A 72,089-nucleotide genomic window follows, 5' to 3' on the forward strand; every position below is an offset into this window, starting at 1 on the left:
GCTCACATTAAAGCTGTGGGACTAGTTCTGCTGAAAATGTGTCCAGAAGAAGGAGAATAATACAGAAGCGGAATAAGTATTTACAATAGTAACAGTGGAACAATATCAGGATAGATCAGGAGGTCTGAGTCTGGTCTTTCAGTCCAGATCCTCCTCCAGACTCTGATGAAGGAGCTTTTGGATGATGCTCTTTATCCAATGATACAGTTGATGCTGCTGTTCTTCTCATGTTCTAAATGTGTCGTCTGTCTTTACTCACATTGCTGCAAATATCCAGTTTGTGTTTGAACACAAAGCTGATAGTTGTGTGTTTGTTCATTCAAACATTAGTGACAAAAAGTCTGATGATAAACTTTGTATGAATGAACAACACATCAGTCAGTAAAGACAGAATGAAGCCATCAGATGTGTCAGATGATAAACTGCAGCTGTGTCTTTTTCTCTCCATCAGATTTCTGTCAACTTGAAGTCGACACAAACTCAGTGCACACAAACCTCAAACTGTCTGACAACAACAGGAAGGTGACACGTGTGGAGGAGGAGGAGCAGCCATATCCTGATCATCCAGACAGATTTGACTGGTGTCTTCAGCTGCTGTGTAGAAATGTTCTGACTGGTCGCTGTTACTGGGAGGTCGAGTGGAGAGGAGTGGTTCATATATCAGTGAGTTACAGAAGAATCAGAAGGAAAGGAGACAGTGTTGACTGCAGGTTTGGAGGAAACAATCAGTCCTGGAGGCTGATCTGCACTGATCATGGTTACTATGTCTATCACAATGACAGAGACACATACATCTCCTCCTCCTCTGTCTCTGACAGAGCAGCAGTGTATGTGGACTGTCCTGCTGGCACTCTGTCCTTCTACAGAGTCTCCTCTGACACACTGATCCACCTCCACACCTTCAGCACCACATTCACTCAGCCTCTACATGCTGGGTTCTGGTTGGGTTCTGGTTCCTCAGTGAGTCTGTGCTGTGTGTAGAAGCAGAGTGTGTGGAAGTGACACCAGCTTCAACTTTGTGCTTTAAATGTTGATGATGTTTCACTTTCATTTGAATCACTGACTGTGATTTCAGGTCAGAACATGTTTTTGTCTTAGAAGCAGTGAAATGAAGAATGTGAAGCTGAATTTATGATCATGAACTTTGACATGTCCTCACAAATGAAACCCTTACATTAAGAAATGCATGATTCCATGTTGTTATGGCTCTGATATTAAAATGTAGTATTATAATAGGAGTTAATGGACCTAAGTGGAAAACACCATTTAAAACTGCTGCAATACAAACACTAATAACTCCAACTCAATATTTTGGATCAACTTTGACATGACAGATATAAAATAATGCCTGAGCCTCCCAACTTGTACAATAACTTGTTTTGTGCATGTTTACATGAAATATTTGCATCATGCAATCTACCTGGCATTTAAAGTGTTAAACTCCTCCAATGATGTCATGTTTGGTAGTTCTGAGCAGTCCTGAAGTTGTTCCACATATTGATGCAGAAAAATATGAATCTGTTCAGTTTTTAGAGCAGTTTTTAGAAGCGGACATTTTTGTCCCTGATGACACAAAGGGTAGTAAATGTGTTTCCCAGTGTTCTGGTGATGGATCAGAAACATTTACATTTGAATTCTAAAATTTGTGTTGAACTGCCCGATTGCCCTTTTTCTCCTCAACCTGTGACGTCGGCGGAACTGCGATCACTCACCTGCTCCTGCCCGGGACGTTAAAAAGAAGCAAAGACACAGAGAAAGACTCAGAGAGACACTGCAGCGCTACCACGCAGCTGTGGACCTTTCTGAACCAACCCTGAAGCACAGCCGGTCAGAGCGCGCTACGATCGCTGCGTTTAACTGCGCTAAATCTTTGTGGCGCTGTCGCGGTGCGTTCAATGACGCTCCGTAAATGTGCGCTTTTACACGTTTATTTTGTGTTTAGTTATGTTGATAAGATTTTAAACATGTGGTAAAAGCATAAATTATTAGTAAAACACTGCTTCAAACTAAAGCTGTGGAATCCAAACATGTTCAGGGACATTAGTGGCAGATGTAGCAGGTATAAAAAGACCATAAGACCATAAGTGTTATTGAAACACTGCTCACATGAACAGTAGTGAATGTTTGAGCACTTTAATGCCAAGTTCTCAGAAATGATATACTTAGATGTACTGAATGTTGTACAACTGAAAGTTAGATTTGAGATTTGAATAGAGATTAAGATTAATGTCAGAGTTACATGGAAAGACTTATGTTTCTGACATTTGATGTCCTGAATGATGCATCTGAGAATTCATGGTGTTGAATGTCATTTTCTGACCTGGTCTGTAGGTCAGGGTTTTTTTGAGGACGGATGTTGTCCAGGACCAACATCTGTGCTGAAACCGATGGCGAGCCAAGTCCCCTGAAGAGATTCCAGCACCGAGTAGATATCCACGTATACACACCCATTCACACTTACATCACAGAACAAGCATCCTTGGAACAAGGTGAACTGCCGTAACTCTACAACCCATATACCTGAGACCATTTTGATTTTGGTTTAAGGGCCCCAACGGGAAGTCTGTCATTTTTATAGTGTGCACACTATTTCTTTTTCTTTTCCTAACTCTTTGAGTTATTTGATATTTTTGTACAAACCAGACAAATGATCTTGTCATTTGTAATAATATAAGAGTGGCTACTCAACTGTTCCTCTTGTGTCTGCCTCATTATTGCTGCTCAGCACAGTGGCTCCTGTCCAATTTGGTTTCTTCTGATTCTGGTCCAGATTTCATCATTATTATACTGTAATTCACTTTTATACTGTTAGAACTGGTTACACAAACTGTCTGTTCAAATACAGTCCTTCATTTAAAGTGCACTTACCTGCATAGTGTGCTAAGCTAGCTGCTAAAATATGCACTGTCACTTTCATCTTTCAATTCTGAACATTTGTTTGTTTTTTTGAGGTTTTTCACCTGATCTGATCTGATCTGAACCCGATTCTGACACTACAAGATTCAATAAAGCAAAGCAGAAATAAAGCGATGACTGAGTGGAGTCCAGCTGACCTTCAGTCACAAAGAGTCATCCTTTCAAGTGGAAACACTGCAAAACCATATAACACTGGACAATGTGTCTAGAGAGAGTCTCTGTTACACAAACTGTGCCATATGCACCAACACAGATACAATGGTGCCGGGTAAAGAGGCAAAAATACCCACTGGACAAAGAAGTCCACAGTGACCTGAGGGTTAAGTGCATCCAAAACCTGCTCACACTGCAAGATCTGTGTTCAGGTGTGTACAGTGAGTTGCTGTTAAACTCTTCTTAAGGTGACAGCTGCATTTGCAGACTGAGTAAAAGCACATTCAGGGATTTTTCTACTAAATATTTGATGTGTACAAATGATTATTTTCTACCTACATTTCTCACTGTTAATGTCATTTTAAAACATGTTCTGGTCATCTGGAGTATTGTTGCTTCCACCAACACTAAACACATTTATTGTAAATATGTAGCTCATGATAGGACCAACAAGGCAAAGTTTAAATGTTGCTGTGTCAGACATTTACAATAAGTTGAAATACATACATGACTTTAACAGCTTGCAGCGTGCACTAAGTGCATATGTGGCTAGGATTAGTTTGAAGTACATGTATTGCATTAAGGATGCTGCTGGAGTGCAGTAGCATTGACTTAAACCCAGTCTGCACTCTCATGTATGTGCTCATCAGCCTTGTCATTTGGCTTCAGACAGTCCATGATGTTCACAACCCAAGGCCAGATCAGACTACAGCCTCCTTCATGCTGCAGCCTGAACGTTCACTGAGTCGCTCCGCGTACAAACGTCTGCTAAATGAGCTACAAACGTCAATATAATGACGTGATATAAAACTTAAATGAAATAAAGTAGCTTGTTAGCTCATGCAGCAACAGTGTGTAGCTGCTATGCTAATGCTACTTTAGCTTGTTTAGCATTAAGCTAAGTGCTGCTGTTACAACTTACTGTTAGAGTTAATGAGCTCTAAACCACAGCAGGAAAAACTAATGTATGTATTTAGTCTATTTAGTGTTTATTAATGCTCAGGTGTTTCTCTGTAAATGACAAGCTAGTGAATTATTGTCATATAGTTGTTATTTTATGGCTTTTTTAAATGTTTTTCATCAGGTGCTGTGCTTAAACACCTGTCTGTGTCTCCTCATGAAGATGCCACAGCCTCCACAGATGAAGGTATAATCTGGATTATTTACAGTGTTAGTTATCAGGCTGATCATTATGGTCTTATACCACACAGGTCATGTGGAGCCCTGTGAGGACACTCCAGAGGACGTCCCTGCAGCAGTCCAACACCTGAGAGCCTCCACTCCTTCCTCTGCTCCTCCAGCACCTGACCTGGTAACAGAGGAAGGTTCCAAGGTGTCCAGGTCTCACTGATGATCCTGCACTGTGGACAAACTTAATAATAACAATACTAGTCATCATATCTTGTGTTGTCAGTGGTGGAGGAAGTACTGATGTTTAGTACTTCAGTGAAAGTAGATGTGCTCCATCAATGATCCTACTTAACCAAAGTCTTAAGTACTGACTTTTAATTTGCAAGAGTTTAAAACAAGGCAGCTGGACTCAAGGATTGTTTTTTTAACTACATAAAAAATACATGAAAAATTACTTAAGTACAGTAACAAAGTACAAATACTTAGTTACTTTCCACCACTGTGGACAGTCTTCTTTTATGTTTCCTTAAGATAATATTTTCATATGTGTGTTCCACATTATTTAAATAAACAGTTGCTTATATAATCATCACTGTACATGTCTTTGTGTTTGGGGCGGCATTTCTATAGAACCTTGTAGCCCGTAGGGCCCCAGTGTGTCCTTCTCGCCTAGGGCCCCTATAGTGTCAAGCAACGGCTCTGGCCGCTTCCAAGGAGCGGAGCGGCGTGTCTGCAGCCGCCCTCCAGAAGGCTCTGGCTGCCGGAGGATACGATGTGGAGAAGAACCCGCGTCAAGAGCCCAGAGCCCGCACTCAGAGAGCTCATCCTCACTGCCCGTTCAAACAGGAGCTCTGTGATCATGCTGCTGCACACTGCACAGCTCCACCTGGTTCACTGGGGTTTGTTTTGTTAGTGTTAGTTCATGTGTTTACTTATATACTAAAGCAGTGATAAACCTATATTTACTAAACATATAAAACTATAGAAACAATACATGAATATTTTCAAGAATGACTTTATTAATCCCTGTGGTTAAATTACATGATGAGTCTGATGGCGGACTGCAGGAGTCACCGCCTGTACCGTTCCTGGAGCAGTTTTTTAGTGTTATCATTCCATAGGTCATCATGCTTTTACACATAATAAACCTATACTTATTAAAGCTATTTATAAATGATATTATGTATTTATTGTAAAACATTTATTATAGTTTCCTGTTAAATATTCCTCGGTGTCAGTTTGATATTACATCCTTGAACCAACCAATAAATAAATGTCCCTGAGACGGACCATTATTCATCTTGAAGAGTTCAACATGTGTATTATTACACTGCATCTTACAAAAGATAAAAGATGATATTTATTTCAGAAGAGACTGATTATTCTGTGCATCAGACAGAGTGATGAGCAGCAGAGGCAGAGGATGAGGAGCCGCTCTTTAGAGGACACTGAGGTGGCTCTTAAAGAGCCGCTGTGGTTTGAGGAGCCGCGGACACTTCAAGCTCTCTCTCCGTGGATGCAGCGGGCCAGCTGGATGTCTTTGGGCGTGATGGTGAGCCTCTTGGCGTGGATGGCGCACAGGTTGGTGTCCTCGAACAGGCCGACCAGGTGCTGGCCTCCTGCAGAGCCATGACAGCGGAGCTCTGGAAGTAGTCAGCTCCATGTTTGATTATTCTAGATGCTTTAAGGCTGTGAACCCCTCACTGCACACTTTAAACTCCGTTCTCTCTGTTTAAACACTGTCAGAGTTCAAACCTTCGTAGGAAATAAGTCCAGTATTACAGAATGAAACCAAAGATCAAACCTGTTTTCAGCAGCATTCTGCATTCTGGAGATGGACTGACACTGGTCTACGGACTATCCGGACCAGAACTCAATGAGCTGTAAGAGAAAAACAAGGTGAGAGGTGAACTGGTTATAGGAGGGACCACTGTAATGCAAACATGTGATTTGCTGATTCTGGTGTTTTTAGGTTTTGATTTAAATTCCACAAAATCATTTATTTGCATTCAATTATTTTTGATTGTAACCATATATAATTCATACTTCTGTCTGTGTTCTAAGAGTCTTAAAATATGTGGTTTCCTTTATTTACAGTGTGCATGTCATGTGACTTATGAACGTACAGTTTGTGCATATATATAAACAGTTTGATTTCCAGGTTGATGCAGCAACAGCTGCTGCTCTGACACCATTGTTCATGTCTTCCTCTCTTCCTCTCTCTCAAAGGCATACCTTTGATCCTGTGTCAGCCTGTCACCACGGTAACAGCCCAAAGGTATATAAAGGTACACCTTTTTGCAATAAAGGTATTGTTGGTCAGTTCCAAAGACAGACACAGCAGGATATTTTGGGGAGTTCCGTGGAGACGAACCTGCCTGAAGTGCAAAGCAATAGGCGTCCTAAAGGAGAATAATTTCAAGCGTGATTACTGGACTAAACGCGGAGAACAGAAGGATCAGAGAAGAAGGAGAAACACAGCTGCAGAGGAGGCTAACATCTTAGCAACAGGTTTCTTCATACAGTCAGATTCGTGGTGAGTACTAACAGTAGTGAGTGATAAGTGCAACTTCATCGCGTTCATTCAAAGAGAGAGAGGGAGAGAGAGTCGTGTGCATTTACGCACATGCTGTGTGTGTGTGTCTGTGCGTATTGGGGCGAACTCCATTCTGTGTGATAGAGAGACCAGAGAAATGTAAACCCAGGGACTGTAGAGACGGTGGAGCTCTCTGTGAAGTTACATTGATGTTAGACTCAACTCAAAAAAAAGCTGGGAGGAAGCTGTTGTCTACTTAAAGTTACAGTAGATGGTATTATTTGGCTGATGATCTGTTGTTTGCCATATCTGCAATGGACATAAGGAGAAGGGTTACAGGCTGGAATTAGTAGATCTGATTCCAGAATCGCAAAACAACATGTCCACATAAAAATCATTTAGTCTCCCTAAGCCTCAGCTATTATTCCAAGATCAGACAATTCACCTCCTATTCAAAGCAATTATCCAGCTGCTGTTCAGATTAATTCAGCTGCTCTTATGACTGATTCAGCTTGTGTTCAGAGTAATTCAGCTCTTGTTCTGCCATTCAGCTTCTATTCATATGCATTCTGATGTGTTTTTTAATATTTTTAGAGTTCAAAGCAATGCTTCAGCTTCTGCAATCAAGAGAGAAGCGCGAGAAGAAAGAGCGCCAAAAACAAGAGAAGCGTGCAATGAAAGAGCGCCAAGAACAAGAGAAGCGTGCGATGAAAGAGCGCCAAGAACAAGAGAAGCGCGAGAAGAAAGAGCGCCAAAAACAAGAGAAGCACGAGAAGAACGAGCGCCAAAAACAAGAGAAGCACGAGAAGAACGAGCGCCAAAAACAAGAGAAGCACGAGAAGAACGAGCGCCAAAAACAAGAGAAGCACGACAAGAAAGAGCGCCAAAAACAAGAGAAGCACGAGAAGAACGAGCGCCAAAAACAAGAGAAGCGTGCGATGAAAGAGCGCCAAGAACAAGAGAAGCAAGAGAAGAAAGAGTGCAAAGAACGAGAGAAGCGCGAGAAGAAAGGACAGACGGTGAAGCAGTTTATTGTGGAATCAGACGGCTTGATCACTGGACTGGAAAAGGCCAACGGGACCGTCCTCACAAAAGAAAATGAAAATCTCAGAAAGGCTGCCGAAGAACATACCCAGTGTTCTTCCAAGTATGAGGAGCTGGCCAACGAAGCCTGCACTCTGAGGAGTGACCTACAGAAGGCCAACAAGACCGTCCAGGAAAAAGACAGTGTGATAAACCAACTGTCAGAGGACAGGTCCTCCTTCGAAGATCAGCTGAAACGTGAGCAGGAATCAAGAGAAAGCATTGAGATATACCTTGATGAGCTCAAGAAACATAACAGCAAACTTCATTCAGAGGTGGTTTATGACGCTAATGTCATTACTGACCTGTCTGCTGAAAACACTCATGTCTGCAACGAACTGGCCAAGAGCAAGGCCAGGTTCAGACAGTTGAAGGAGTGTGTAGACCAGTCTCTGACTCTGCAGCAAAAGGTGACTCTAGAGTCAAGGGTAAAGTGGGAACAGCTCAGTGAAAACCACAGAAAGGCTACCGAAAAATATAGCCAGTGGTTTTCTAAGTGTGAGGAGCTGGCCAACGAGGTCTGCATCCTGAGGTGTGACCTACAGAAGGCCAACAAGACCATCCAGGAAAAAGACAGTATAATAAACCAACTGTCAGAGGACAGGTCCTCCTTAGAAGATCAGCTGAAACAGGAGCAGGAAGCAAACGAACCAGAGGAGCTCAAGCAACGTGACAGTGACCTGATTGCTGAGAGCAAGGATCCCTGCAACCAACTGTCCAAGAGCAGGGCCAAGTATAGACCGTGGGACCAAAGAGCTGGTAGAAAGACTGCCAACAGGATTAAAATCACTGTAACCTCCAAAGAGAGAATGTGTCACATAGACACCAGAACAGATCAAGGCCAAGGTCACACAGTTGGAGGACAGAGAGCAGGAAATCCTCCTTGCTCCAAGATGGAAAAAATTACAGAACCCACCAAAGAAAGAATGTGTCGCAGAGACACCAGAACACAAATGGGACAGGCTGTTCCACATACACGATCAAGGCTACCTAGACCAGGACAACCTACATGACCAGGAATACACAGACTACCAGGACAGCCGGGACTACAACAAAAGTGTAGACCACCAGGACCGATACAGCCTGGGCAACCCGAAGATGGGGATAGGGATAGTTGTGGAAAGGAGACAGGCGAAAGACAGACAGGAAGAAAGAAGAAAAAGGAGACAGGCAGAAGACACTGAAGTAGACCTAAGTCTCTGAATTTAACCTGATTTTTGTGCTTTAGTTGTACTGATGTGGCTGTGATCTCCCAGCACTGTTCTCCTGCTCCGGAATAAATAAAAATTCTTCATTCACTGTTAGCCATTCCACTCTCCACATAAGTTTGCTTCATTCATTCAGTTCCACTCTTTCATATCAGGGCCTATGTTTGCAATTACAGCCCCCACTCATGTCCTGTTCTGGTCATTGTGTGTCTGTCATGTCAGTTTATAGCCTTACTGTTAGTTTACATTGTTCACCTTGGCTTTTACCACTTTTATGCATGTTTTATCTTGTTTCCTGTACTTTGATTATTTTACTTTGATGTTATTAATACATGACTGACTGTCTGCAGCACTTTGGTCAATGAAAGTTGTTATTTTAAATGTGCTTTATAAATAAACTTGACTTCCATCCATCCATCTTCAAACCGCTTATCCGGGGCCGGGTCGCGGGGAGAGCAGTCTAAGCAGGGACACCCAGACTTCCCTCTCACCAGACACTTCCTCCAGCTCCTCTGGGGGAATCCCGAGGCGTTCCCAGGCCAGCCGTATATATAAGTGGGAAACACTATGCTGTCACAAAGAGGTCATTGCTGTAAAATTTGCAGTGATATTCAGAAGAAATGACGGATTTTTTTTTGTTACTTTTAAATTTACAGAACAAAACCATTCAAAAACACATCTTCATTTGTACAAAATGAGATGTTTGTAGTGTTATACTTACAGTATAGTGTCAGATTTTTTTTCTGGAAACACTGTAACAACCATTTGAATTTGCAGGTTGCATCATGCTTGTGTAAGGCTTTTAATAGTTGCAGTGTCAATGAGTGTGTTAATGGGAGGCGCTTACAAAGGTGCACAAACAGCTGCAAAGTTATTGTTATTCACAAAGCAATCATCTATAAACTAGATGATTTCTTAGTGAAGTTATCATCTTAAACACAAATGTTTATTTGATTGTATTATTTATTTATTATATACTTCCAATATATATTGCCATTTATTAATTGTTGAATATGCTTATTTAAAAAAAGCTCTAATCCTAGATCAAATACTGCAACTCAAATTCCACACCAAAAGGGGGTGCTTATACGTTACTACTGTCAGGGTTTCAGGTTTGAGCCAGGGTTTTTGTGTTGAATTTGGTTTGTGTTACTTCCTGCTTTATTTTGGTATTTCCTGTTAAGTTCTGTATCACTGACTCTCCTCTCGTTTCAGGTGTCTTGACTTCCCCCTCCTTGTGTTCTCCCTCCTCCTCCCGGTGATTACCTGATCCTCCCTCATGTGTCACACCTGTGTCTAGTTGTCTGCCCTGCTCCCTGTGTATAAAGTCTACGTCGTCCCTGCACTCGGTGCCAGTTTGTCTCGTCTCCTTGGGTAATGTGGGTGCACATTACCAGCCTTGACCTCGCGATCTCCTGGTAACTTTGCCTTGCCTTGTTCTGGACTCTCGTTAGTGATCAAGTTTTGTTTTTGCATTTTTCCACGTCAAGTGTGATTTTGTGTTTGGTCTTGGGACTGTTTGCCCTCCTGGCCTTTTTTTAATAAAGACTCTGCTCAGAGCACTGCACCGCATTCTGCGCCTGTGTCCTCTTTTTCGCTAAGTCTTGACAACTACACTACGTTTCCGCAGAAGACGAAAGTTAGAAGAACTGACTGACTGACGTGAGGCATTTTGTTTTTAGTTTAGTTAGCTGAAATGCTGTACGTGCCCCAGCTGCTATCGAGTCGGCTGGAAGTTCTTATAAATGCGTGATACAGTTGTGTGAGCGCCGTCAGATGTAATAGTGCACTTGAAAGAACATATTGTGGAAGGTGACTTGTTCCATGAGAGGGTGCGCACGCATGTTCAGTGAAATCCTCATTTACTTCCACATAAGGAAACACGGAGCTTTGCAGACGCAGAATAAGAGACATGTACAGAGAGTCACAGACACGGTTCCAAGTGTTACAGCACGGCAGAGAAACGGCTTCATTCGCACTGGATATATATGTCAGGAAACTTAAGCTTAATTAGGCAGGCAGAGCTGTTACCGTGGTGACAGGCTGTCACACAAGAACTGCATACAAAACAGCCATATTTGTAGTCTTTATCAGACTTTAGGCATTATATCTGTCATACTGATCATCCTTCAGCTGTATAGTATTCGGCTACTTCTTTGTCAATCATTACACATGATATCTGCCATATTTATCGCTATGGAGCTGTTTGCTACATGTCCACATCAAAATCAGCTATTATTCCAAGATCAGACAATTCACCTCCTATTCAAAGCAATTATCCAGCTGCTGTTCAGATGAATTCAGCTGCTCTTATGACTGATTCAGCTTGTGTTCAGAGTAATTCAGCTCTTGTTCTGCCATTCAGCTTCTATTCATATGCATTCTGATGTGGTTTTTCATATTTTTAGAGTTCAAAGCAATCGTTCAGATAAGCTTTCAAAGCAATGCTGCAGCTTCTGCAATCAAACTTGCATTTTCTTCAGAAAATGCCTTTTCTAGTTTATATTCAAGCCGTTCACACAGCAGCCACACAGGGCACTTCTCACACAGAGGAGTGATTCACTTCTGTCATACAATCCAGTCAAAGGCAGACAGCTGCTGTCTGGAATTAGCGACCTATCAGCCAATCAGAAAATAGAACTGCTCAGCTCATCTGTCTCTGAAACAATGACAAAATAAAGTGTTTGCTTCTGTAGGTAAAACAAAAGCAGCATTGAAACTTAATGAGTTGAAAGAACTCTTTGATGATCAGAGGCAGCAGAAGAGGAGCTCAAAGGGTTAAATGCACTTTCATGCTATACATATGGATGTTTAAAGCTAATAGTCCATCATGATTCTGTGTGTGTGTGTTAGTTTATCTCACCTTTATACCATTATTTAACCTTTATCCTCTTAAGGAGAATTCTGGTAAAATAAAGGGTTAACTTTCAACCTCACAGCTCATGTCTGCTGGTCCTGATCAGTCGGTGGCCTCAGGCAGCTCCTCATCACTTCCTGGACGATGACCTGAGTCCTGGCTCAGTTTCTGGCTCTCAGGCCCGCATCTGTCGATAGTGTGAGTAAGTCAGGCATCAATAAAAATTAAACATTTAGCAGCACGCAGCTGATTAATGTGATTTTCCAAATGATTTTTCCTCCTGGCTCTTAGCTGTGAGGGCTACAGTAATTCCTCCCTAGATGGGTTTGCTTCCTGAATGTTAACTGTGGATCTCTGTGGAGACAACAGGCAGCAGACCTGCTGCATGTCAGCCGGCAGGTTCCTTCACACTGAAGCCAAATAACAACAGACAGCACAACAACTGCTGCAGCAGTCAAAGGAAACACTGACAGTTGAATCATGGAAACACTGTTTAACCTGTCAGACCCCGTTTCCACAAACACGGGTATCTGTGAAAACAAACATTTCCTTCCCTCCGTTTTCCAAAATAACATTGTACACACATCATCGTTTTCATAAACGTTTCTGTTTACATTAACCCGCATAAATACGCTCAGAGAGCCATCATGACTACGCCAGGCCTGTGGGGGGCAGTGTTGGCAGAAGGAGAAAGCCGTGCAAGCCAATCAGAAGCCTCATCGAAGCAGTCTGCCTCTTTGTGTCAGACGTTGTTCCAAAATTGCTGAAACTCGAGACCTAACATGTCTCTGCTCCTCTACACAGCACGAGGAGCTGTATTTGCAAATGCAAACGCTACCATTACTTCCATTACTAGACTACAGCTGCTCTTGCAGCCGTACTACACAAAAAAAAGGTCGTACCAACTGACGCACTGCTGCAAACTCCGTTTTTGTCAGTTCAAACGCGAATACACAGAGTTTTTAGAAAGAATTGTTTTCATAGGTGAAAACTCATTTATGTGTAAATAAAAGGCACAAAGGAAGGAAAAGTCTCCGTTTTTACACATACCTGTGTAACAAGGTCTCAGTCAGACTGAGTTACACATCGTCCAGCATGTACAGCTGAAACAATGACATCACTGATGTCAGTATTAGCTAACCTGCAGTGACAGCTTTGAGTACACTTCAGGGGACTGATGGAACCTGGACACATCAGCCCAGGATGGTGGACATTTTGAGACATTTGGACAAAAGAAGCACACTGTAGATCACAGTGCTGAAGAGAAGCCTGAGAGCACAGCGCTGTAACACTGAGGCTCTGCTGTGTGACACTGTCTCATCAGTTTATCTCCTGCCTGCGCTCCGTCACACAGGCCGGCAGTGTGTGTCCTCAGAAAGGTCAGGTTCTGCAGTTTTTGTCATTTTGAACCACCTCACTGTGATGTAGGGCTGCAACAAACGAGTATTTTGATACTCGGCGATTATTTTTGCGAATACTTGTCGGGGTGAAAATCCCCTTGTTTCCTTCTGATCACCCCCTGAATTAGTTTGTAAGGAAGGAGCGGATAAATTCTGGTCTCAAAATTATAATTTATTAAACAATGAGGCAAATTCTGAGTCGCAGAGCTCTGGGTTGTTGCACACAAAGAACCAAACAAGAACAACACAAGAACAGGACAACCAACAAGAACAAACAACCACACAGCAACAACGAACAATGCAACAACAACTGGACATGGAATTCACACATTGATATACCCCATGGGCGTTCCTGCCTGCCGGCCCACAGGGGCATCTACCATCCCCCTGCAGACCCTGGTTCATACAGCGAATAGACTATTAGTGTTTACTGCCAAATAAGGTAAAAACTTCAATTCCTTAAATCTCATAGGTTGTGAGTCCGATCTGGGGGTGACCATAAACTGGGCACTCAGGAGAAAAACACATTCCTTTAGAATCTGGCTTTTATCAGGTCAGAGGTGCTGCTGTCCTTAGTCTGAATTTATGACCATCTCGTACCAACCGGAGCTCTCTCCAGAGAGCAGAAGAACAACTGATCTCATCTGCCACAGCCTGAACTGCAGAAAACAACGTTATATGACATACTATGAAATTACTTATTAACCTTTTGTATACATTCAGTATCCGCAAATTACTTTGATTTTCTATAAAATTTCCTAACACATAAACACTTATGAAAATCACATTATTAAGCGATAAACACATATAAACATGAAAACTTATATATCTGAACACACTGCATGTTAACACCATGCAGAATAAATTCTTTCACCCAACAATTCCCTCTTTTGAGCTCTTATAAGAGCTCACAACAAATCTTCCTCGTCGTCACCTGGCACGGGCACCTCTGCTGCCAGCAGAGGCATCTGATATGAAGGAGAATGAAAACCTGAATCCTTCTTTTCAATTGCTGACACAATTAACCTGTAACCTAAACAGTGCACACAGGGAATATAACAACAACAACCACATGTAGTCAAAATACCCAAAAATGCTGCAAAAGAAGTGATTAGTGACATACCATACTACCACCTTCCAGGGTCCCAGCACCCTAATCAGCCAGTCGTCCAGGGGGTTATCTATCCCTGAGTGCTCATGCAACATACTGGAAAGAGTTCTCAAACCTTCTAAAGCTTTAGTGACCTTACCGTCGGGAGCAGTGTTATTGGGAATGAAAGTACAACACATTTCATCAAACATAGCACATACACCTCCTTTCTCTGCCAATAACATATCCAAAGTCATCCGAAATCAAATCCCCATGCATCGTCTGCAACTCAACCTGACATATTTTGCTCCCTCACCTGTTTTACCATCCATCTGAACCAAATATTATCATCCTCATATCCAGTAGATAACGTTAATACATCGAACGGGGTAAGTTTAGTGTAATCATGGACTACAATGTCGGGTTAGGAGTCCCAACATTGGCCAGGCACTCCGGAAGATTTAACATAAGGGTTGTGGTCCAGGCCAGTAATTGATAACATAATGGGATTCTGCGCGCAGCTCCAATCTCTTTGTATATGGAAATACCCACTGAACAAGATCTGCCCGCCTGAGGTGGTTTTAGCTTTTTTAGGTGCCCAATTTGTGTGCTGCCACCCCAATCCACAAACATAGACGCCATACTGTCTCCACGACACATTATGTCCCCCGCAGTTGATTACTGCGCACAAATCAAAGATAAAAGAGAACTCTGAACCCTTATAGTAGTCTAACTCTATACCTCCCCCGTTTCTCACACATGCATCTCCTCCTGTCCCTTGTGCTCTCCTCACCCTGCGTGTGCTGGGCCCTGGATTTGACTTACCATTGGATCCTGGAAAACTGACAAAATAATTATGTTCACACAAAAATAAAGTCAAAGATACAATAACTACTGACATGAAAACACAAGCTCCCAACACCCTCCAGTTACCCCACAGTCCCATCTTGTCAGCCGGAGTTTTCTTAATACAGGAACTAGAACCTCTGCTCCTGAAACTTTAGACCTTCCTCTCGACAGCTGACCTTACTGATGACTGTGGTTCGTCTCCTGGTGGGGTGATGCGCTTAACTTCGCCTATCACCCTTAGTTGGAGTGATGCGCTTAACTTCGCCTATCACTCTTAGTCCCACGCTGATCCCGATGATTGCTCATGTATGTTTATTCACCGTCTCATCCTCTTCAACCAAGTAGGGTAGACTACCTACTGGTCACACTCTTGGTTTCAGGGGATTATTCTGCCCCTTTTATTTTATCCTCCTCCTGCTCCTTCTAATGTCGGCCAGCGTCCATCCTGGCTCCAGTGATACCAGGTGTCTCCTTTCCCTTTCAGCCGCACAGCATGGGATGTCCTCTCTACCACCTGATATGGTCCCGTCCACCGTGGCTCCGACCACTTTCTCTTTATCACCTTCAGGAGGACCCACTCAGCTGTGTGTGGCTCCTTCTGGACTCTCCATCTCTCCTTTCTCCTGTAATACAAATACTAACACCAAAGCTTCAAATTCATTATATTATGGTTTATATTAATACCATACTGCATACTTCTTCAGTCTCAGCCGGCCAGCTGGTCCAGGAAACTGTCGACCTGTAAGAAGCTCATAGGGTGTACATTATATGGCGTTATTAACAGAACATCAATACAATAGATAATACTTGAACCCATATAAATTTGGTCTGTGCACAGATTTTAGCCAATTTTTGTTTTAGGTTGTAGTTTCATCCTTTCCACTTTTCCCTGTGACTATGATTGATATACTGCACCATACCTATGTTTTAGGCCTAAAGTCTGCTCCACCTTTTCCAAGTCTAAACTCTTAAAATGAGATCCATTCTGGGAATCCATGCTGTGGAATGTAATAGTTAATCAAACAGTTTATCATCCGGTTTAAAACTCAAATACATTAATCCTGTCTCACCCTCTTTTTTCTGAAACAGAACACCATTCACAGCTCCACCTGTTTCAGAAACATCAAGATAAAAAGTAATCTAGGTGAGCCAGATCGGTATGGAAGTTGAGACAATGAAAGAGACAAGAGTACAGGAGGCACAAAACCTACATCAGTAAATGATGAAGACCAGATGTTATGTGGTAGTGTGGCTAACATCTCCTGAGCCTTATTATGCCTCTACTGTATGAATGGCAACCTAATAAGCTTTAAAGGATGAAGAATTCTAAACACCTATCCTCTGTGCCTATTCATTAGAAATAGCTTTTCCTAACCATGGAGCTTAATTCTTTAATATTATGTGTGATACAATGACTAAGCAAACAAGTGGCACACTATCATCTGCCATTTTGAGCCATTTAAAACTGTTCTGGTGTTAACTATACATCAGCAGCTACTCCCTCCTCAGTCACAAACAATTTATCTGCTGTGATGGACCAATGTAGTCCCTCTCATTAAGAGGTAGAACCTCTCCTGATAGAAGAGATCCTCACACCTGTCATAGAAGAGAATAACCTACAGGGATCAGTGGACAGCCTATAGGGTCAGAAAGACATTATCCAGGGTTTCCACAGCTGGAATAGACTGAGGAGACTGCCCCCTTAAGGAGACTCAGGTAAAAACGAGTCCAGCAGATATCTTCACAAGACATCTGTATCGTAGTGGTTCTCATCAGCCACTGTCCAGCTACTCCAACACTCTGGGAGCATAAAAAGTCTGTCCAGTAAGAAAAGTCACCATTAATCCATCTGGGGAGCACATAATGGAGGTTCCAGTTTTGATCAACAAGTCTCCGCTCATCAAATTCACTGGTGATGAGCTGGAGCGAATGAAACAATGTCTGTGGTGCTGCTAACACAGTTTCACAAGTTCTGTGAATGGCAAAGGTTTCCCAAAAGAAGCCAACCGACGAAACGATGTGAGATGCCGGTGTGATCTTTGACAGCCATTTCCCTGGGGAGGATACCAGGGAGCCCCTTGAGGTCACTGACGGGGCTGCTTGTAGGGACAGTCTCTTTCCCAGTGGCCAGGTTTTCCACAATAGAAGCAGTCACCTCCACTCAAACCGCTGTATCCACCCTTTCCATGCCCCCCTCCCCCACGGCCACCCTCTTTTCCCCTCCAGTTACCTCCTCTATGATATTGACCCCACCCACCTTGATAGTGGGGGCGGGTGACCCAAGATGGGGTTAAATACATATCAAGATTTCCCACAACTGGGGACTGTGGCTGAGGTGGGGGAGCAGGCTGAGGCTGAACCACCCTCTGTGATGCAGGGGTGTATTTCTTCATTTTCCTCTGATATGCTGCTTCCTTTCTAGCTTGAGCTAACTGCAGCTTTAATAATTGTGTCTGCAGCCTTTTCATCTCCATGGTCTCTGTGTCTGTGTGTAGATTCATATGGTGTACAACATGTCTCTTCCAAGCAACAGAATCACTTCCTGGTAAATCAGGGTCATTTTTCTGGGCCTGCTGAAGCAACAGGGGAAGCCCCTCCTCTGTTGCCTGTCTATACCAGTGCTGCTGGGCACCAGGTTGACTAGAGTTCACTCCTGTCTGTCTGTCTGTTACTCGCCCCCTCCCATCAGGGACAGTCATGATGGGGTACATCCCAGGAAGTGGGGTCTGAGGCGAAGCAGAAGCTACAGCAGAGGCTGGTGAATAGGGAGGACGGTATCTCCGCCCCCTGAGTTCCCTCGCTCTCTACTTCCTGTTTAATGTCAGTGGTACTACCAGACTCCTCACAATCATCGTCTATGCAGCACAGATATGCCTGATATAGAATCTTACGTCTCTCCTCATCAGCCTGCACTGCCTCCTTCAACTCAACTGTCTCTAACACTAATAATCTAATAATCTCCTCCTTTCTCTCTCTCTCTAGTTTAACTTTATTCTCCACTGTTGCAATCACACTTTTTAGTGGCTTTTTATCATCTCCTTTCACTCCCTGCTCTGTCATTGCTGTACACACTGCTGCTTCCATCTCAGCTGCAGCCTTCTGTTGTCCCTCTGGTCCTGCCTGTCCGCAGCAATGGCTCAACATCTTACTCATCTGTTCATCAATTGTCTTCCACGTAGACATGATTACCACTCACCAAATCCTTCTTGCGTACCTGCTGTATGTTAAAATGTACCTTCTATATGTGCCTTCTCCTATCCCTCACTGTGACTCTGGCAACAGAGTCACACACCTTCACTTAAACACACTTTCACACACACACACACACACACACACTCATTCAACCTGCAACACACACACTTAGGCCTACACACACACACTCACTTCTCCGACGGCACGGAGTAAACACCTTTCCTCGACGGTGCGAGGTCAAAACAATTAAACACAATTTTCAATACATAAAACACAACTTAAACAATAGGCTATATATTTTCTTCTCTTTTCTCTTTTCTCTTTTCTCGTGATCCTTTTTTTTGTCTTTATTATTTTGTGATCACTGTGACACTTTTCCTCTGTGTGACCCTTTTTTTTATTTTTTAAGCTTTAGGCGGTCATCACTGTCGTTTCAGGGGTCATCAAATCCCACGGGCTTTCAACCGAGCTTTATCTATATTTGCGTCCAAATATAGCGGGGGATGCCACTCCCAATGACATAACGCTCATTCACGTTATTGTATTAACCCTTTTTTTATTCTTTTTATTTTTAATTGGTTAATATCTCTCTCAGTGTCACTTTTCCTTTTTCTCTTTTACTTCATCTCATTTTCTCTTTTACTTCATCTCATTTTCTCTTTTACTTCATCTCATTTTCTTTTACTTCATCTTATTTTACTTCACTTATTAAGACTTACAATCTGCCTCTTACAATTTGAACTCTAAAACACCGTACCCATCCCAGTGACTACTTAATTTAGATTGTCCAATGTGCAGAATTTTGATTAAACAGGTATCTGCTTACCTTGTTATTATTGGCCAGCCAGTAGTCACTCCGTCAGGCAAGATGTCATTTGACCCACACTCCTTTCGTGTCCCTGTTCGGGCGCCAAATTGTCGGGGTGAAAATCCCCTTGTTTCCTTCTGATCACCCCCTGAATTAGTTTGTAAGGAAGGAGCGGATAAATTCTGGTCTCAAAATTATAATTTATTAAACAATGAGGCAAATTCTGAGTCGCAGAGCTCTGGGTTGTTGCACACAAAGAACCAAACAAGAACAACACAAGAACAGGACAACCAACAAGAACAAACAACCACACAGCAACAACGAACAATGCAACAACAACTGGACATGGAATTCACACATTGATATACCCCATGGGCGTTCCTGCCTGCCGGCCCACAGGGGCATCTACCATCCCCCTGCAGACCCTGGTTCATACAGCGAATAGACTATTAGTGTTTACTGCCAAATAAGGTAAAAACTTCAATTCCTTAAATCTCATAGGTTGTGAGTCCGATCTGGGGGTGACCATAAACTGGGCACTCAGGAGAAAAACACATTCCTTTAGAATCTGGCTTTTATCAGGTCAGAGGTGCTGCTGTCCTTAGTCTGAATTTATGACCATCTCGTACCAACCGGAGCTCTCTCCAGAGAGCAGAAGAACAACTGATCTCATCTGCCACAGCCTGAACTGCAGAAAACAACGTTATATGACATACTATGAAATTACTTATTAACCTTTTGTATACATTCAGTATCCGCAAATTACTTTGATTTTCTATAAAATTTCCTAACACATAAACACTTATGAAAATCACATTATTAAGCGATAAACACATATAAACATGAAAACTTATATATCTGAACACACTGCATGTTAACACCATGCAGAATAAATTCTTTCACCCAACATACTCGAGTACTCAGATCACACGTAAATGTCATAGTTTTCCCATAGATACGGCTGCAGCTAACAGCTAATGGATACCTGCTTTGGACCGCTGCAGTGTCATTGCTTCAGGCCGTGACCGCCTCCATGCCGGGCGCCAAAACACGTGTGTGTGTGTGTGTGTGTACAGTTTACACATTTTGAACCCCCCAATGATGTCTCTAACGAGTCATCGAGTACTAAATTAGTTGTCGATGCATTTTGCCCTTGAATATTACTCGAGTACTTGTAAAGTAATCGTTGCAGCCCTACTGTGATGAAGACTTTCAAAGATATTCTGAATGAAGAAGAGGCGTCAGGGTGTCTGTCTGTGTTCATACCTGCACTGTGGGCTGAAGACAGTCGGCTCACTTCTTCATTCTCCTGTGCAGATGTGGGCTGCAGAGCTGCAGTCTCCTCAGAGACGGCGGTTGTTATGGTTTCATAGAACACACACAGATGGTGATGCTGCGAATAAAAAGGATGGAGGATACACAGAACCAAGACACAGGCAGGAACAACGAGGGCGGGCAGCCAATCACAGAGGAGGAAAGACAACAGGAAGTAAAACAAACTGCCTACCAAAACAAAACAGGAAGTAGAAAAAAACTGAAACAGAACCAACTTAACACAAGAGAACATCCACCCACCCATCATCTGAACCAGAACCAAAGACCTTTATACAGCACAAAGTGAACTTAATGACCAAAAGATGATAAACAAATGGAACACGTGTGACAGGAGCAGCTGTCCTTTAAAGGACCTGCAGTGGGACACAGCTGTGTGGTCCTCACCCGGAGCTGGTCTGGACCAGCCTGGCTGTGCTCAGGGACACAGCAGCATGTGCAGCATGTCTGCAGCAGCACATCCGGACTGAACAGCACCTCCAGCAGCAGGCCTGCACAGCTTGCACTGTCACTGTTTACTTGCTACATCTGGCCGCTAATGTTGTTATTCATAAATGATGATGATGATGGCCCAGCTTGTAATATCTGAGAACGACAGGAGCACCAGGAAACCAGCATTATAAAGAATCATTAGACTGGAGCACATGAAAGCCTATTTCCACACATTTAGGGCTGCGTTCTCATTATCCACAGCATAAATCACTCTCTGCCAAGAAGAATCATGAGCTGGTAAAATATATACATGTCTATATAAACCTCCACAGGTTCTATCAGAGTCCTCAGGTGACTGGTCATGATTTAAATAAGCGCGGGAATATTTTATGAGCCAAGGACAGGCAGAAGCAGGAGCGGCACGTCGATATTCATACGATGCTCTCAATCGATGTTCTTTCTTCTACAGAGCTGAAGGCGGCTCGCTGAATGTGAGAGACGTGCTGCAGGAGGACAAAGACCGTCAGGAGGTGTGAGCTCCACAGCACAGGACGTGCAGACGTATCAGGATGCAGCCAGATGTTTGGTGGGATCCAGGTCATATAACAGCATCCTGCTCCCTCTGCTCTGTTAACTGCTAAGTGCTCTGTGCTTCAAACCTCGCTGACACCTGAGCCTTTTCCTGAAGAACACAGCCTGTTCAGAGGACCCTTATCTTTGGTCCCAAACCTCCCCTCACAAGCTACAACAAGCCCTGTTGACTTAATGTTGTCCTCCCAAGACGCACCGGTCTCAGCGCTCTCACACAGGAGCAGATAAAAATGCAGCGCGAGGAACGACACTGAGGAACTTTGGTGCTTTTCTGCTGAGAGCTATTGATTCATTCACAGCTTTGGCTCACCGTGTTCTCGCTGTGCTAACAACATGCACCGGACACGGTAAGAGGAGCTGAGACTGCAGGAGGCGCAGAGGAGGAGCTGAGCAACCAGCTGCTTACAGCCAATCAGGACTCCGTCAGCACACGGGGTCAGACATTAAACCACGTGTTAGGATAAAAATTTCTGGTTCAGATTCATATAAAACTCGATCAATACCGATGACCAGTCTGGTGTTAAAACTTGATTTCGGCCCCATGCATCAGCAGCACGTTGGTAGAGCTCAATGACAACAAGCACAGAGCAGCAACATAGGAAGCCAGCGGTATGGAGGTAATTCACAGTCACTGTGCCAATAATCAATCACTTAACTCTTCTCTATTTTCTCTTCTTTAATTACAGAAAAAAAACTGCTGCTTTTCCTGTTCAAAGGAAAATGTGACACAAGGTGACATCACCACAAGCCACCGTACAGCATCAGTCACCATCAGTCCTAATCTGAACTAACCAATCAGCAGCCATTAGCAGGATGCTAGCATGCTATGGTCCGAATTAGCTGTAAGGAAGAGGGGCGCTGTGGGATGGCTCTCCTCAGACGTCTCTAACTGGTTGCGAGGTGACCGTGACGTCGTTAATTTGGCGCAGCTGCTTCATATTGATCAGCAGCATCAGATCTTAGGTGAAACTTCAACAAAGCCATCCACCTAAAACTCCTTTTGAGAGAGAACAGTTCAGCTCAACATGCAAACAAACGCACAGCTTTGGTTTAGCAGCATCTGAGCAGACTTTACATGGAGTACTTTCTCAGAAAGCCTCTCTGAACTGTGTCAACAGCACTCAGAATAACACTCTGACAGAAAGAAAGTTACATAAAACACGGTGAACATCAGATGTGCTGTGTACTGATCTAACACGCAGTCACACATTCCATGAAAAACATAAAGTTTTTGTCCAACAAGGACATCTGCAGAGAAAAGATACCCGTCAGGTCTCTTTGGTCACATATCTCACAGAGTAGTTGATGTGACCATTAAACTGCTATGGTACTGTGAGAGCAGTGGTTGCTACGGGCAACAGAAACCTGAACTGAAGCCAGCAGACCAAGGCAGAGAGCACTATGCGAATGTTTGGTAAACCCCTGCTTTACTCAGATATTTCCATTCAACGCTGTGTTTATTGATCCGACCTGTCTGGACCATCAGTGCCGGGTTAGCAGCCCGGGGGAGCAGAGGCGCCCGGGCCTCCAGCAGCTTCCTCCAGCCGCTCCTGTGGGATCCACAGCCGGTCCCAGGCCAGCTGGAGATCAGTGGACACTGCTGGCCTGAACGAGGCGCTCATCAGGACCTCAGAGAGAAAGAATACATTTCTTACTTTTGCAGAATTGATGAATGAATGAGCTGGATTTCTTCTCTAATCCACTCAGAATGTATGAATCAGAAAGAATCAGACTCTCATAACATGATGCATTTTCCATCAGCTTAGCTTAGCTACCTGGCTGGCTAATCCTAGCTCAACCATTAATGTTAGATCAGCACCTCAGTATGCTTTATTTATTTACATGTTTGTATCATGGATCATGTTAGAAGATGAAATGATATCAAACTTGCCAACTATCAACTAATTTGCTAGTCGTAAAATTAGCAGGTGCATACCTAGCATATCCAGCTAGCTCTGAAGTGGCGACACTGCATTAATCTGGAGTTGTTTACTAATTGTAACATTGGCTCATAATGTAATCTGTAAACAGCAAAGCTAGCTAATTTAGAGGCACAACAACAAGCCAGCCAAATGATTTGTACAACAACAGTGATGAGGTGTCCATGCTCCATCCATCAACAACAACAACAAGGACATCAACAGCCCAGCTAGCATAGCTGTAATTTAGCCACGCTGCTAACGCTGGCTAACTGTAATATCTAATAAATTAATCTGCCCTCCATAAGTGAAAGATTGAGTCCATTTAAGCTGAGAAGGGTCCGCAGCAGGACGCCGAGCTTCTGTTTATTTCTCTAAACAGCCTGTTCACACAACCAGGATACATCCAGGCGTTTGTTCCCCGTTCATTCTGCAGTTCTCGTTTTGTGCTCGTCTTACTTCATAATTACTTCAGCATCACCTGCTGCTTGGTCCCCTCAGGTGAAGACAAACTGAGTCAGTGGCTCCTCATTAATTGATTGAAAAGGTTCTTTCAGGCGTAAAAAAAAAGGATGGCTGGAAATAACTTTAGCCTTGCTGGTACATTCAGACGGGCCATATTACACTGTACATTTGCTTATTTTTAATACACATGAGGTCCAGAAGCCATTACTCTCACTGCTGAACTGACGGAAATGTTTCTACGTAAAATGCAGCACCTCCGTCTGGAGGAAGGCTCCACAGAGAGCCTGGTAATGAGGGGATGTGGGGAAATGTTTCCAAAGGCCTCCGGGTCAGGTTAACTTTCTGTGTCAGGACTGACACTTTGCACTAACTAAAATGTAGCATCAGAACGAAGACAGGAAGTTTCAGGTGAGTTTCTGTGGCCAAGAATTACTCATCATCTCAGATTTAAGACAGGATGACTCCAATGATGGACAGAACGAGGACAGACAGGTCAACAGAAAACAGCTCCACCAACACTTTGATTCGATGGACCTAACAAACTGTCCTCGGTGGCGTTAATTAAAAACGCTGTTTGTGTGACACACAATGAGATTTCTGATCAAAGACGTCAGGATGTAAGCATGAAGCAGCCGAGCTCTGTTTATCACAGGCAGCAAACTGGCAGCTCAGACTCTCCTCCAAAAGGTGTAGCTGTTGGCAGGTGGAGGCTGGTGAGAAAACACTGTACAACAGTAATGAGAGGGGGAACACTGATGACCAGATAAATATGACAGCTAATGGAGTGGCCCTTCACAGTGTGAACTGGACTAAAGCAGCCTGCAGCCTGTTCTCTGCGCCCCGGCTGCCCTCGGCGGCCTCATGCTCTGTGAGTCCTGACAGCCACAACTCCCACAAGTTCAGTCCCCAAGATAACAAGAGGTGTCTGACTCGGTGGACTCTCCCTCTCAGCCACAGCGCTGACGGGCTTCTACACAATGTGAGCTGACAGAAACATGAGGCAGAGAGGGGAGAGGAGGAGGAGGAGGGCGGCTAATGTCGCCTGCCTGGAGACTTTTTTTGGCTTCACACAGTAAAACATGCAAATAAAAAACTGTGTGTGACTTCTTTCTAAACACACAACAGCTTTGATATTTCCACAAACAGGTGGACGTACCGCTAGGCTGTAGCTGCTTTCACTGATGTTATTAATGTGTCACAGACAGTAGCTCACAGTCAGCGTGTCCTCCATATTTCCAGCTGCTGGAATGATGTGTGTGTACATACCTGTTGTTGGTAGTGAGTGACGCAGGAACATCCCCTCCACCCACACTGGTCCTTTTTTTACACAGTGGTCACCAGGACTGTTAGCATCACCGCTAACAGGAAGGTTCTGTCATTTTAATGCTTCAGACTTCCACTCCAACCAGCCCGGCTCTCAATTCTGGTGGAAATCAGCTGAGAAGGATGTGACGCCTGCATGAAGCCAGCATTCAGAAAAGAAACAGAACATGTATCAATACCAAAGAAATTAACAGCAAGCGTCTACAGGTGAGCTCTCCTCTGACTGGCATACCTGTGGGTATCTTTGAGTTACATATTTAAGCTAGTTTACTAACACAGACGTGGCGTTTCCTTACAGCTCTTGGACAGGTTTTTTTTTTTGACGGGGGTGCTTCCTTTGCCAGCAGCTCCTCCATCTCCATGGTTACAGATGTTTCCCTCCTCCTGTCTGTGGAGACACCAGATTTAAAACTTCAGTATTCCTACAGAAAGACTGAAGCTGCACCCCGATTATCTTTCTAGAAACTAAAATAGCAGCACCATACTTTAAATGGAACCTTCCTCCAAAGTGTGAATTATTACTTTATTTAAACCATTTCCTTAGAAGGAACAGACGTGTGGCCCACAGAGACTCTGAGGTTTACTCCAGAGGAAAGGCTGTTTTTAAATTTTCTCTCACACAGTCTGATCATTTTAATTTACCCTGTATTAATCCAGGAGCCAGCACCTTATCACCCTGCAGACGGCCTGAAAAACAGCACCAACACCTCTGTTCTTTGAATTCCTGTCTCCCTGCACAGCTTACTGCAGAGGAGACAGCAGCATCACAAAGCTGTGAGTAAAACACACAAGATCTTTACGTATTTTCCACTTGTTGACAGCAAGCCTGAAGCTCTGAAGAAGAAGAAGAAGTTAACAAACCAAATAAACACTGGAAACATGGAGGACAGAAACACAGACGGGAACAGGCGCAAAGAGGAGAGCAAGACCTAAATACATGATACAGATGAACAAGGGTTAACAGGACACAGGTGAAACAATGCAGGGCGGGAGGAAGGAGGGAAAACACCAGGAAGTAAAACAGACAAGGATACACAAGGAAGCAGGACAAACCCAGGAAAACACAAACACACCAAAATAACTAGACATACCAAGGAAAGCAAGGGTTCAAATGAAAACAGACCCAACCAAACAAAGGGTCATGACAAGTGTACTAAATTACAGCTGGTTCATCCAATCAGCTGCTGAGTATTCTTTGAAAGCTGCTGTCCAAAGAACTCCAGCATGGAGAGAAGTTCCTGTCTATAGGGGGCGCCGTCCAGACTGTTCAGAGTCAATCTGCAGCACAGCCCGTACATAGACACATGAACCACCGATGGAGGTCTGTCACCATCGGTCCAATGTGAACTGACCAATCAGCAGCCATGAGCAGATAAAAGGTCATTTAGATAATCCAGTTCTAAAATATATAAATATATGATCAATACACTATTGGCCAACAGGTAACTAGATGACTGTCTCACAGCGCCCTGTAGGGGAACTGCAGCCAGCTTCTGACATGAACAGGAGGTGGACCGACTCTCTGTGGGACACTTCTGTCCCGTCCAGACCGCCAACGACGACCTCCATGATGTTCCTGTGAAAGAACCCATCTACCATGTAAACCAGCTCTCTGATCCAATCAGCAGAGGTCGATTAACTTCCTGCCGTTCTTCAGCCAGCAGCTGGAGCGGAGTGATCAATGCCAGCAGCAGCCTGAGTGGGTCTGTTAGCAGCACAGCTCAGTGTGACTCACACTGCAGGCAGAGACCCGTCAGAGCACGGACAAAGCTCTGAGGACCAAAACCAGGAGATGCTGCTGAACAGAAATCTCAGCCGGCTGCACGTGTTATTTTATGTTCTTACTGGATGATGATGATGATGATGTCTGGAAATAGAACCAAACATTCTCATCTTTACAGATTCAGAGCAGACAACAGCCCCAAAAGCTCAGAGGTCTGTTCCATGTTGTTAACACTTCCAAAGGTGTTAATTAAAATTACCTGAGGACCAGAGAAGAAACTGGAGATAACTAAAGCCAAAATCAGCCACCAGAGTCTTTTATAAATTCTTGTTAAAACAGTCTTTGAAATACAGCACCGAGATAATCATCGTTAAGATGAGAGCGGAGCTGCACCAGTGAAACACGTTTAAACCACCTAACAGATAAAACACGGTTTAAATCTTATCAAACGGACGGAGCGCTCACACATCCTGGCTCCATGTTTGTGTGGAAGTTTAGGGTAGTTCGAGACGTTTTTTTCAGGCACGTGTGTGCCGTCCTGTGGTCATAACAAAGAAAACATGGTGACGAGTCCTGACCCTCACCATGGCAACCAGAAGGTAGGATAGGTAGAAGGTTGGATGGCTGCTTTATAGCAGATGAGCAGCTGTTTCCAAACAAGTTGTGTTACTTGCAACAGCCGGACTCTGGGACAAAGTGACGTCAGCAGATGTCGGGTTGTCCTCTGAGTCTCTGAAGCAACATGCGGCTCAGCTGGAAAACAGCTTCTGATGGAGCTCTGATAGTCTGACTTCATCTCTGAGAGGAAGAAGAGGGAGAAGCCGCTGCGCAGCGCGCGGACTCTCTCCAGCAGCAAAGTGCAGAGATCATCAGAGCTCCACATGAGCTGAACATGAAGAGACACAGTCCGCTAGCAGCTCCTTCACTGTCGGCCTGCAGCGCTGCTCCCACACTCATCTGGACTCTTTCATCCACACAGAAAACACGAGCGGAACATTCAGCCTGCAGAGGAGCTGCCTTGGATTGAGTCTCCGCGGTTCTCATGGTGTGTTCAAGGACCGCCTCCTATGGCGCCAAATCGGGGTCATAAGTTTTGTTCACCTGAAAGAATAAAATTCATTCAAACACTAAAATTTGAAACTGAACATTTATGTTTTGATGTTGATTTTTTTCAGTTCAAAATTCTTTTTGAATCAACTTTGAAATTCTTTTGAATAAATTGTTTATTTTCAGGTTTCATTTCAATAATTATTTTCATATTTACCAACAACAGCAAGGGTATCCACGTCAAGTTCGTTTGATTACCGATTAAACAGACACTCAGAAAAACTGGTAAATGGAATAAAACCTGCATAAAAGGCAGAAAGCTGCCGACCAGAGCCTGTTAGCATCACGTTAGCATCACGTTAGCAAACGTAGCCTGGTGAAAGCTGACAGCGTCTTCTCCTACTGGCAAAACATTCAGCTCAACAAGTAACTGAACGCTGAGTAAACTGGCTACGCAGTGATGAAACATACTAATAATAAAAAACTCATACGTGATCAGCCTACCTGTCTGGAAGTACTGTGGCCACCGCAGCGTAGCATGTAGCCGCTTCTGCTCGGCCAGTCGTCGCCAGGTGAAGTCGTACCGATAACCACTCTTGTCTCACATCTTTCTGCATCAAGACATTTTCTGGTTGTGGCTTTTCCGACTCACTGGTAATTTCTCTGCCATATTGCGCCGTATTCGGTGTTTTCACCAGTTGAGTCTCGCTGTAACTCAGCACTGACGCTCATTACTTCTCTGGTCCGCGGTTTGAGGAGCCGCGGACACTTCAAGCTCTCTCTCCGTGGATGCAGCGGGCCAGCTGGATGTCTTTGGGCGTGATGGTGAGCCTCTTGGCGTGGATGGCGCACAGGTTGGTGTCCTCGAACAGGCCGACCAGGTGCTGGCCTCCTGCAGAGCCATGACAGCGGAGCTCTGGAAGTAGTCAGCTCCATGTTTGATTATTCTAGATGCTTTAAGGCTGTGAACCCCTCACTGCACACTTTAAACTCCGTTCTCTCTGTTTAAACACTGTCAGAGTTCAAACCTTCGTAGGAAATAAGTCCAGTATTACAGAATGAAACCAAAGATCAAACCTGTTTTCAGCAGCATTCTGCATTCTGGAGATGGACTGACACTGGTCTACGGACTATCCGGACCAGAACTCAATGAGCTGTAAGAGAAAAACAAGGTGAGAGGTGAACTGGTTATAGGAGGGACCACTGTAATGCAAACATGTGATTTGCTGATTCTGGTGTTTTTAGGTTTTGATTTAAATTTCACAAAATCATTTATTTGCATTCAATTATTTTTGATTGTAACCATATATAATTCATACTTCTGTCTGTGTTCTAAGAGTCTTAAAATATGTGGTTTCCTTTTTATTTACAGTGTGCATGTCATGTGACTTATGAACGTACAGTTTGTGCATATATATAAACAGTTTGATTTCCAGGTTGATGCAGCAACAGCTGCTGCTCTGACACCATTGTTCATGTCTTCCTCTCTCTGCACTGTGTTAACACACCTGAATGCTGCAGAGCATCTTCTTCTTTCCTGCTAAATAAATAATGGCCCTGTGGTCTGGTGGTGTCGGTTCACCTTGGACAGCGATGGACAGGAGGACAGGAAGGTCCGGCTGCTCTCAGCTGGGACCTGTGTGTGTCTGGGTGCACACACACCTGCAGTCTGCCCACAGTTACTGACGTAGCCACTCCGTCACACCCCAGCTGACACATGACCACACCAGGTGGCTGCTGCTATGACAGATGGTGTCAGCATTTGTCAGCATTCCTCGTTAGTATAGTGGATAGTATCTCCGCCTGTCACGCGGAAGACCGGGGTTCGATTCCCCGACGGGGAGAAAGACTTTTACCACCAGATAGGATGATACTGACCCTGTACATTGCTGCTGCAATAGAAAACATTTCCCAGTTTGGGATAAATAAAGTATTTGTTCTGTTCTGTTCTGTTCGACTTGTGTCTTGTGAGCTTTAGATTATATTATTTCTTGGGCTCTGTGCTCTAAGAGTCTTAAAAATATGTGGTTTCCTTTATTTACAGTGGTGCATGTCATGTGACTTTACTTATGCAACATGTATGATAATGTTCTGTCTCCTCTCATTTCCAGACGTGCAGCCAAAAACATGTGCAGTGATGATATGTGACGTATCATCATGGTCTCAGAGAGAAGAGCTGAGTGTGTCTGTTCTGATCTGTGGATGCTTGTGTCTCTTCTCCTCTGTAGTTTCTGCTTGTTGCTCCGTCACACGCCCTCTGCTGGTGAGCCGCGTCATTACACACAACCGCTCATGTAATGAGGTGAATTTATAACTTTTGACTTTATGTGGAGTAGGGATTGATTTTGGAATGAGGAGGCTGCAACCTGCGATGGCACCACTAGATGTCAGCTTTTCACAGCATTGGTGGTTCAGTGGTAGAATTCTCGCCTGCCACGCGGGAGGCCCGGGTTCGATTCCCGGCCAATGCAATGACTCTTTTAACTGAGGAACATGTGAGGGGACATATATTCACCTTCACATCTATGCTGTTGTTCAGCATGTTGTTTTTATATGTGTTAACAGACCTATCTGACTTCTGTTAACATCACTGTGACATACACACAGAGGCACTACACTTCACAGACGAGCTTCAGTGGTACAGTGCACATCACATTTGAAACAAGAGCACTTACCACTTTCTAGTTTTCTTTCAGTTTTTGTCATGTCAACAGGCATAGTTGACAATAACATCCTCACCTACAGTGTAATACTCAGAGTTTTTCATGATATCATAACAGGACATAATACATCTCTGTACATTTCTCATCTGTATATCTGCATATCTTATGGTTGCTCTGTACATAGTCTTTATTTCTACTTTATCTATTGTTATGCTGCTCAGGACCTTGTTTTCATGCTGCTGCAATGGAATGGAAGGAATGCTGACAACCAACAAAGGACATCAAGGCATCACTCAACAGAAAGAAGACAGCCTTCTTGAGTGGAGACAGAGAGGAGATGAGGAGGGCCCAGGCAGAGGTGAGGGAGAAGATTGGAGAGGGCAAGGAGAGCTACAGGAGGAAGCTGGAGAGCCAACTTGCCCGGAACAACTTGAGGGAGGTATGGAGTGGCATGCGAACCATCACCGGCCACAATAGGATCTCTGACCAGCTGATGGATGGAGATCTGCAGGAGGCCAACCAGCTGAACCTGTTTTTCAACAGGTTTGATAGTCCACTCCCTGACCACCCTCCCCCTCCCTGTGATGCACCATTAACACCTGTCTATAACAACAATGTACCTCCTCCTCCCCCTCCCCCTAACCATACTAACCAGTTTCACCTTCCCATCAATAACATCACCCTGCCCCCCTTACCCCACCTTCCATTAACAACCCCCCACCCTCCCCCATCAGATCTCTCTCTCTGCTCTTCTGTGTCCACAGTTACCATCACCACAGAAGATGTGAGGAGGGAGTTCAGTCGCCTACGACCGGGAAAAGCTGCAGGACCGGATGGACTCAGCCCCAGAGTTCTCAGGGACTGTGCCACACAGCTGTGTGGGGTCTTCCAGCACATCTTCTCCCTGAGTCTGGGCCTGATGACTGTCCCTGCCCTGTGGAAGACAACATGCCTTGTTCCTGTGCCCAAGACCAAACATCCAAGCACACACAGCGACTACAGACCAGTTGCTCTGACTTCACATGTGATGAAGTCTCTGGAGAGGCTGGTCCTGAAACACCTGCGTGCTGTTGTGGAACCATCGCTGGACCCCCTGCAGTTTGCTTACCAGCCCCGTATTGGAGTGGAGGACGCCATCATCTACCTGCTGCACAGAGCACACACCTACTTGGAGGAGGCAGGTAACACTGTTAGAATCATGTTCTTTGATTTTTCCAGTGCGTTTAACACCGTGCAGCCTGCCCTTTTGAATATGAAGCTCCTGGACATGCAGGTAGAGACCCCACTGGACACCTGGATCACTAACTATCTTACAGGTCGACCACAATTTGTGAGGCTGAGGAACACCGTCTCGGACACGATAGTGAGCAGCACGGGGGCACCCCAGGGCACGGTACTGTCTCCATTCCTGTTCACACTCTATACATCGGACTTCAGACACTGCTCACAGTCCTGCCACCTGCAGAAGTTCTCGGATGATTCTGCCATTGTGGGCTGTACCAGCAGAGGTCGGGAGGCGGAGTATATGAGTGTGGTGGACAGCTTCGTGGAGTGGTGCAGACAGAACCACCTGCAACTGAATGTCACAAAGACAAGAGAGCTGGTGGTGGACTTCAGGAAGCACCAGACACTCCCTAACCCGGTCAGCATCAAGGGTACCAACGTGGACATTGTGGACAGCTACAAATACCTGGGTGTCCACATTGACCACAAACTGGACTGGTCCACAAACACAGAGGCAATATACAGGAAGGGACAGAGTCGCCTGTATCTACTGAGGAGACTCAGGTCCTTTAACGTCTGCCAGACCATGCTGCAGATGTTTTACCACTCGGTGGTCTCCAGCGTCATCTTCTACGCTGTAGTGTGCTGGGGCAGCAGGATGAAGACGGCCGACACCAACAGACTCAACAAGCTCATTAGGAAGGCTGGCTCGGTGCTGGGAGTGGAGCTGGAGTCTGTGGTGGAGGTGACGGAGAGGAGGATACTGAGGAAACTCCTCAGTATTCGTAACAACACGTCTCACCCCCTGCACGACACACTGCTGTCCTACAGGAGCACATTCAGCGGTAGACTGAGACTACCGAGGAGCAGCACAGAACGCCACAGGAGGTCCTTCCTGCCAGTGGCCATCAGACTGTATAACTCCTCCCCTTTCTGTAGGGAGAAGCGCTAGATAATCATGTCAGGCATCACTGTCATTCCCTCCACTGGTCTATATTTATGTTTACTTAGCACCTTACATCTCCATATTTGTATCCATGTATCATATATTGTGCTCATACTGCGTACTGTACTCTTATTTTGGATTATAGTGACACTTATACTCTGTACTTAACTGCATTTAATGTAACTTGATACCTCTGGCACAAGAATTTCCTTCGGGATTAATAAAGTTTTATCTTATCTTATCTCTTATCTTATCTTAGGTCATAGCAGCAGTCACCTGATGAGGTCATGTATCAGCTGAACTCAATTAAATTGAATTTTCCATCCAATAAATGCAGCAGAAATAGAAACAGTAAGGTGCATAAAATTCCTCCAGGACATAAACCTTTGCATTTCAATATACCAAATTAAGTTGGATGAAACCCCCACATCGCTGGGCTCCTGTCTTCAGAACGTGTAAGCTGCCCTCCTATAGGGTTAAAAAACACAAACACACAACACTCATGTTGATCCTGAGCATCACATAAACATGTGAATCTTTCATTAATATTGAAGTTCCTCCTTTGTTCTGGGAAACTTACAGAAGCTTCTTTGAGAAGTGGTTCAGCTGGGCCATGAACTTCAATGCAGCGGCTTTATATTCCTAACCAGAAATCTTTGTTCATAACTTTACCAATGTCAAACTAAGAAGAACATGTGCTTTGTGTTGTTCTTCCACTGACTGAAACATGAAAAAAAAGCTGTCACACATGGCTCGTTGGTCTAGGGGTATGATTCTCGCTTTGGGTGCGAGAGGTCCCGGGTTCAAATCCCGGACGAGCCCTCATCTTTGAACTTCAGTAGATAGGATGGCTGCTTCATGTTTACATTTACAGCACATAAGTTCATATTCCAACTTAGTCCCTGTAAACAGCTGTCTGCTCAAACTCTTAGAAGCAATCATTCTAGAACTGCACTGCACTGAGGACCAATGTCCAGGGAGAGCTGAGGAAGAAGTACAGGGGCTGTAAGGCAGGAGTGAAAGTAGAGGCTGCATGTAGACATTTTAAGCCAGTGATCCCCTCGGCAATAATAAGGAATGTCACCTCAGCTGGGCCATGAACTTCAATGCAGCGGCTTTGTGGTGATCTGCAAGAAGTCATCATTCACCTTGAAAACAGTAGTAGCACAAAACAGTATTGTTAGTTGTAGTTACTCTCACACAGAATTGAATGGCTATAAAGAAATGTGAGTTTTCATTTTACATTAATTAATTAATTACCAATTAATTAATTAATTACCAATTAATTAATAATTAATTGAATTTTTGCTCGTATCAAATGAATAAACTCCGATCTTTATTTACGGACTCCACAGCAAGATAGGAAACATTACAACAGCGAAGTCTCCTCCAGCAGATATTGGAAAGAATTCCACTCAGCCGAGAATCCGCGGTACGTTTAGTCATTGTGCTGCTTACGACCAAACGAAGCGCTGGAAGAACGTAACGTAGGTTGATTTGCACAGACACACATTTAAATGTGAAATTGTCCGGTTTGTTTATTTGTTTGTTTTTTCTGCTGCTGTTCTACAGTCTGAGTGAAAACATGCACTAGTGTGGGACATATTCCAGTCACAGGTTCATTTGCGCAGACACATGTTTTAACTTTAATAATCACTGATGTGACTTTTCTGAACTTTGTTTGTCTATTTGTCTGTTTAATTTTAATGTTGACATGCTTTGTGACCTTAAGATAAAAACATTTGAAGGACAAAGTTACTTTAAATGTTTGCTTCATTATTATTTTGAAGCAGGAAATGTGAGTTTTCATTTTACATTAATTAATTAATTACCAATTAATTAATTAATTACCAATTAATTAATAATTAATTGAATTTTTGCTCGTATCAAATGAATAAACTCCGATCTTTATTTACGGACTCCACAGCAAGATAGGAAACATTACAACAGCGAAGTCTCCTCCAGCAGATATTGGAAAGAATTCCACTCAGCCGAGAATCCGCGGTACGTTTAGTCATTGTGCTGCTTACGACCAAACGAAGCGCTGGAAGAACGTAACGTAGGTTGATTTGCACAGACACACATTTAAATGTGAAATTGTCCGGTTTGTTTATTTGTTTGTTTTTTCTGCTGCTGTTCTACAGTCTGAGTGAAAACATGCACTAGTGTGGGAGATATTCCAGTCACAGGTTCATTTGCGCAGACACATGTTTTAACTTTAATAATCACTGATGTGACTTTTCTGAACTTTGTTTGTCTATTTGTCTGTTTAATTTTAATGTTGACATGCTTTGTGACCTTAAGATAAAAACATTTGAAGGACAAAGTTACTTTAAATGTTTGCTTCATTATTATTTTGAAGCAGTTTGTGCCTCAATATTATCAATACATATTTCCATGGCTGGTTGGTGCCTAATCACCAGCTTAGCCTGTTAGAATGAAGTAGTTAACTTGACTGATGATTTGTCGGTATCATGCTAGAACACTGTGCCAATTTAGAGTCAAAAACATGTAAGTGCAACTGTCATCAATTAATCGTCAAATTAATCGTTATCGGCTAAATGCCACAATTAATCGTGATTAATTTTTTTGCCAATATCGCCCAACCCTAATCAGTATATATAGTAATAATATGAAGTAGTTGAGATTTCCTGTGGATTTTAACAGGTTGTTAAACTATTTTACCTACAGAAGTAAACACTTAATGACTATTTCAGAGACAGATTCAACAAAAACTCGGTGACAAACTAATTACAAGTGAAACAACAGTTTTGTCAAACATACTGGTGCTGCTACACTAACAGCCTCCATATCTGAGGCCTTCTCTCATTTACAGAGACAAAAAACTGGCAAATCCCATAGAAAAATGAACCAAACTGCTTAATGCAGATAATACTGAAACACTAAAAATACTAACTTACAAAAAGATGCATGTCCTTATTTTTATTTGCTTATAAAACTGCTGAATTCACAACAAACCTTGTGGATGTGTTTATAATGATGCCCTGCCTCATCTGCTGCATCAGTGTTTCCCTGTTCATATAATGCTCCACTGTGTCCTGACGGTCCATCACATGTGTTTTATTCTTGCTGATAAGAATATGAGCAGGTGGCTGTGCACTGGCTCGGCGAGGCTGAAGCTAGCAGGCTAACAGGAGCTAACCTGGCCTTATTACAACATGGGTTAATGCTGAAAACAACTCTAACTCTCCGTGTCTTTGTTAGAATCTCCTCATGTCCATTGTGTGTGGGGAGGCAGCAGAAAAGGCAACAACATGTCATCAGACAAATAATACCATCTACTGTAACTGGAAGTAAACAGCAGCTTCCTCCCAACTTTTCTAAGTTGATTTAACATCAACCAAACGTCACCTGGGGCCATGTGACAAACAGTAAGGCTTCAGCATGAGCTGGACTTTGTGGGATGACACTGACGTTACCTCCTCCAGCTTCGACCAGCACTGACGGTTCTCTTTACGGTGTTTTACGCTCGCTCGAAGAAAGCCACTGGCTTTGTTAGGTCCGTTACTATAGTAACGGTATTGCAGCGCTGTGGTAACCAGGAAAACATGGAGTGGATTTCAGTGGTGAGGTTATTCTCTTACGAACTTAGTGGAACAGAGTTTTTCACGAGCAATCGAGACAGCATTAGGTGGAGTTTCCTACTCACTAAATGTGGGGGGGTCCAAACGGGCCGTTTTAAAATGTGGGGGGGCACGTCCCCCTCTGATATAATGGTAGCGACGCCTATGGATTTAGTAGTAGCCTAATCCACGTATTAAAGTACATCTGCATGCAGGTGGTCCCCTTACAATAGAACACGTTTATACCTTTTCCTTTTACTAAACAAAGTCATTTCAGCACGTTTACAGGTCTCCCCTGCTGTCTGTCACGTACGGCACAGTTCCAGCCCGATGCACACCCAGCAGCACAGACACACACGCAGGGGAGCAGGCACCCACCAGCAGACAAAAACGATATAAAAAATAAAATATATCGTGAAAATATGCCGACTGCTTCACTTCAATAAATCGCGACTGTATTGTTTCACATTAACTACACTTAAGCACTGGCTGTACCCCTGCATACAAGTGCTGCTTAGGCTAACACAGAGCCTTTACTTCCGACGTTAGTCCTCAGTGCAAAGACTTCTTCTCTTGAAGAAACAATATCAGTTCTAGAATGATTGCTTCTAGGAGTTTGAGCAGACTGCTGTTTACAGGGTCTAAATTGGAATATGAACCTATTTGGGTTGAAGATTATTCCTGTAAATGTAAACATGAGACAGACATCCAATCTACTGAATTTCAAAGATAAGGGCTCGTCCGGGATTTGAACCCGGGACCTCTCGCACCCAAAGCGAGAATCATACCCCTAGACCAACGAGCCACATGTGACTTCTTGCTTTTCATGTTTCAGTTGGTGGAAGAACAACACAAAGCACATGTTTTTCTTAGTTTGACATTGGTTAAGATATGTACAAAGATTTCTGGTTAGGAATATATAGTGTTGCTCCTGAAGAGGGACTTGAACCCTGGGCCCTCAGATTAAAAGTCTGATTTCCTGCAAGATCCACCCACAGAGATCCTGAACACATAAAACTCAGATTCCCAACCAGAATAGTAGCAGAACTGAAGACACCACTTGGAGGAGTGTCTTCAAAAACCAATCCTTGAGTCCAATGTACCAACCAGCACACAGTAAGTGAAACAGGCATGTCCACGCTTCAACAATGAAAACACAGATTGGCCGTATGGGGATCGAGCTAATCGGTCGAGCCCTATTGATTAAATGATGTTATGATGTTATTCGGGAATTCTGCCTATCATTCCGGAATACTGATGTCTATACTGGAATGCTACTGTTTATTCTGGATTTCTGCATTTCATTCCAAAATTTTGTCTTTCATTATGGACTGCTTTTCATTCTGGAATGGTGTCTTTCATTCCGCAAATCTGCTTTTCATTCTGTTAGCTGACTTTTGTCCTGGAATGTTGCCTTCCATTTTGGAACGCACGCTTCCATGACATCACAGGCCGCTGTTGGGTTAGGGGTTTAATCCCAGAATTTTGTCTACCATTCCAGGATCCTGCCTATCATTCTGGAGTGGGTGGATGGATGTCTATTCCAGGATGCTCTCATTCTAGATTTCTGCCTTTCATTTGGGAATGCTTTCTTCCATTCTGGGATGCTTTTCATTCCAGAATGATGTCTTGCTGACTTCTGTTCCACTATACAGTGTTATTCGGGAATTCTGCCTATCATTCCAGAATACTGATGTCTATTCTGGAATGCTGCCACTTATTCTGGATTACTGCCTTTCATTCCGGAAATTTGAATTTCATTCTGGAATGCTTTTCATTCCGAAATGCTGCCTTTCATTCTGCAAGTCTGCTTTTCTTCCAAGGCGCTGTGTTAAGGTTGCAGTCTCCACTGCAGGACAATCCTGAGACAGAAACTGGTTCACCCAAAGGATAAAACTCCCAGGGAGAAACACAGCAATATCATATATGCAGTCCAGTGCAGTGAGGAATGCTCTGATCTGTACATTGGAGAAACTAAACAACCACTCCACAGAAGAATGGCTCAGCACAGGAGAGCCACCTCCTCAGGACAAGACTCAGCTGTTCACCTCCACCTCAAAGACAAAGGACACTCCTTTGAGGACAACAATGTTCACATTTTAGACAGAGAGGAAGTCAAGGAAGCCATCTATGTTAAGCTGGTAAAACCTTCTCGAGGTGGTGGCCTCATCTTTCTACCACATACAAAGCAGTTATTTCATCCATTCCCAGGAAGTTTCACTCCAAGTCACATGCTAACAGCAAGAACAATGGGCTGTCTACCAGCAGTCTCATAGTCGTTAGCCAGTCATTAGACACACCTGGCACAGGCAGCCAGATCATCACAGGTAGTTATGGAAACATTTAGTGCTATTGTTTGTGAGTTTTATCCAGACCACCCACTGAGGTCTGCAACCACATATAAACCATGTTTCCCCACCAACAGATCAACAACTGATGAAGCTGCTTGGATGAGCAGCGAAACCTCTTCAGGAAAACTCTACAAGTCCAGACGCCTTACTTCAATCTTCTCTACAAACATGCCAAAGCAAACAGTTTTTACCAACAATGTTACACACTGAGTTTTGAAGGTCTTAACCACTAGTCTGGAATGTTTACGACATGTGTGAAAAATTGTAATTCACGTGTGTTATTACCCATAGACTCCCATGTTAAAATGTCCAACTTCACAGCAGAAATGAACATGTTTACAGCCTGGTACAAAAAAACATTCTGGTCTCAAATGATAGGTTCTCTTCTAGTGTCAATTGTATGGGGGGTGATTTTTTTTTTACAACTCACTTGTTTTAATTCAAAGTCAGCTTTATTGTCAAATCTGCTATATGTGCTGGACATACAGAGAATTGAAATTGCGTTACTCTTCACTCCATATATAACATGTAACTAAAAACTTGTGTAAGTGTAAAAAAAGGGAAATTGCTTAAGGCTGCTGCCAAGCAGTGTCATACAATGACCAGCACTGGAGGCAATGTGGGTCAAGGACACACAACCCTGCTCTACCACTGAGCCACTGCTGATGTTGCCTTCCCTTCTGGATTGCTGACTTGCCAGAATACTGACTGTTACTCCTGAATTCTACGTATAATTCCGGAATTCTGTTGACTATTCTGGAATGCTGCTGCTTATTCCGGATTTCTGCCTTTCATTCTAGGACAAACAAATGAACTGCTTTGTGGCTCTGTGGCACAATGGATAGCGCATTGGACTTCTAGATAAACACAGGAGAAGTGATTCAAAGGTTGTGGGTTCGAGTCCCACCAGAGTCAAAGTGCCTTTTAACTTCCTGTGGCGCCGTCCTTCAGGGTGGATACAGCTCCTGTCCAGAGCTAGAAAAAAAGGACTGCACCCAGACATCCCGGAAAACAGCGTCTCTGCCCCCGGATTTGTGACCGTACAGGTGGACAGAGATCTGACTGGTGTGAGCTTTTGCTTGGCACAGAGGCAGCTAATAAACTGAAAGTTGTACCTTTTTCATATGACATGGTGAGGAGGAGAACAGAAGATCTCTCAGCTGACATTCAGGCACAGCTGCTGGATAGACTGCGATCATGTAAGAAATGTTCCTTTCAGTTGGATGAATCAACAGAGCAGAGCATCTCCAGTGCTGCTCAGTTGATAGTTTTGGTGTGCTATCCCTGGAAAGGAGATATTTTGGAAGACTTTCTGTTCTGCAAGTTACTGCGCAGATAAAGTCTGTCAATCCAGAGATTAAAGCTGCTCACTGTATGCTGCTGAACATGAGGCACTGCTGGATCACTCTGAGGTGCGATGGCTGTCGCAATGGCTGCAGCACAGAGCTCAAACTGTACCGACCAGCTCAGAGGGGAAGAAGAAGGAGCAACATCACATCAGGAAGGAAGGAATTGTCACTGCAGAACTGAAGAAGCTACTCGGGGGAGTGTTGGTCCCACTTAAGATTAAAATTTAGGGTGTTTTCACACTTGCTCCCTTTCGGCCCTCTAAACGAACGCAGATCGATGACTCAGGATTTTTTGCTCTATTTAACTCTAACTCTGTTTTCCCTGAATGTGCAGTAATTTAACCAGAAAACACAGGAGAAAGCCGACATTCTGCTTCAAGTGAAAACTACCCAGACTTCAGTGCAGTGGAGGAGTCTGAGAGCTCTAGTGGACCTGGTGTGAACAGAAAGAGGACTAAATTACATAAAACCAGTGACCCTGACATGATTTGAACATGCAACCTTCTGATCTGGACTCAGACGTGCTACCATTGCTCCATGAGGTCTGTTCACAGCTTCTGCTCTTCCAAGGACTCGGTTTAGCATGACATGATTAGCTTGATGTTCATATATGTGTTACACATTATTACTAGATGAGCTGCAGTGAAACATCCAAGCCACCACGTCCCAGCACATATCAGAGATGCAGAACAGATGGAACAGTCTTATGGAGTGATGGAGGCCATGAAGCCTCCTAAAGCTTTGAATGGAGCTAAAGTCATGATGCACTGACCTTTCTTTTTATATAATGTCTCATAAGTATTTGTTATAATATTGCCCCAAAAAGTCAGTCACACTTGTGTGAAACCAGCCTGTCCAGTTAGGATCAACACTGATTGTGGATCAGTTTCAGCTGCTGTTGTGCAAATGGAACAGACAACAGGTGGAAATGAGAGGCAGTTATCAAGACAGCCCTATAAAGGAGGTATGTGTTATAATACTAAATTATGTCTTCAGCTACTTTTATACTCATTATTAATCCCAGATTAAGGTGTCATTTAGGAGAGAGATTTAAATTCTATCTTTATGTAACTTCTCCTTCTGATACACTCTGATAGTTATTCAGTTACAACATGCTGACTGGAAATCTGCAAAGTGAGCCCTGAATTTTTAGAGAAAGCAGAAAGGACACCAGTATTACTGTCCAAACTAAACTAAAGGTTCCACTGAGATTTGAACTCAGATCACTGGAGTCAAAGTCCAGAGTGCTAACCATTACACCATGAAACCTGCTTCTCATGGGTCTTCTTCTCCTCCTCTACCCGGCCGACTGTCAGCAGTTTGACAAAGACTGAACACTTTGCATATCACTGTCCTCCATGAGGAGGCTGTCCTCCATGTCTAGATAAGGCTTGCTGTCTAGCAGCTGGGAGAAATGTCTTTTTGTGGCTGTGGCATTAGCCCAACATTGAATCATAAAGTTTATTTGTTGCATAACAGGAAGTGGTCTTGTATTAGGGTGTGACCCTCCTGAGAAGCAGAACCTCTCCTCTGATAATTGTCTCTCATTGGACAGATATGAAAATTAGCCTGAGCTATCCGGGCTCTACATGTTGTTACAGAGAATAATTCTGTGCAGACAGGTTAACTGAAACAGAGAGCATTGATTCAGGGTGAACTTCCTGTGTGTGCAGACAGTGGAGGTGGTTTCAGGTGTTATAAATTGGCATCCCCATGGTTCAGATGAAGAAGTGGTTCCAGTTCCTCACAGGTCCTGTGTTCAAATCCCGGACGAGCCCACATCTTTGAACTTCAGTAGATTGGATGTTTGCATTTACAGGATTAATCTTTATTCCAACTTAGACCCTGTAAACAGCTGTCTGCTCAAACTCCCAGCAGCAATCATTCTAGAACTGAGACCAAATCATCAACCGCAAGCTCTACTTCCGACTGTATCCTGGGGAAGCCACTCCACGCCTGTGTGGACTCCCCAAGATACACAAGGAAGGAGTCCCCCTCTGCCTCCTTCAGGTGATGCTTTATGGCCTCTGATGTCACCTGGAGATAGTGGAGAAAAAACAGACAAAAGAAGTGAAAGAGGAGCATGACAACTAGAACAAGAACAACAAAAGTTTCAATTACAATTAGGAAAACGATCAGAAAGTTGAAAATGATGACACGTATGATCTCTGCCAGATCCCCACCTTTGACTCCTGGAGAGTCTGAACGAGCTCCTCATTGTCAAGTATATTCCCCTTAGAGTTAGAGAGAAGCTCAACAATGCGGTCCTCGATATCTTTCAGCTGATTGCGGTCAGCGTTGATGCGAACAATCAGCTTATTGCTCTGTTCCTCAAGATGTGGACTCTCAAGACGCACCACATCACTTTAAAGAGAGAAACAAGTTGCAGGGTAATTGTAATTTTCAAGGGTTTTGGAGGTAGAGAAAGGAGAAGAAAGGGGGGAAAAGAGAAGGAAAAGGGTAAAGTTGTGAATGTGAGTCTTAAAGTTTGGTTAGAATTCAATATCTGTCTTGTGTCTACCTGAGCAGTTGGTCCTCCAGGCCAGACTCAGTCACAGTGAAATTGATGATTGTAACTTTAATACATTTCTGGAAAACAGAAAAAAATGTACATGCCAAAAGACACATTTTACATTCATCGAAGCCAGGATCACACACACTACAATTCTAATGAAACACTAATTAATTTATGAAGATTTAACTGTCATGTCCCTCTGCATCATCAGAGCCTTTGTTTTTTCTGTCTAACAAAAACGCTCCTCAGACTTATTCGGCCGTTACAGTCACCATGCAACCCCTGGTTTGAATAAACACTGGAGTAAACCCTTGCATTCACAGGGTCCTTCTGCTCTCCTGGCTGGTGTTGAACAAAAGGGCATTGCACACAGGTGTAGCTGGCAGGTGATTTAATGTCTGCAGAAACATGGTTTGATGCCAGGCGTTCATTATACTGCCCAATATGTAGCTTCAATGGCAGAAGGATTCACAAAGGTTCTTGTGTGCGATACTGTTTTTATTCCAAACGTGTGCTTCTTGGAAAGCACATAAATACCTATTATAGTTGATAGCCGTTTGGGATTTTGTGAGCAAAGGTTTGTTGAATGTGAATTCCAAGACTCCATAGTGACCTAACTGTCTCTGGTGCACACTTGCTGATGCCAAGTGTATTACCTACAGCATTCAAGGAAACATGATCAGACATGGAAACACAATAAAGAAGCAGTGAAAATATCTTAATTTAGTGCAAATTTGCAATGCTGAACGAGCTGGTTGGTGTCCTTTCTACTGTATGAAGGGAAGCTTGGTATTGTTGCGTTAGGTATGCTGGGGCGGAGGCCAGTCTGTGACTTTGTCTCTGACTGTGTCTGAAAGGAGGTTCTATTTTCATAGAATACATATGTCCTCTGAATTAATTTACGCCACCTGATCCTGTGGGTCGATCATAAGAGGCCAGCGACGGTCTTTGGTTACCAGGATTCCATTCTCTGTAGATACAGTGTCACAGGGCAACCCTTCAGTGTTCCACTGGAGGATGTCATATGGATCACTCAGAAAGTCGATCAGGCTGAAGGGGGAACTGATGGGTATGTTTAGCTTCTGACACTGCTTAATCCACTGGGGAACAAGAGTAAACAGGGTATATGGTATTAGCTGTTACTGCTTTTTCACAATATGTTTCTAAAAAAAAACTCTAGACCAGGCTCACATTGGCCATACCAGCTGCACACTTTATCACAGAGGCCCTAAAGGTTTTAAACCATCCCATCACACTGTACCTACCAGCTGTCTATGGTGGGAAGTGAAGGCTCCATAGTAGGCAATGCAGGCAGCTGCAATGCATACATTTCCCACAACACTGTTGATGTCCTGCTCAAGATTTGCAACATTTTTTTCCCAGCGTATCTGCTGTCCCCCAGAGCAGAAGTCAGTTTCCCTGCTCTGTCCAGTCGAGCCTGTGTCAGAGCCATTTTGTAGGTCCTTCATCTGACCCTCCACCTCCTTAAGTTGTTGTTGCTTTTCCCTTAGTGTTTTCTTGGTTGTATCCAGCTCTGCCTGCGTAGGTAAGGGTAGCGGGAGAAGAGTATGCAGACCAGTCACACAGAGCGGTGCAGGGCAGATGAATAGCCAAAGTGACAAAGGAACAGACAGCAGACTGTGAAGAAATATTGCAATGTGCATGTGTATCAGTAATATAAACTGCCTCTTTATGACTGCCTGTGCTTTAAACCACGTTTTCTTTTCTTTGGAGTAAAGATCCAGGCTATGACCCACATGCACAACGACCCGTAAGCTTTGGACACCTTCTCCACCTAAAAGCAGCACATGATAAAGTATTACACCCAGCACACTGAAACAAACTGTGTCAAATTCCATCTATTTTTTCAGAATATATATCATTAAATCTACATAGCCTACAGCAGCGGTCCCCAACCTTTTTTGCACCACGGACCGGTATCATGTAAAACAATACTTTCACGGACCGGCACAGAAAAAAAAGTGCATAAAGAGACAACTTACTCTTATGCTTAATTAGTGGGAGCCTTTGAGCTTTCTCAGCAATGAGGCGGTCCCATCTAGGGATAATGGGAGACATGACACCCGAAGTGTGTGTTCTTATGTCCAGTCCACTCCGTAATTTTGTTTGGGCCGTCATTAACTGCTTCAGTCGTTCTTGTTCACGTTTTCTTCCATGCTTGTCTTTTAATGCAGGGTGCTCGGTCTCGCATTTTTTGAAGGCTTTCGTTCATTTGCGAGTCTGGTCGCCACATAGCACTCAGAGCGACTTGGTGTGTGAGAATCACCTGTTGCAATCAAATCCGTATTTTTAAATAGGACTCCTGATATAGTCTTTTAAATGCGGGTTTTCTTTTTCTTGAAGGGGCAGGCTCCTCTTCTTCTGTCTCCTCGTTAGGGCCTTTTCCCCTTTCCGAAGAAGCTCTCCAAAGACTTTGTTTTTTTATTCAGGTTGCTGCTTGTGGGCTTATTTTGGGGTTCCGTATCCCGTGACCGGACAAGCGTCTGGGCAGGTGCTTAAAGGCACAGGCGATGAATCTGATCGATTTATAAATGAAACAGCTGTCAGACTCAGATAATGAATAATATATTTTTTGCTCAGTCTTTCTGTGCGGCCCGGTACCAAATGACCCACGGACCGGTACCGGTCCCCGTCCCGTGGTTGGGGACCACTGGCCTACAGTACAGTGGATAAAGGATATAAATTACATTGCCATTCCAATACTGACATTATGACATTTACTACAAAACTGCCAAGTGTCTGAACTCTAATCTTTTTTACTTAAAGTAAAAAAAAGATAAGAGAAGTTCTGTTGATAGATCCGATAGATCATGTCCGAATGTTGGACATGAAATTCAAACAGACCTTCTCAGGTAGGAACTCAGAGTTGTTGATGTATTTTTGCAGCTTCAGCAGGATCTGAGGTTTGCTATTATCCTTGTCATAGTCTGTCAGACGCCTAAGGAAATTGAAATCTCCCAGTAATTGCTTGGCAGAGCTCCAGTCTGGTCTGTAAAAATAAAGCAATATTAGTGAGAAACTCTGGAAAAAATGGGGAGGTCAAAAACGGTCAATTCCCCTTGTTTCTTCTCCTCCCGAGTTGGTTTATGAGGAAGGAGCGGATAAATTCTGGTCTCAAGATTACAATTTATTGAACAATGAGGCAGATTCTGAGTCACAGAGCTCTGGGTTGTTGACCACAAAGAACCAAAGAAGAACAACACAAGAACAGGACAACCAACAAAAACAAACAACCCACAGCAACAACGAGCAACGCAACAACAACTGGACATGGAATTCACACATTGATATACCCCATGGGCGTTCCTGCCTGCCGGCCCACAGGGGCATCTACTATCCCCCTGCAGACCCTGGGTCATACAGTGAATAGACTATTAGTGTTTATTCCCTAATAAGGTAAAACTCCAATTCCTCAAATCTCATAGGTTGTGAGTCCGATCTAGGGATGACCATAACACGGGCACTCAGAAAAACACATTCCTTTAGAATCTGGCTTTTATCAGGTTAGAGGTGCTGCTGTCCTTAGTCTGAATTTATGACCATCTCGTACCAACCGGAGCTCCAGAGAGCAGAAAAACAACTGATCTCATCTGCCACAGCCTGAACTGCAGAAAACAAAGTTATATGACACACTATGAAATTACTTCTTAATACATTCAGTATCCTCGAATTACTTTGATTTTCTATAAAACTTCCTAACACATAAACACTTATGAAAATCACATTATTAAGTGATAAACACATTTAAACATGAATACTTCATGTTAGGGACACACTCCTATATATCTGAACACACACTGCAGAATCAATTCTTTCACCCTACACTAGACAGGCTGATTTCACACAAGTGTGGCCAGATCAACCTGTCTCTGGCAACAGATTAAGTACCACAGGCTTTTAAACTGCTGTGATCTCCAACCTCACCTTTATTTCTAAGATATTTCAAAGGGTGGCTGCAAGTCAGTCCACCTACAGCACCGGTCTGAAGTGTTCCTGGATTCAACAATAATCTGTTAAATATCACAGACCACAATGAAATCAAGTTTGAGGCAGAAATAAGCCCTGGACTTACTGTGGGGCCACAGTCACTTTTTGGCAGATGAAAACACCAGTTTCTGAGGTTTATTATTTTAAAGGGGTCTTCATGGTATAAATGTGCTGGCTGCATCATAAGTTCTTGTTATTTAATGATAGTTAATTATAACTTCCTGGACCTGCAGACTCTTTGTCTTCATATGGGCTGAATGAAGGGAGACTAGCACAGATTTGACATGTGTGACTTCCACATGCTTTCCTACCATGAATGGAACAAGTCAAGCAGCACATGATGTGTTTGTGTAACACTGGTGATGTTATCTGTACATGTGCAGAACAAAGACATGACCCACAGCAGACCATCATGTCCTTCTGATCAGTTTATTGAGTCTGTTTGTGTCCACTGCTTTCAGTCTGCTGCCCCAGTACACAACAGCAAACAAAATGGCACTGGCAACCACAGACTCATCAGCAGCAAGTTAGGTGATATTCAGGCCTAAAAAAATCCTTCAAACTTGGCACACATGTATAAGGCTGTATGTATATTGTACTGTATGTACATGTATATTCCTGTGATTGAGTCCTGTGAATTTGGTGCCTGTGTGTCAAAGTATTGCTGAGAAATTGCTGGAAATACGGTAAATCAGGTTTTCTTCATTGGAAGGAGGCCTGAGGTGTGTCACAGAATTGCTGAGTTAGTGCTGGAAATCATGTTTGGATCCCTACAGGGTCTCTAGGACCCAGAGGACAGAGAGTCCCACAGTGCAGACAGGCCCCCCTCTCAAAGGGGACAGGCAGGACATCTGGCCGGGGGAGAGGCAGGGGCCAGGTGGAGGGAAAGACAGTGCAGCAGCTCATTCTGCTGCAGACAGAGGGAGAGAGCAGACCATTCTGAGAGAGCTCCAGCAACTGTAAGTTAAGCTAGTTTCTTCTTCATGCTAATAGCTTAGCATAGATCCCTGTGCAGGTCAAAACAGCTCATATTACCAGTGTTGATGCATGTACTTTTATACAGCTTCAGTGATTTGATTCTGCAGGATCTGTAGCTGTAAAATTACAGTTGAAAAACTTTTCTGTAGCAGAAAAAGTCAAATGATTCAATCTGGTCAGCTTCCTGTTCAGCAAAGACAAAACAAACAATTGCATCAGTGCACTGTTCTGTGTAAGTGATCTGGTGAATAACTTTTAATATAAAATACTTATCTTTATGTTTTCCCCTTTAACAAACTGTGACGATCCATCTGAGAAGCCTCCTCTGGGACTGAATAAAACATCAAAACTGGAATCAAGTTAACGAGTACAAGGAACAGCATTGTCTAATAAAACACAAACATAAAATAACTTCACATTTACCTCACTTTCTTCTCTCTTTGTCTCACTCTCCCAGAACACCCAGAAACCTAAAACATCTTCAACATTCTGAAAACTGGGTTAGTGCAGCACATAAATACATGAGAACACATCTGAACATATGACCCAGACCTGAACACAACAGGTGTCGACGGGAGAAAAGCCTGATCTGTCGGACCTCATTCAACCGGCCGTGCCCCGTTTATGCAGGCTCCAACCAGCTGTCTAAGGCCAGATCGGGGTTCTCCTGTCTTTCCTCTGCATTTACCATGTCCACCTAAAACATCCTGAACACATACATAAGAACACGCAGCCACCACACCTAACATATATAACAATGAACAAAAACAGTGTATGCATATATGAGTGTTATGGCTAGTGTTGTATGAGAGAAGGACAGAGGGAATGGGGAGAGTGTGGGAGTGAGGAAGAGCACAACTGGTAAACAGAAATGAATGCGTTATGGCTAAAAAATATGACACTGTGGGCTGTTTTGAGGCCTGAAAGTCCTTTGACTCAAGTTAAACTGCAGGCAAACTGGCAGACAGAACACTTCCTGCTGTTGAAGTTGGGCTTTAATGGCCGTGGCCAAACTCTTTAAAAAAATGTCATGTCCCCTATCGTCCGCCATCTCGCAAAAACAGCCCTGGAGTCATACTTTACGTCAGTGTGATGCACAAAGTGTGCACCAACTGAACAGACATATGCAGCCATAACACTGTTCACGAACCTGCGGGCCTTGTCTATGTTACCAGGACTGGCAACACCCCTCCACCTGCACCTCTGAGTGAGCCCTGAGAAGATGATTTTCATAGCTGGATGCTGCAGGTGGAGGCGGTGCAGGTCCTCCTTCATCGCTGCGACAAGCCTGACACTTAAGAACCCGCCACAGTGGATGAGGAGGACGTCTGGAACTGCTCTTCCTCGTAGGGACCTGGAGAAGAAGGGGAGGAAATTACTCACCTGAGACCACCACACCCAAGCCAGTAGATGGTGGTCCTGTTGACCCCAAGGGCGTTTCCCACTGTGGCTGCAGCTCTCTCGCCACCACGTCGGATGTAGCTGTTCCCCATTATCCAGACAGTTGTTGGTTGAGATCGACATGTTGACATGAAATTATAATAGTCCTATAATATTTACAAGAGTTTAGAATTGAGGCAACTGGACTTAAGGATGGTGTTTTGAAGACCGCCAAGAATGAGAGCATCCACACATACAGTATAACCTATAACTCTTACTGGTGTGAATTGGTGTTGCAGCCTCTGAGGCACATGCCATCGTCCTCATAACCTCAGTTGATTTCTGAAAGAAGTGAAAAGATTCATTTAATATATTTTAAACAGATGGAATAATAATACAGGAACAAACTTATTAAAATATGGGAGATTTAAGCTGAACAGTGTGATGAGGACGGCCAAAACGGTTTGGGGGTGGAGGTGTTTCAAGCATCTGATAGCAAATAAGTCACATGTAACTTTAACTCCTGTCGTGCATATTGTGTACATGTAAATAACCAAAACCATGACGGAATGTCTGTCAAGATGGAAACAATGCAAGCTAAATAAACTATGCAAAGAAGTGAGGAGTACATTCTGTCTCATTCACTTCAGTCAGTGAATGAGACAGAATGTACTAAGATCTGTTAAACTGAGGAGAATTTCATGACTAATCGAGTGGAAGATGCAAATACATACATCTGCAGTTGGAGAACGGAGCAGGAGGGTGCAGCATCCATTCTCTGCAACTGTGTTGGTGGTGGAGGCCTCAGGGCCGTCTGAGAGCAGAGCATTTCAACTTTACGACTACTGAAAGACCACCTGACTGAACATTGGCATATCATAACATATTACAACAGAAGAAGCATTAATCACTTCTTGACTTTAAATAGGGACACTGACATAAGAACATTTACCTGTGCAGCAGGAGAGTCTCTGGCTGCGACCTCTGGTGGTCCAGGATCTGCCAGGTCCAGCCGCCTCCAGCGCACCGTTTGGGCCTGGGACCTCTTCCCCTTCCGCGGCATTGTCCTGTGAAGTAGGTAGACAGAGTTGTGTATATGTACTGTGTGTGTATATGTATGTATAGCTATGTGTTATTTATATAGAATATGTGGTGTGTGTAGGTGTTAATGTGTTTAATGTAATTTATATAGAACATGTGTCTGTAGGTGTTAATGTGTTTAAAGTTATTTATATAGAATATGTGTGTAGGTGTATCCAGCGTCGATCTGAAGAGTTTTCCAAGAGCTGAAAGGAAGAAAAAAAAATCTGTCAGGGCACAGTTACATTTCTATTCTAACAATATAAAAAGCACTACTGTTTCTATTACAGCTGAAGGTTTCCAACCATGTACAGAATCATTGTATCACTGAATTACATACAAAATAACAGTTGTGGCTGTGTTAGTAACGTTGTAGATGACTGGCTCAGAAAATGCTGCAGTATAGTAGTACACACAGTATCTGTGAAGAGGACACAGAAAATCAACACATGCATTGTGTTTACTGTCACTTCTTGTATATGCTGCTCACACAACCCAATGACTCCATGGGTATTAATAAAGGTTATGTGAATGCACGACACTGATAAATTGTTCAGTTTTAAATGACAGTAGCTCTGGTGCTTTAACACATCTTCATTAATATTCTTCGTTTAAAAGTGAAACTGCCGAACTAATCAGACTGTAAAGAGAAGTTACACTAATTTAACCAAAAGTACATCAGAATGAAATCTCCTACCGTACCTTTAAGGCTGTGAACCCCTCACTGCACACTTTAAACTCCGTTCTCTCTGTTTAAACACTGTCAGAGTTCAAACCTTCGTAGGAAATAAGTCCAGTATTACAGAATGAAACCAAAGATCAAACCTGTTTTCAGCAGCATTCTGCATTCTGGAGATGGACTGACACTGGTCTACGGACTATCCGGACCAGAACTCAATGAGCTGTAAGAGAAAAACAAGGTGAGAGGTGAACTGGTTATAGGAGGGACCACTGTAATGCAAACATGTGATTTGCTGATTCTGGTGTTTTTAGGTTTGATTTAAATTCCACAAAATCATTTATTTGCATTCAATTGTTTTTTTATTTTAATCATATATAATTCATACTTCTGTCTGTGTTCTAAGAGTGGTCTGTGTTCTAAGAGTCTCTGTGTTCTAAGAGTGGTCTGTGTTGGGTCTTGGTCTGGGTGTTGAGTCTGTGTTGTGTTTAGTCGTGATGGGGGCAGATATGGGAGGGACAGAGACAGCGGACTTGGGTTCTTAGATTGCGACTGAGACCTTTCCATGTACTTTAACAGATGCTCCAAACACAGTCCTTTCAGAAGAATCAAACTTCTGTCAGAAACAGAACTCAGCCTCATAAATATACATTTTTACAGTGAGCTCCCAAGGAGCCATGCACAATCACTACCTTCACATAAAAAAACATCATAAAGTGCTGCTTACCTTTCAGAGGAATCAAACTTCTGAAAGCAATATGGCGCCCTGCACAAACTTCTCTCAGCAACTATGGTGTCACTGAAGAAAAGTGCAGCATGGGAGCTGTCACTCCAACCAAATCAACCGTGCCTCTGCACCACCTGCTGGCCAACCGGAACAGACTTACATGTATATCTGCATATCTTATGGTTGTTCTGTATCATCTTTATTTTTACTTTATCTATTGTTATGCTGCTGCAATGACTTCATGTTCCTCTGGGGTCAGTATCATCTTATCTAGTGGTAAAAGTCTTTCTCCCTGTTGGGGAATCGAACCCCGGTCTTCCACATGACAGGCGGAGATACTATCCACTATACTAACGAGGAACGCTGAACCACCACCTGTCATAGCAGCATCCACCTGGTGCGGTCATGTGTCAGCTGGGTGTGACGGAGTGGCTACGTCAGTAACTGTGGGCAGACTGCGGGTGTGTGTGCAGGTTTAGTCCATGTTCAGGCAAACAAACAACAGACAATATTTGTCCCTGCTGTCTCTCCTGCACTGGGAAAAACTCCATTATCTCTGATGTGTCCACACTCCACCAAACAAGCTGCATGTTACATTAACCAGGTCAGTTTAACTTACAGAGATACAGCAGCACTCATAAATCACCATGATGATTGTTTACTGTCTGAAAAACGCTACATGCTAACAAGTGGCTAAATGGGACTACAAACAATGTCATCAAACATCATCAAGCTGTTTGTACTGTAGAAGAGGTCCGGTAAACAGAGCGGTGGTGGTGATGTTGCAGTCATGTGACTGCTGTAGTTAGCTTAGCATTAGCTCTCCACTTCTTTGTGTATTTAGGCTTCAAATCCTGCTGAACAAATCCTGTAAGGACCATAAACTCTCAAGAGGCACGCGCCAGGGCTGTCCTCTTTCACCTCCACTGTTTGTGCTGGGAATTGAGCCCTTGGCTATTGCCATTAGGACCAATAAGAATATTACTGGCATTAAAATACATGAAATTTACAACAAAATAGGCTTATTCGCAGATGGTATTGTAATTTTTTTATCCCACTTGGAACAATCACTACATCATTTGCTCAATGCAATTAGCTCTTTCAATAAGCTTTCTGGTTACGGAATTAATGAATCAAAATCAGCTATTCTTTTCCTTAAGCATTCAATCACCATTCAAAATAGTTAGAAAAAGCTTCACCTATCTGGGTATCAGAATTACGTTGACGATCTAGTAGAGGCTAATTATAATGAATCAAATCTCCTACTCATTTTTCTCAAAGATGATTTTGTAATTTTATTTGGAATAACAATCGAGCAAGACTCCATGCTTTATCTCCCACTATGATGGAGGAGGCTTAAAGTCCCAAACCTCCAATGGTACTACTGGGCCGCCCCACTTCATAATGCTCCCCATAATGCAGACAAAGGAATAAGTAAAACTGTAGATTTATTCAATAATAACATTCTCACATCATTTGAAGATTTAAGACAAGGTAGGTCAGAGGTTAACATCAAATTTCTACGCAATACTCGTGAGGACTTAAATTCTGTAATTTTATCTGAGGACTGGCAGAAGATTTGCTTGAAATCTCAAATATTGTTACTTCAGTATGAGTGGATAATGAGAATATATGTAACACCAACTCAAGCTAAATAAATTTAACCCCAATATCCCAGACATGTGTTATTAATGTGGTAAAGGGCACATGATAACAGGCTTTGGATGGTAAAGTGAAAGATATGATTTGAAATATTACAGGTTTAAATTAGTTATAGATGCCAAACTGTGTATCAGAATCAGAAATACTTTATTGATCCCAGGGGGAAATTGTTTGCTTGTATCCTTGCATGCTACAAGCTAAATACACCATAGCTAAATCTTGGAAATCCAGCACCAAACCAAGTATTAGTGTCTGGCTGGCAGGACTAACCGACTCTCTTGCAGTGGAGAAATGAACTTTAACGTAACGTTAAAAGGTAAATATCTCATTTTGTGGAGATCTTTTATGCTGTTCTTGGAGGGGAGGAAAGCATTGGAGGCATCAACTAATGATTATTCGTCTGTTTTTCTTAATGATTTTCTGTCCAGGATAACTGAGTTAACTTTTGGACCATCAAAAACTCTTAAGGATGAGTTATGTTTAGGACTGTGTTAATGCTGCATGATACTGCCCTGCCATGTAATAGCTTTGTTTTGCACCTGTATTATTTGATGTAGTGTGATTATTTTTCTGAAAATCAATAAACACACTTTTTGAAAAGAAAAAAAGATAATGGCTGATTGTGGGGGGACCACATGAGATGCTAATTTTCTAGTTGGATGACATGCGTTAGTTTTAGCATTCAATACCGCATCATAATTTGGGCAATAAGTCAAAGTGAACCTTTGACTTGTTATGAAGGACAGTAACATAACGTAATGTGGTGAACATGTGAACATTTCTGTTGTGATTAGATTGTAAGAATGTGTTAAAAAATTTTCTTTACCAACACAAACGTGTGAAACAGATTGCTGAGCAGGAAATAGATTTATTGTTTGAAGATGAAGGGAATCAAAATTGTTAATACGTCTTCCAGCAGTGATGTCATCGAGGCCTGACATCCTGGTGGAAGTGACATCAGCAGTGTGGATGTAAGGTCCTCATGCCAGATGCATCCGAACAGGTAGTGAAAGTTATGGATTTATGACACAAACAGAGGGTCTCTTGAGGGTGCAACTTGCATCATTGACGTTGTCTGTAAACAATGACAGCAACACAACATGATGCTAACGCTGAGAAAGTGACAAAGTGCCAGCTAAAAAATATCCTTTACACAGACCACACAGATGGTGAAGGTGCAGCCATACTGTCTCTAGATGCTCATAAGACACAATAAAGTGGCCTTCTCTTTTCCCAGATCTTCCATTCGCACAAATGGGAACAAATCTAGACCGTTCTTGTTGCAAAGAGGTGTGCGGCAGGGAACAAACTGTGCCCCCTGCTGGCACACCCAAACATCAAGGGGATCAAACTCCAAAATCCATCCCTGCTCTCCTGCTCTCTTCATGGCCTTACTATTTTTGCACATTTTTTTTGTGCTATTTTGCCTTTTTAGCACTTTTTTTTAACAGTGCATTGTGTTCTGCATCCTGATTGGCTGTAGACTAGTATAAGTCAATCTCCTCTGTGCAGTGTCTGCTGTACAGTACAGAATGCGTACTGGAAACAGGTTTTGATTTTTGGTTTCATTCTATAATACTGGGCTTACTTTTCTATGGCGTGAACTTTGAGAGCGTTTAAACAAGAGGGAAAAGTGTGAGAATGCCTGTCTGAGAACAGCTAAAATGTTTGCTACTGGCCTGGAAATCCACCAAATTTGATGACTGGCATAAGGAAATGGTGTCTGTAAAACAGATGTAGCGCTTTCATCTGGATAAACTGGACAAATAAATTAGGCTTGAGATTATGGGGAGCCTACTTGGCTAAGTGCCACATCACCATATGATTAGGATGAGTTGGACATGGTATTCATTGATCAATAATGATTATTGTTTTATAAAAAAATAGAGATCGAACTTAGAGAACCACGATTCATTTGTACCTCCCCGGTTGATCTCCATGCAGTCTTCTCCTCCAAGATCATTAGGCTCTCCTTGGCCCCAGGCAGTGAAAACATGCTTTGAACCATCACTCCACAGCCACACACCCTCCTGGAAGAATACCATTATTTTTGTACCCCTTTTCTATTCATACAGGCAGTACAGTAGTGATCATATAACACCTATAGTGATCAAATATTCAATACAGCAGAAAGCAATTCTGTTGATAAAACTCTCACCTTCACTGCATCATGGCCTCCAACCCAACTAGTAGTATGTTTGCCTGTGGCTTTCAGGACAAATTGTCGCAGGGTGATGTACTCGTCAGGGCTTCGGAATGAGGCCAGATTTCCACCTCTTGAAAGGCAGGACAGCTGAGGAGCAAGACAAGAAGAACTGAGGGGGATGATCAACATGAGTGGTTGCATCCATCAGGACTCTGCTCTGACTCGGGGTTTCTTATTTTGAAAATTCTATGATTTCCAGTTTTATTTATTTAGTATTAACTCTCCTCCTCCAGTTTTGTCCTTCCTCAATCAGTGTGTCAGAGGTGTCCAAATACCTCTGCATCCGTCCAGTCCCTTTCAGTTTTGTCAAACAAGTAACAGCGACCTAGAAGCAAGCTCCAACCAGAAGGGCAGAATTTGCATCCACCTTAAAGAAGAGATGACAATACAGAGCAACAAATTATTAAATTATTGTTTCTACAACATGACAATAGCACATCAACATCCTGCATGATTTATGTCAGGGCTGCTGTGTTACCCTACAACACCTTTAACTATAGTCTCTTCATGCAGCAGTAAATGATCTGACACCTTTCAGAAACTGCGGGAGGCTTTGACTGTTTTTCTGATTTCTGTCTTTCTGACTGTGCTAGCTGCACAGACCTCTCTGCTTGTAGCCATGATTGTTTCCAGTGAGCCCACTCTGACTGAACATGTGACACAGAAGCTGCTGGAGGTAAAGTTAAGATCCACACAAGAAATCTGCCTTCTGTCTAAAGCACAAACAACACATATATGGACAGAACCTGTCCAACATGTTATCCTTAAATCAGTCACATTTTAGAAAAGTTCACCAACCTGATGTCGAGCTGACCTGTGGGTGTAAAGAACATTAGAAATGAGTTCAGGATTCCCTTCCTCTAATGCTGTCCTACAGCTGGTCATGAAACATGAAAACACAAGTTTAAATGTGGAGTCGTCACTTACATTTGGCATGATCCACAGCACACCCATCGCACAGACGAGCACAACGAAATGAAGACCTGATGCCATCTAAAGGACAATGCAATGTCCAGATTACAAAATGCATCCTAACAAACACTGACATCAACAGAGATTCATTTAAAATGAGTTAAGCTCCACATTAAGTGGACTGAGGGGTAGCTGCAGCTTTCCTTCTACGTGTATGGAGACAAAACACTTGAGAGAGGCAGATCAAATCGTTTCTGTACATCAGAGATGCAGTGATGAAGCTTTACCTTGTTGTGATGTTCAGAAGAGGCTGAAGAGTCACAGCAGCTGGTAGCAGAATGTCTTGGAAGAGGGAACGCCGGGTTTATATGTGTTGTCTGGCGGCTTTGGTTCATTAGTGTACGCGTCATCCCCCGAACATGAGACCTGATGTGATAAATATCAGATGTTGCCACAGCCTTCAGTAAATGTTTCTAAGACAAACACAAAGGCGATACCTGTCAGCAGTTTAAACAGTTCCAGTGTAACTAATTCTGACATCAAGTCAAGTCAAATGTATTTATAAAGCACATTTAAAACGACTTTCATTGACCAAAGTGATGTACACAAAAGTCAATCACATATTAAAATCAAAGTAAAATTAAAGCTGCAAGCAGCATTGCGGACCCTCGCGCACCTTGCGATCCGCGGGGCCATCGCTGTCTTCTCTCCTATGCTCTTGTCTCCTATACTCTCCTGTCCTATGCTCTCTTTTCGTCTCATTTGCAGAGATGTACAACAAACCTTTGTTTACAACCAAACTTTCCTGCTACCAGTAGGTGGCGCTATGACCGTATAATCCTATTAGCATATATGTTTGTTCAGACTCAGGTCCATAGCAGTAGTGTAAGATTGTGTCCACATTGCATGAAGTATATGGGTAGTACTGCATAAAATAGAGCAAGTTCCGTTGCAATGGCGAATGGTCAACTTTGAGGCCACACCCCCGCCACACGGTAGTACTTTTGAAAGAGTTTTGGAATGCGTCTATTCCCTTTGGTGTCTTGAGTGGACACAGTGAGTTTCAGCTCAATTGCATGAAGTATGCGAGGCGTGAAAACTTTTATAGCAGGGTCAGAAATCGCCAAAAATTACAATAAAAATAAAAATTGTGGACTTCCTGTTGGGTTTGGAGGGGGGGTCCAAGAGACTTTTTTGTGCGTCTTGGGGTGATACACATGTGTGCTAATTTTCATGATCCTGTGTCAAACTGGCCAGCGGGGCTACGCGTTAGGGCAAAAAATACAGGGAGTTCCTTTGTAATGGCGAATGGTCAACTTTGAGGCCACGCCCCCCACCCCACCGTCAGACTTTTGTAAGAGTTTTGGAATGCGTCTATTCCCTATGGTGTCCTGAGTTGACACAGTGAGTTTTAGCTCAATTGGATGAAGTATGCGAGGCATGAAAAGTTTTGTAGCAGGGTCACAAATCGCCAAAAATTAATAGAAATTTCAAAATCGCGGACTTCCTGTTGGGTTTGGAGGGGGGGTCCAAGAGACTTTTTATGCATCTTGGGGTGATACACATGTGTGCCAATTTTCATGAGCCTACTCAAAACAGGCCAGGGGGGCAGGAAGAAAAACCTATGAAAACACAAGATTTGGTGTAGCCAGTAGGTGGCGCTCTGTCAAAGCCTCAATATTGTTGTATAGATGTGTTTAGGGTCAGACTCTGATCATACATGTGACATTTGGTACAGATCGGACAGAAAACGAAGAAGTTATAGCGACTTCCTGTTTCCTCTGAAACGGTCAAACTTTGAGGCCACGCCCCGGCCACACCGTCAGACTTTTGTAAGAGTTTTGGAATGCGTCTATTCCCTATTGTGTCCTGAGTGGACACGGTGACTTTCAGCTCAATCCGATGAAGTATGTGAGGCGTGAAAAGTTTTGCAGCAGGGTCACACATCGCCAAAAATGGCCACAAACTTTCACATGGCGGACTTCCTGTTGGGTTTGGGGGGGGGTCCAAGAGACTTTTTTGTGCGTCTTGGGGTGATACATATGTGTGCCAATTTTCATAATCCTGTGTCAAACTGGCCAAAGGGGCTACGCGTTGGGGGCGCTATAGAGTCATTTTCCTATGTGCGTTTCAAACTTTTTCGGGCGAATGAATTTTTCTACCAAGTTTGGTGAGATTTTGGGCATGTTAAGGCCCCCAAAATGCGATCTAAGGGGGGGAAAGAAAAAAAAATAAATAATAATAATCCTAAGGGTTTCAATAGGGCTCTTGCACCATTCGGTGCTCAGGCCCTAAAAAATAATCCTAAGGGTTTCAATAGGGCTCTTGCACCATTCGGTGCTCGGGCCCTAATAACAAAATACATGATAAAACACATAAGAGATAGTGATAAAAGCCAAGGTGAGCTGCCTATTCAGTGTTAAAAGACAAGGAAAACAAATGAGTTTTGAGTCTGCTTTTAAACTCTTCTACAGATCGAGCAGATCTGCCTTGAAGAGGCAGACTGTTCCACAGCCATGGGCCTGCCACTGCTAAGGCTCTGTCACCTCGGGTGATGAGCCTGGTGCCGTTTCTGTGCTGAGCTTTAAAACCAGATTGAAATATTTTTGTGTGACAGGAATGGGAGTTTAGAGATTGGTCTAAACTCGAACTCGGTTCGGGAACACCTCTTTAAAGGTGAGGTAGAATGTGGTTTAGGACTGATACAAGATTGGATAAAAACTGTGATTTAGCAGCTTTAACAGCTTTCTGATATTCAGCGAGACTATTTCTTAGCATTTCGAGGGACACTTGCAGACAGCCTTTTTTTCCATCTCCTCTCTGCACGTGTGGTTTCATTCAGCCATGAGTCGAATGCTGGTTTGGGACTTTTACTTCTGAATGGAGCTATTTTGTCCAGAAAATCATAGCATATCGACAGCGATCCACTGGTTTACATTTAACTCACCAAGGTGGCTTGTGTGAAGAAGTGAGTCATTAAAAGCATCTGCGAATCGAGAGGCAGTCAGGTTGTTTAGCTGGGGTGCACAGTTTATCAAAAGCTTCGGGCAGTGTGACAGAGAACAGCACCGCAAAGTGATCCAAGATGCCAGTATCAGAGATTTCCTGTATGCTTATATTTAATCTAAATGACAACACAAGATCAGTGTGTGTCCCTTCTCGTGCGTTGCTCCAACCACCGATTGACCAGATTAATCTTTGGCCAATTAGTTGGAATCGCAGCATATGTGGACATTAAAATCACAAGCTATTAAAAAGCGGTCGTAGTTCAGCGTTAACAGTCTTATTAAATTCTGGAATGCGATAGACTAAAGCGCACAGTGCTGGTGCATCAGCATTTAATACAAATGTCTGTAGTTCAAAGCTGGAGGATGGGTTTGTTACTACTTGGTGGCATAGATTTAAAAACAGAGGCTGGTCGTCCACCCCTGCCGGTGGTTCGTGGTGAGTTTAGGTACACACAATCTGGGGGTAAGAGCTCGGAGAATGGGGTGCACTCATGGACATGAAGCCAGGTTTCTGACAGAAACTGTTACATAAACTGTAAAGAAATCATTGAGGATGAAGGTGTTGTTAGCTGGCGATCAAACATTGAGGAGGCCAAAGTGGAGAGTCTGCTCCTCGCGGCCCAGTGCAGTACTGCACTCCAGCTTCCGGAGACATCCATGATCCACACCGCGGCTGCTCCTGTGATTCCTGAGCAGCAGCGCTACCTCCGGCAGGTGGCGTGTCGCCGTGTGCGGTCTGCTGGGGTATAGGGGTACAATCCACTGTAGGTCTGGCCATATGTCACATCTGCGAGGAATTATCCTGTTGGCAGACCTCCACTGCACTCATTTTTACCATTTTTACCATTTTTACCTCCATGCTTACCGCGTCTTCTCGGCCACATCCTCCGCCAGGTGGCCTGTGAGCGCCACAGGTATAGCGGTACTAACCCCAAGTGAGGGGGAAGGCTGGAGTTTTGATCTTCAAATTCATATTTGAACAGCGATGAGGTTTGCAGGTGAAGTATGGTAAGAGAAATGACCACTGGATGTGACTATTACTAGTAATTTTTGGCATGTGTGAGTCATAGAAGCGGAGCCCCGTTTTGATGGCATGGTTTTTAAGCAACATGAAAGCCATAACAGATAATATGATGTCACTGGAAGAAATAGGAAGAAATATAATATAGATAAAAACTTAAACTTTAAACTTTTACAGCTTAGAAGCTTCATCAGAAAATGTCAGAATCATTGGTTGATTAGATCCTCGCTAAGCAATTTGGAAAGAATCATGTCTAAAAACAGCTTGAGCAAAGGTGCTATATCAGAGATATATAACCTGCTGGTGTCCAATTCAACTGAAAATTCTAGCCATAAAGGAATTGCATGGAGCCAAGACCTAGAAATGGATATTACACCAGAAGACTGTGAATTTGTGTGTGCCAAAGCTCATACCGAATCAATCAATAAGTGTGTTGCCCCTAAGGCTTAATACTTAGCATACTTTTATTTTGAAAAGTATTTAATTTTGAAAGGACCAAGTTCATTCGGGTAACTTCCGGTTTCCTATATATTTCACCCCGACAGTGTGTAGGCGCATCGGGCCTCTGTGCGCAGACAGCAGCAGTGAATTGTAAACGCACAACCATGCATAGACAGAAATGACATGCTGCCGTGAAAATAAGATAAGTATCATGAATGTTGGATGGCTATATATTCTATGCTGATTTATTTTATTTCTACAGTGTTAAACAAGTAGAAATAAAACTCAGCAATGAAAAATGAATGAAAACCGAAAACCATGACCTCAGAACCCTGACACAACCGAACCGTGAATTTTGTGAACTGTTCCACCCCTGATACATACACTTTTCTGGTTTCCTGGCCTCTTAGTGTTTCAGTTAGAAGCGTGCACACTGTGAAGGGGTTATCAAGCTGCTACTGTTCTCACTGTACAGTGTTCATCTGTACATAGACAAACATTCACGTTATCAAGCATCAGGCAGTGATCCATGCATCAGGTGTTTTTTTAACCTGGTGTCAAAATGGGTGTGGGATCAGTAGTGTCAATGATAATATATTTGTTGTTATCTTAACAATGTGCAAGCTGACATTCAGAGTACAAAAACAATCCAAAGGGCCTAGTCCAAACATTTACTTTGTCATGCAGTACGCCAGCACACATGGGATTCAGACTTTTCCCCATAGCCCAAGGGTGTAGGTTTGCATATGGACCATGGGGACATGTCACAACATGGGAAGACAAAACAGTCTAATTCAACAGAGACAGAGCTGGTAACACAGCAAACAATCAGGTGATTTAAGGTGAAATACGAGTTTGAGATAAACTACAGTATACGCCCATAGTCAAAGTCAAGTAAATAAATTCTGTGTTTTTCTGTCAATATGGAGTGCTGTGTGTACATAAATGAACTTAAATGATTATAGCAAATGGCTGCAATATAAAGAAAGAGCAAAAGAATTCCGAATTCTTTCCGTACCCACTGTATAACTTTTTTATTGCACTTTTATGAAAGCCGCCAGTTTGTGTCGCTAACACAACAGGTGTTAAAATGTCCTTGTCATAATTAGTTGGGATCTGTTCAGGAAAGCCACACAGGTAGGAGGCTGACATTCTTTGAACTATACAGCTCAGTAGCACCCTTGTTGAAGTGTTGCCTTTTGTACTAAGTACACACTTAGTACACATTGGTACTTTTACATTCTCAGGGAAGAGTGTGAAAGTCATATTTAATAACAATTTGTATGAAATGCAACCTGTTTAGGTCCAGGACCAACAGGACACCCTAAAACAGTGCCAGTGGCTGTATAGTCACAGATTTGCACAGAATGAAATTCCAGAAATCTTTAAAATAATTTATGAGATGTGGAAGGTTCAGAGGGTGGAATCCGAACCTTGCCCATCTCTGACAACCGTCAGTTTGAGATGAGTGAAGGCCTGCAGGAAATATTAACACACATGAACTATGATGAAGTGTCACATGTCAGAATGAAATGCATTCTGCAGTTTGGACAATATATTTTCAATTAACTAAAATATAAAGGGAACTATAATGAGGACTATATACGACAGACGATGAGCCAAGTTGTAGCTCAAAGTGTTACACCACTAAAGAAAGTGGAGTTCTTCATTCCTAAAACCTTCCCACATGTTATATCTGCAGTGAAGAAGGCAGCAGGATACGACCCCAAAACCAACACATATCAAACCCAAAGTCTTCAGCACTGAAGCTTGGCCACAGTCTAAAAAAGTATCCAGTATTGTTGAGAGTGATGCTAAGATGTTTGGTGATGATATCACAGCAGAATATGCCAAAAGCTACACAGCTATATATGACAGAGCGGATGGTGTTCATCTCCAGAGCACTAAGCACCTCTTAAGGAGGCCAAGCAGAATATGCCACAGGTGTTACCATTTACCCATGAGGTGAAGCTTTGAACCCTTACATGGAAGACCAGCAACATGTTTCAGAGAGACTGCTATCAAACACAACACCAGTTGTGTCCAGACTAACCTTGAGACCTTGGAGGAACTAATAAAACAAACAGAATTCTAGACAGGGAAGACACAGGAACCACTGATGAACCCCTAGTTCAGGAAGAAAATGATGAACACAACCATAACAAGAGGCACTAACTGCCACTTGGAGAGATGGTTTGGATCATAAAACATTCTGTTCTGAAAAAGCAGAGGCATGGAGGCCAGCGGCATTTGTCAGAGAGATTGGTATGGGTCTTTACAGGGAAGACACAGGGAGCACATCATGTGTTATAATACAGATGTAACATACCAGGAGGGCTGGGCAAAGCCAGAAAGAGCAAACCCCTGTACTGGCAGCCACTTTGATCAAAAGGACAAAAGAAATTAGGATACTGACAAGGACAAGAGCAAAGACCACACAAGGGAAGCATCAGTCTGCGTTTGTAAAAATTCCATCCATCCATCCATCTTCAACCGCTTATCCGGGGCCGGTCGCGGGGGCAGCAGTCTAAGCAGGGACCCCAGACTTCCCTCTCACCAGACACTTCCTTCCTTTTTCATGTGTTTTATATATATGTGTAATATATTTTACTCTGTGATATATTGAACTGGTTGAGCCATGGTGATATTACGAGTAATATGTGCAAGCTCATATAAACAAACCCCCCAATGAAAGAAGGGAATATTCTCCTCCCAATGTTCACGCACGTTATAAATAAATATCACATGTCTTGTGTGTTCTTTTGAGATATAAGAATGGAGGTCACTCAAGCTCAGTGTCAGGATCCGTCTCTGAGCCAGGTCTTATTTTGAAAGTTTTTGTTATTTCCTGTTTTATTTTGTGAGCATTGACTTCCCTCTCGTTTCAGGTGTGTTGTCTTCCTCTCCCTTGTGTGCCCCCTCCTCCCGATGATCACCCCCTCTGCCCTAATGTGTCTCACCTGTGTCTTGTCTTCCATTCCCTGGTGTACAGTGCATCCGAAAGTATCGCAGCGCTTCACTTTTTCCACATTTTGTCATGTTACAGCCTCATTCCAAATTGTATTAAATTAATCTGTTACACTAAAACACAGGCATCAGTACCGTTACCTTAGCCTAGTGTAGTCATAGTTCAAGCTATCCAACTAGCATGTCATCATCGCAACGGTGGACAAAGTAACACAAGTTCTCTGTCCAAGTCCAGCAGTGGGAGTTTGACACACGTGTCTGTGTGTTTGACACACGTGTCTGTGTGTGTACGTGCATCGTGCCTCTGTGCGCAGACAGCAGCCGTAAATTATAAACTTTTCCAAGAGTTTAAATCGAAGCAGCTGGACTCAAGGATTTGATGCAAGCTTCTGTTACTGTATCCTCTTCTTTGAAAATGTGTATAGTATATACATAATACTTTAGCATAACTTTCAACAAACAAGATTTTTTTCCCATTTTCGCTGAGTGCCATTTTGATTAACACAGAGCTGGAGGCATACAGTCTAATACTTACACATCTGAGCAAATCTCCCAAGTGTCCCCTTTAAGATGACACCACAATGATTCAGATACACCGTGTGGTTGCTGACATATAATCTATTAATTGTAGGCATGTCATTTTCAAGCTCTGGCCTTAAAAACAGGCTTGGGGTGGAAATAGAATATCTGACAGTTTCATAAGGGGTTCTGTGCTTTGAAATTAAGCTGCTATGGAAACATGCTCAGGTGCACATAGGTAACATGCTGATGTTCAGTGCTGCCTGAAGTAGAACCCGATAAAACAAAATGAAACAGAAACATTTCACTTTGTTTAGGAACAATATTTCATATCTGTGAATGTCAAATGCACATGAACTCTAAGGATTGACAGTTTATTTGAAGGCCACATTAGAATCCAGGTCTTTTCAGTCAATGCAAGATCAGGGAGTGCCCTGTTTTACTTCAACAACAGTGATCTGTCCGTACAGCAGCTGTCAGGCAGAGCAGCTGCAGTTCAAGCTGCTGTTTACAGAGAGAAGCAAGAAAACAACAGTCAGCATCATCTTCCATAAAAACACATGACAATAACATGTGAGACAGAGAGTTTATGATCAGTGCTCCCCCTGCTGGTTAGGACATATGATGACATTTTAAATGTACCAGTCAAAAGTCACTCAGTGGTTTGTCTTTGTTTTTATGACTTTCTACATTGTAGATTCATCCTGAAGACATCAGAGCTATGAAGGAACCACCTCGTTGAAGTTGTACCCTGGATCATTTGTCAATTTAAAACATGCACATTTATTTCATGGCAGCAGCGAGCTTAATATTTCATATCCTCAACAACAGGGGGAAATGATAAATAGACCAAATACTACTAAAAGTGCGTCCTCACTGTCGAGAAAAGCACTTAACAACAAGATGAGTGGACGTGGTAAAGGAGGAAAGGGGTTGTGAAGAGGAGGCGCTAAGCGCCACCGTATAGTCCTCCGTGATAACATCCAGGGAATCACCAAGCCCGCTATCCGCCGTCTGGCTCGCCACATCTCTGGTCTGATCTACGAGGAGACCCGCAGTGTGTTGAAGGTCTTCCTGGAGAACATGATCCGTGACGCCGTCACCTGTGACCGCCATGGATGTGGTGTATGCTCTGAAGAGGCAGAGCGCACTCTGTACGGCTTGTGGTTAAAGCGCAACATCCTGGTTCCAACAAACAAAGGTCCCTCTAAGGACCGCACACACCATCAGTAAAGAGCTGAGTCCAGAAACGGATCTAATAATTATTTATATTTATCAAAATATCCATCCTTTTTATTTTTTTTATTCAGATAACAATAAAATAACAAAAAGTAAATATTAACTTATTTAATAATACCCTGTGTTCATGTGACGCCCAATGTGTGGTCACAGGTGGGGTATTATTATTTTTTATTATTATTTTAAGGCATACTTCTGTTTTCTGATTGTGATTTAAAATAATAGTTAAGGTTTCTGTGATCTGTAAACACAAGCCTGTTGTGCACTGTTTGAGCAGTAGGAGGAGACATGGAGATGGAGAGAGATAGAATTACGAGATGGGCCCAGTGTCAGCGGGGCGTGCATACAGTGGAGGCGTCACCTTACCTTCATTGTATGCAGTGCAACGGAGCAATGAGCATCACGTCTCTGTGTACCTGCCCCTAGGTACCTGCATTACGTAGTGAAATTACGTACGTAGTACGTACATTACGTAGTGAAAGTCAAAGTCAGCTTTACTGCTCCACCCAGCGTCACATGCACACGCACAGTGTAAATGTCCTCTCTTTATAAAAACCGCCATAAACTGAAAAAGGATCACTCCACGTTCAAAGCGGAGCAGGAAGCTCCTCGCTGTCACTGGCTGGAATAATGAATTTATGTGCTCACAGCAATGTCCCTGAAACAGCTGCTCATGTTCTGATCATGGAAACAAAAGAAATAAAGTCACAGTATATAAAACACTACAAGTGTAGGGGGCGGCAATGCACTCGTTTCTATGAAGTGAAAGTGCACAGAGCCCTTTGCCCACAGATCACTCACTTTTTAAGTCGGGCTAAAGTTGCCGCCGTTGGCTCATGTGCGTCATTACGCACAGCTCTCTGTCACTGTGCAGACTTTGTTGAGTCCCCTGTTGTGTGACGCTGCAGGAAGGAACAACGATCACATGACGTCAGAAAGCGGCCGCAGGTTATCATGACTGCAAACAGTCACATGATGAAACAACAGAGTGCTGAGGCTGCAGCTCTGAAGTGTGGAGCTGAACTAGAGCTTCTGTTATTCAGCAGTGATCTGCTCATTAACGGTCTGCTGCTCCATGTACAGCAGCCTCCCTGTTGTTGCTCTGTCTGTGTCTGTTTACATGATAACAGCTGTGACACAAACAGAACAGTGATGGACTTTATTCAACCTGCTCAGCGAGAGAAGCAGCGAGCAGCTCTGATAGAAGTCTGTCTGCACCATCATCAGGGTCTGATGCTGCTGCAACAGCCGGACTCTGGGACAAAGTGACGTCAGCAGATGTCGGGTTGTCCTCTGAGTCTCTGAAGCAACATGCGGCTCAGCTGGAAAACAGCTTCTGATGGAGCTCTGATAGTCTGACTTCATCTCTGAGAGGAAGAAGAGGGAGAAGCCGCTGCGCAGCGCGCGGACTCTCTCCAGCAGCAAAGTGCAGAGATCATCAGAGCTCCACATGAGCCGAACATGAAGAGACACAGTCCGCTAGCAGCTCCTTCACTGTCGGCCTGCAGCGCTGCTCCCACACTCATCTGGACTCTTTCATCCACACACAGAAAACACGAGCGGAACATTCAGCCTGCAGAGGAGCTGCCTTGGATTGAGTCTCCAAGGGAGTCCACCGAGGCCCGGGTTCGATTCCCGGCCAATGCAATGACCCTTTTAACTGAGGAACATGTGAGGGGACATATATTCACCTTCACATCTATGCTGTTGTTCAGTAAGTTGTTTTTATATGTGTTAACAGACCTATCTGACTTCTGTTAACATCACTGTGACATACACACAGAGGCACTACACTTCACAGACGAGCTTCAGTGGTACAGTGCACATCACATTTGAAACAAGAGCACTTACCATCACTGGTAGTGAAGGTGTCACAGGAAGAATTACTGTGATGTTTTACCTTTAGAGCCTTTTTATAGAACACACTCATTTGATTTAAATTAAGAATGTTTGTTGGTGCAGTAGCCAGCATGAGCCCTGTAGATGTCTTCATTTAAAAAAGAAAAAGAAAAAAGACCATGTTTCACCTCTTTCTGAGCCTCGTTAGTGCAATAGGCAGCGAGTCAGTCTCATAATCTGAAGATTGTGACTACAGATTACAAAGAGCACACTGTATATTTACATGTCATCCAGGTCATATTCATAGAGACCACTGAAGCAAGGCGTCTGGACTTGTAGAGTTTTCTTGAAGACGTTTCTCTGCTCCTCCAAGCAGCTTCATCAGTTCTACCTGTTGGTGGGAAACATGGTTAATATGTGGTGGAGGACCTCAGTGTGTGGGTCTGGGTAAAACTCACAAACAATAGCACTAAATGTTTCCATAGTTACCTGTGTTGGCCTGGCTGTCTGAGTCTGCTGTTTCTAATGACTGGCTAACGACTACAAAGATGATGTCTGAGGCCACCTCCTCTGTTAAGGACAGAGGTTTGCACATACTCACAGCAAGAACACAGGGCTGTCAACCAGTCCCCTCCAGCAGTCTCATAGTCGTTAGCCAGTTGCTATCTGTTAGCTTTGCATTGTTGAGGACAAGACGGCAAGTGACTGAAGATATGCATCCATATTAATGGAGGTCCACATGTCTGAAGTCAGACTCCCTCCCTCCACCCTCTGCAGTTGAGCCTCGGCCTCCTTCTCATATTTGTCATCCACCATCTTCTTTAGAGCCTTTCTAGGAAGGCTGGATGTGGGTCTGGCTTTCCCACAGACTCTTTAAAGCCCTGATCAGCCACTATAGATAAAGACTGGGGGGCTTTCACCACCACATGAACAAGAGCCTCATCAGCTGTTCTGCTCCACTGACACAGAGATAAATACACTGTCATGTGACATTACATTACTGTCATGTGTTGAACCATTGTGTAGCAGAATGTGTACTCCCACTTTGGAGAACTGGAGAACATTGGATCAACTGCTCCCATCATCAAGTCATAAACAGAAATGTGATGCAATATGAATGAGACAGTTGGTCCAGACCTAGCATCCAAATCCCTGATCATGTAACAGAGCTAAATATCAGAACCATCAATAGTAACTGAATCTCTCTGTCTGCAGTTAGTGAGAAGAAGTGATCAATACTGCCAACACATAAAAAGAACTTCTCCACAGACTGTCCTGCTATTGATATGTATATATCAGTAAAAAGCTGATTAATAACATGACAACAGCCTTAACACACATCTGGAACCTGTCACTTCAAAGCATCTGTGTCCCAATGGACATGAAAAGTTGCAGCACTGTTCAAAAATGGAAACAAACAGAACTTCACACACTACAGACCAGCCTCACTGCTGCCTCCCTTCTCTAAAGTCCTTGAAACACTGTTTAATGATCGCTTAGAAACATTTATTGAAGAACATCAGTTATTAAATAACTGATTTAACTGACAGAGTACAATATGTGGAGATGGCAGTTTTCTTCTAGGTGTCTTAGCATTGCTTGTGGTGACCACCAGGGGTCAGTATTAGGCCCTAAAATATTCAACTTGTACATTAATGATGTATTCAATGTATCTAAATGATTAACATGCATATTATTTGCAGAGGACACTGATATATTTCACTATAATAACCTTATAAACACTGTAAATAATGAAATGGATGGATCAGCCCTACACACTACAGTGTAGATAGCTGCACCACTGCTAAACACAAAGGTTGTAGGTCTGGTCTTAAAGGTGGAGGTGGTTTCTGCCTTTTAATCCAGATTTACACCTGGTTCCAGAGTGAGGGCTCCTGGTGATTAAAGGCTTCCCTACAGGGATTCATAAAGTACCGTATTTTCCGGACTATAAGTCCCACTTGTTTTCATCCTTTGGCTGGGGGTGCGTATACTCAGATGCGACTTATTTTATATTAAAATATAGAATTAGTCAGCCTGTGTCCTGACGTCTCATCACAGATGTGATGGCAGCTGTTCTGTCCCTCTCCTGACGTTCTCTAGCTTGTCCACACTTTGAGCTCTGAGCATTCATGGAACGTGTGCTTGCAGCTGAGCCTCAGACCTCACCTGGCAACAAGGAATTCAATTTTCTGATTGGTCGATAGGTCGCTAAGTCCAGACAGCTATATGAGCGCCAGATCCAGAAAATATGGTCAAACTTTCAGTCAGTCTGGTTCTGACATCACTCCGGCCACATTGCAGAGGTGGAGCTGCTCTGCTCATGATGTCACTGCTGCTGTAAAAACACAGACACAGACATAAGAAGTGCACAAAGTGTTTTGCAGTCATGTAGCATGTGATGCAAAGCTGACAGATGAAAGTCATGTCTGAAGCAGCACAGTGCATTTCCATCTGCTCACACAACAACACAGGTCAGAATCACACTGTAACTGATGCTTCACAACAAGTTGTGTAACTTCTGGTGTTTTCTTTACTATCAGCCCTCTCATGATCAGTGAAATATGAAGGAAGTGTCAGAACCGGTCTGACAGCTGGGTGACTCTGCACTCAGACCTGTTCTATCCACTGTTAACCCATTCATGTCAGTGTTGTATCAGGTGTCCTGTTTTCAAGGCGTGGTTTCTCTGGAGTTATGTTCATTGTTCATTTTCTGTCAGACAGACTGCAGCAGAACCAGCAGCTCTACACATGAAGGTGGAAACTTCTGGAAGTCAGGACTGATTCAGCAGGTGAGAGTCTGTCAATATCTGATCAGGTTGATCACCTCATTGATCTTTACTTTACATTGGGGCAGTGATTGATCTTTATTGTCGTTTCAAACTGAAACTCAGAACAAACGTCTGTTCTACAATCGCTCCCTGTCTGAAACTCAGCAGCTTTCATTTGCTCTGAAACTCAGAACAACTTGTTTAAAAACACTTTAAAGAGAAAATGTTGGTTTATTCTGAGTTGATCACATCAGATAAATTTTTTTTACTTGTTGAACGCAAGTCTGAGGTCACATGATCAGTGAGAAATGCAGGGAGCGTCAGGGACCGGTCGGACTGGATGTCTTTCTGTGACGTTGTGTTCACATGAAACAACAATCAAGTAATAATAGTGATGATAATAATAAATCAATGAGTTATCTGTAAGAGCAGGTCAATACAAACATACAATGGATCCATTAATAAAGTAAAACGTTCTATACTAAATGGAGTTATTTCCAAATATATTGGCCTACTCTTTGTGTGAACGGCTCAATGATGGACATCAGTTCAAACACTTTTTTGTCCATTCCATGTATCAGTTTAGTGGTAAATGTGCCACATCCAATATGGCGGTCACGCTGACGCCCCGCAGTGACGGGTCAACCGGCTCAATGAGGCATCTACATATACATGTCTATGGTTTTAATGTTAATGGCAGCTGTTCTGTCCCTCTCCTGACGTTCTCTAGCTTGTCCACACTTTGAGCTCTGAGCATTCATGGAACGTGTGCTTGCAGCTGAGCCTCAGACCTCACCTGGCAACAAGGAATTCTATTTTCTGATTGGTCGATAGGTCGCTATGTCCAGACAGCTATATGAGCGCACAGTAGTCGCCTTTTATCATTTGCAGTATATTCATAGGAGTTTCTGTGCGGTGAAGCTGAATAATAATAATAACTATTTATATAGCACTTCTTTAAACACACAGTTTCAAAGTGCTGTACAATAAAATCCAAACAGGAACAACAGTGCGTGGTTAAAATACCATCCAGTCAATTCAAAAATAAGATAAGGCAGGAATTGCACAAGGTGAGTCAATAAGACATAAAACAATTTAAAATGTTAAAAGTAGAATAAAATAAAAATAAAAATAGGCCCGCAAGATAAAACCAGGGTAATAGCATAAGCAAAAAACAAATAACATACAATAATGTAAAACAGTGAATGAATGGATAAATAAACCGGTTAGGAAAACACTAAGCGATAAAAGTGAGTTTTAAGAAGAGATTTAAAAGAAGACACCGAGTTTGCCGCCTGATATCCTCTGGCAGGGAGTTCCACAGACAGCAAATGTGCAGTCACCTTTGTGATTAGCCGGGATTTGGGGACTGATAGGAACTTTCCAGAGGATCTCAGGCAGAGTTCAGGCTGGTGAGGGGCTAAAAGGTCCTGCATATAAGAGGGGCCGAGGCCATTTATTGCTTTAAAAACCATCAGTAAAATCTTAAATCAATTCTAAAACTCACAGGGAGCCAGTGAAGGGCAGCTAACTGGTGTTATATGGTCACTTCTCCTGGTATGAGTCAGAAGCCTTGCAGCGGCATTCTGTATTAATTGTAGTCTGTGAATGTTATGTTTACTGATACCACAGTAGAGGGCGCTGCAGTAGCGTAGCCTGGAGGAAATGAATGCATGTAAACTGTTTCAAACAGAGTGTGGGGGGGGTGGGGAATGGTCGAATTTCTCTTAATTGCCTTAGCTGTGCGAAACAGGATTGTGGAATGCGGCGCTGAGGCTAGGAGGATTCAAATTGAGTGCAGACCAGAGTCAGCTGCCAACAGAAGGTCATTTGAGACTTTTAGAAGTGCTGTCTCGCTGCTATGCATGCTCGGAAGCTGACTGGAATTTCTCAAAATGTAATTGTAACACCGACCATCATTTTACAGTCAATGTTACCACAAAAAAACAAACTAGGGACGTTACC

At 43.2% G+C, this 72,089-nt stretch overlaps 1 protein-coding gene, 6 non-coding genes and 1 pseudogene across 7 annotated transcripts; 5 read left to right on the top strand and 3 right to left on the bottom strand.

The window, feature by feature from the left end:
* The first annotated feature begins 29,827 nt into the window (after positions 1-29,827).
* Positions 29,828-29,899, top strand: trnad-guc (transfer RNA aspartic acid (anticodon GUC)). The gene has a single exon. It is a non-coding gene; the product is annotated as a tRNA-Asp (tRNA).
* Positions 29,900-30,455: 556 nt separating this feature from the next.
* On the top strand, positions 30,456-30,526 carry trnag-gcc (transfer RNA glycine (anticodon GCC)). The gene has a single exon. It is a non-coding gene; the product is annotated as a tRNA-Gly (tRNA).
* Positions 30,527-33,638: 3,112 nt separating this feature from the next.
* Positions 33,639-33,710, top strand: trnap-ugg (transfer RNA proline (anticodon UGG)). The gene has a single exon. It is a non-coding gene; the product is annotated as a tRNA-Pro (tRNA).
* Positions 33,711-37,205: 3,495 nt separating this feature from the next.
* trnap-ugg (transfer RNA proline (anticodon UGG)) lies at positions 37,206-37,277 on the bottom strand. The gene has a single exon. It is a non-coding gene; the product is annotated as a tRNA-Pro (tRNA).
* Positions 37,278-39,646: 2,369 nt separating this feature from the next.
* Positions 39,647-39,738, top strand: trnar-ucu (transfer RNA arginine (anticodon UCU)). The gene is given in 2 exon segments: positions 39,647-39,683; positions 39,703-39,738. It is a non-coding gene; the product is annotated as a tRNA-Arg (tRNA).
* Positions 39,739-41,369: 1,631 nt separating this feature from the next.
* trnaq-uug (transfer RNA glutamine (anticodon UUG)) lies at positions 41,370-41,441 on the bottom strand. Its single transcript has one exon. It is a non-coding gene; the product is annotated as a tRNA-Gln (tRNA).
* Positions 41,442-54,785: 13,344 nt separating this feature from the next.
* On the bottom strand, positions 54,786-56,645 carry LOC114430890 (galactose-specific lectin nattectin-like). The gene is made up of 7 exons (XM_028398709.1): positions 56,607-56,645; positions 56,335-56,400; positions 56,206-56,221; positions 55,683-55,774; positions 55,360-55,494; positions 55,123-55,231; positions 54,786-54,805 (listed from the first exon to the last, which is right to left on the bottom strand). The coding sequence occupies exons 2-7, from the start codon at positions 56,398-56,400 to the stop codon at positions 54,786-54,788; spliced, it is 438 nt and encodes a 145-aa protein (XP_028254510.1). The 5' UTR covers positions 56,607-56,645.
* Positions 56,646-65,178: 8,533 nt separating this feature from the next.
* LOC114430891 (histone H4-like) lies at positions 65,179-65,508 on the top strand (annotated as a pseudogene).
* The last annotated feature ends 6,581 nt before the right edge of the window (positions 65,509-72,089 follow it).

Source organism: Parambassis ranga, unplaced genomic scaffold (assembly GCF_900634625.1).
Source record: "Parambassis ranga unplaced genomic scaffold, fParRan2.1 scaffold_31_arrow_ctg1, whole genome shotgun sequence".
Classification (NCBI taxonomy): Eukaryota; Metazoa; Chordata; class Actinopteri; family Ambassidae; genus Parambassis; species Parambassis ranga.

Bases quoted from the DNA above. Each gene is read 5' to 3' on its own strand.
- LOC114430890 (XM_028398709.1), bottom strand. From the start codon at position 56,400: ATGGCATCAGGTCTTCATTTCGTTGTGCTCGTCTGTGCGATGGGTGTG. The intron at 55,232-55,359 runs GTGAGAGTTTTA...GTATTCTTCCAG, and splicing joins GAGGCCATGATGCAGTGAAG to GAGGGTGTGTGGCTGTGGAG. The intron at 54,806-55,122 runs GTACAAATGAAT...ACGCTCTCAAAG, and splicing joins CATGGAGATCAACCGGGGAG to TTCACGCCATAGAAAAGTAA.